The sequence below is a fragment of the Bos javanicus genome, chromosome 15 (genome assembly GCF_032452875.1).
Source record: "Bos javanicus breed banteng chromosome 15, ARS-OSU_banteng_1.0, whole genome shotgun sequence".
Taxonomy (NCBI): Eukaryota; Metazoa; Chordata; class Mammalia; order Artiodactyla; family Bovidae; genus Bos; species Bos javanicus.
Window position 1 is genome coordinate 6151268 of NC_083882.1, and position 55083 is coordinate 6206350.

General features: G+C 42.0%; 1 pseudogene; it reads right to left on the reverse strand.

Moving 5' to 3' along the window:
• Positions 1 to 15770: 15770 nt before the first annotated feature.
• On the reverse strand, positions 15771 to 22132 carry LOC133261637 (endogenous retrovirus group K member 7 Gag polyprotein-like; annotated as a pseudogene).
• Between the last annotated feature and the right edge of the window lie 32951 nt (positions 22133 to 55083).

Here is a 55083-nt window from a genome sequence, read left to right on the forward strand (position 1 = left end):
TCAGCAACTGAAAGGGGTGGAGATGGAGCTGTTGTGTATGTTATTGAAATTGAGCAAGTATGAAGTACAATTAGAGTGCTATAACCTTAGGTTGTTAAATATAATCCCCATGGAATCCACAAAGAAAATAGCTCAGTAAAACACACAAAGGAAATGAAAAAGGAATTGAAATATTTCACTACAAAAAAGTATACACTAGGTATAAAATAAGATGGAATCCAAGAAATGAGGGACAAAAAATTATAAGGCATATAAAAAACAAATAACAAAATGTCAGAAGTCTCAAACTCTCCAATCAAAGAGATTGCCCAAATGGTTTAAAAAAACATGATACAACTATGTACTGTCTCCAAGAGACTCACTTTAATTCAAAAACACAAAATAGGTTGAAGGTGAAAGGACAGAAAAGGATATTTCATGCAAATAGTAACCAAACGATTGCAGAGGTGGCTATACTAACAGCAGATAAGCTATACTTTTAAGTCAAAAATCTTTACAGGAGTCAAAGAAGGGCATTATATATTAACAAAAGTTCTAAGCAGAAAGATTATGTAATAGAGAGTTCCCTGTTAGTCTAGAGGTTGGGATTCTATGTTTTCACTCCCACGACCTGGGTTCATACCCTGAGTAGAGAACTGAGATCCCACAGATGTGCACGTTAAGTCACTTCAGTTCAGTTCAGTCGCTCAGTCGTGTCCGACTCCTTGCGACCCCATGAATTGCAGCACGCCAGGCCTCTCTGTCCATCACCAACTCCGGAGTTCACTCAGACTCACATTCATCGAGTCAGTGATGCCATCCAGCCATCTCATCCTCTGTCGTCCCCTTCTCCTCCTGCCCCCAATCCCTCCCAGCATCAGAGTCTTTTCCTATGAGTCAACTCTTTGCATGAGGTGGCCAAAGTACTGGAGTTTCAGCTTTAACATCATTCCTTCCAAAGAAATCCCAGGGCTGATCTCCTTCAGAATGGACTGGTTGGATCTCCTTGCAGTCCAAGGGACTTTCAAGAGTCTTCTCCAACACCACAGTGCAAAAGCATCAGTTCTTCAGCGCTCAGCTTTCTTCACAGTCCAACTCTCACATCCATACATGACTACTGGAAAAACCATAGTCTTGACTAGACGGACCTTAGTTGGCAAAGTAATGTCTCTACTTTTGAATATGCCATCTAGATTGGTCATAACTTTCCTTCCAAGGAGGAAGCACCTTTTAATTTCATGGCTGCAATCACCATCTTCAGTGATTTTGGAGCCCCAAAAAATAAAGTCTAACACTTTTTCCACTGTTTCCCCATCTATTTCCCATGAAGTGATGGGACCAGATGCCATGATCTTCGTTTTCTGAATGTTGAGCTTTAAGCCAACTTTTTCACTCTCCTCTTTCACTTTCGTCAAGAGGCTTTTTAGTTCCTCTTCACTTCCTGCCATAAGGGTGGTGTCATCTGCATAACTGAGGTTATTGATATTTCTCCCAGCAATCTTGATTCCAGCTTGTGCTTCTTCCAGCGCAGAGTTTCTCGTGATGTACTCTGCATATAAGTTAAATAAGCAAGGTGACAATATACAGCCTTGATGTACTCCTTTTCCTATTTGGAACCAGTCTGTTGTTCCACATCCAGTTCTAACTGTTGCGTCCTGAACTGCATACAGGTTTCTCAAGAGGCAGGTCAGGTGGTCTGGGATTCCCATCTCTTTCAGAATTTTCCATAGTTTATTGTGATCCACACAGTCAAAGGCTTTGGCACAGTCAATAAAGCAGAAATAGATGTTTTTCTGGAACTCTCTTGCTTTTTCCATGATCCAGCGGATGTTGGCAATTTGGTCTCTGGTTACTCTGCCTTTTCTAAAACCAGCTTGAACATCTGGGAGTTCACAATTCACGTATTGCTGAACCCTGCCTTGGAGAATTTTGAGCATTACTTTACTAGCATGTGAGATGAGTGCAATTGTGTGGTAGTTTGAGCATTCTTTGGCATTGCCTTTCTTTTGGATTGGAATGAAAACTGACCTTTTCCACTCCTGTGGCCACTGCTGAGCTTTCCAAATTTGCTGGCATATTGAGTGCAGCACTTTCACAGCATCATCTTTCAGGATTTGAAATAGCTCAACTGGAATTCCATCACCTCCACTAGCTTTGTTCGTAGTGATTTCTTCTAAGGCCCACTTGACTTCACATTCCAGGATGTCTGGCTCTAGGTCAGTGATCACACCATCGTGATTATCTGGGTCATGAAGGTCTTTTTTGTACAGTTCTGTGTATTCTTGCCACCTCTTCTTAATATCTTCTGCTTCTGTTAGGTCCACACCATTTCTGTCCTTTATCGAGCCCATCTTTGCATGAAAGGTTCCCTTGGTATCTCTAATTTTCTTGACGAAATCCCTAGTCGTTCCCATTCTTTTGTTTTCCTCAATTTCTTTGCATTGATCGCTGAGGAAGGCTTTCTTATCTCTTCTTCCTATTCTTTGGAACTCTGCATTCAGATGCTTATATCTTTCCTTTTCTCCTTTGCTTTTTGCTTCTCTTCTTTTCACAGCTATTTATAAGGCCTCCCCAGACAGCCATTTTGCTTTCTTGCATTTCTTCTCCATGGGGATGGTCTTGATCCCTGTCTCCTGTACAATGTCACGAACCTCCGTCCATAGCTCATCAGGCACTCTATCAGATCTAGTCCCTTAAATCTATTTCTCACTTCCACTGTATAATCATAAGGGATTTGATTTAGGTCATACCTGAATGGTCTAGTGGTTTTCCCTACTTTCTTCAATTTAAGTCTGAATTTGGCAATAAGGAGTTCGTGATTTGAGCCACAGTCAGCTCCCGGTCTTGTTTTTGCTGACTGTATAGAGCTTCTCCATCTTTGGCTGCAAAGAATATAATCAATCTAATTTCGGTGTTGACCATCTGGTGATGTCCATGTGTAGAGTCTTCTCTTGTGTTGTTGGAAGAGGGTGTTTGCTATGAGCAGTGTGTTCTCTTGGCAAAACTCTATTAGTCTTTGCCCTGCTTCATTCTGTATTCCAAGGCCAAATTTGCCTGTTACTCCAGGTTTTTCTTGACTCCCTACTTTTGCATTCCAGTCCCCTATAATGAAAAGCACATCTTTTTTGGATGTTAGCTCTAAAAGGTCTTGTAGGTCTTCATAGAACCGTTCAACTTCAGCTTCTTCAGCATTACTGGTTGGGGCATAGACTTGGATTACTGTGATATTGAATGGTTTGCCTTGGAAATGAACAGAGATCATTCTGTTGTTTTTGAGATTGCATCCAAGTACTGCATTTCAGACTCTTTTGTTGACCATGATGGCTACTCCATTTCCTCTAAGGGATTCCTGCCTGCAGTAGTAGATAAAATGATCATTTGAGTTAAATTCACCCATTCCAGTCCATTTTAGTTCGCTGATTCCTAGAATGTCAACATTCACTCTTGCCATCTCCTGTTTGACCACTTCCAATTTGCCTTGATTCATGGACCTGACATTCCAGGTTCCTATGCAATATTGCTCTTTACAGCATTGGACCTTGCTTCTGTCACCAGTCACATCCGCAACTGGGTATTGTTTTTGCTTTGGCTCCATCCCTTCATTCTTTCTGGAGTTATTTCTCCACTGATATCCAGTAGCATATTGGGTCCCTACTGACCTGGGGAGTTCCCCTTTCAGTATCCTATCATTTTGCCTTTTCATACTGTTCATGGGGTTCTCAAGGCAAGAATACTGAAGTGGTTTGCCATTCCCTTCTCCAGTGGACCACATTCTGTCAGACCTCTCCACATGACCCGCCCGTCTTGGGTGGCCCCACAAGACATAGCTTAGTTTCACTGAGTTAGACAAGGCTGTGGTCCTAGTGTGATTAGATTGACTACTTTTCTGTGATTATGGTTTCAGTGTGTCTGCCCTCTGATGCCCTCTCGCAACACCCACCGTCTTACCTGGTCATATCCAACTCTTGGTGACCATGTGCAAGAAGTGCCTTCTAGACTTTCTCATTCCCCTTCCCAGTGTCTGTAAAATTATAGTTGATGGGTGTGGGGGGCAGGATGAAAAGAATCTGGAGATGTAGGGCAACAACTAACTGGGAAGGGCTTGAAGATATAAGCTGGAATTTTAATTTGAAATCAGTGGTTGCCAAACTCAGATATACAGGCGGGTATCAATCTACAAAGATATGAAAAATAGTGTGTATAATAATAGTGTATGTTGGTAATTTAGTTCATTCAGTTTTTAAATTCTAAGGTGATTTCTTTCTTCTGTTTTGTTAAGAACATATTCTTTCTTCTATAAAATGATGGCACTAATAAGTGATAGATTGTTTTTAATGTTTCTACTTTTAAAAATAAATATCAGTGCCCCTAATTTTTTAAATGATACTAGGCTACAATTACAGGGAAGCTTTTAGGTAAGGAGCTCATAAGATAAGATTTGTTTCCTAGACTTCAACTAAAATGTCAGCCTTTTGAATTATAAACTTTCGTATCCACAACTCTACCAAAAAAAAGAAGGAGACCGGTATTAGTTGACAAGACTGTTAAAAAAAATGTATATATATATATATATATACACACACACACACACACACACACACACACATTTACCGTAGTAGGAATACAATACAAAGTGCAATTAAAAAAAATCCTAGGTCAAATATGATTTTCTTCTCTGTGATTATTTAGAAGGCTATTTATAATACATTTTAAAAGAGGTGATTAACATTCAGCTATTTCATCAACAATGTGTGTGTGTGTTAGTTGCTCAGCCATGTCGAACTCCTTGTGACCCCACGGACTGTAGCCAGCCAGGCTCCTCTGTACATGGAATTTTCCAGGCAAGACTGCTGGAGTGGATTGTCATTTCCTTCTCCAGGGGATCTTCCTACCCAGAGATTGAACCTGAATCTCGTGCATTGGCAGACAAATTCTTTACTGTCTGAGCCACCAGGGAATCCTTGTAAATAAACCAGATAATTGTAACTTATTCTAAGAATTACACAGGAAACATGATTTGACCATTATTCTCAGTTAGTCATTCAAAAAATACCCATTGAGTCAGGAACTTGGGGGATGAAGAAGTATGCAGAGGTGAAAAATACATAGAACCTGTCTTCAAAAATCTCAAAGTCTGGTGAATAAAATACTCAAAAAATTTTTGTGAAACACTATTTACGTGTTATAATAAAGGATTTTACTATGTGAGAGGGAGAGAGTCCTAATACTGAGATTCTAGGAGCTATTTTAATTAGTTTCTTAGCTACATTCTACAAATTCTAGCATACCATAGATAACATGAATATTCATTGGAAGGAGCAATGCTAAAGCTGAAGCTCCAGTACTTTGACCCCCTGATGTGAAGAGCCACCTCACTGAAAAGAGCCTGACGCTGGGAAAGACTGAAGGCGGGAGGAGAAGGGGACAATAGAGGATGAGATGGTTGGATATCACCACCGACTCAGTGGACATGAGTTTGAGAAAACTCCGGGAAATAGTGAAGGATGAGGAAGCCTGGCATGCTGCAGTCCGTGGAATCGTAAAGAATTGGATATGACTTAGCAGCTGAACAAAAACATGAATAACAAGCAAGTCCAAAACTCCAGTTTGGTCATAAAGTATTCCAGATAAGCAAAACCTCTTAAATAGGCTTGGGACTCCCCACCAGCCGGATCAAAACTTTTTCGGGACTGTGATATATCCTAAGACTTGACAAGACACCAGACCTGTGTCATGGTCTGAAAGCTCTCCCTACCTATTCCACTCCCTCCCGGTTTATCCTTCCTAACACAGCAAGGATACCTGAGGATAAATCCCTTGCACGTCTAATCAAAAACAACCAAACTCATAGAAAAAGATATCAGATTTGTGTTTGCCAGAGGCGGCGAGTGGGGAGTGTGGGAACTCTGTGAAGGTGGTCAAAAGGCACAGGCTTCCAATTTTAAGATAAATAAGTGCTGGGAATATAACGTAAACATGATGACTACTGTTAACAATGCTCTATGATATATCTGAAAGTTGCTAATAGAGTAGATCCTAAAAGTTCTCACCACAAAGAAAATAATTTTTGTAACTAAAGAGGTGACGGATCTCAACTTATTTTGGTACTCATTTCACAATGTATACATATGTCCAGGCACTCTACTGTACATATTAAACTTACACAATGTGTATGTCAATCACGTGTCAATAAAACTGAAAGGAAAAATCTCTTACATGTCTAAACGTCTGCTCTTTGGAGGACTCAAACCAACACAAGGAGTGTTCTGTTTATCTATCATTGCCTTTAAAGCTGCCCTAAATAATCACTTAAAACAATTATTTTATTAAATCTCATGATTTTGTGAGTCAGGAATGCAGGCAAGGGTCCACAGGGTAATTCTTCTGTTTCATCGGCAAATACCCTGGTTTGGAGGGTCCAAGACCTGCCACTACGGTGGCTGGAAATCTGGGCTCAGCTGGAAAAGTCGACCATACGACCCACGCATGGCCTTTCCAGCATGGAGATCTTGCTGGTCAGCCTTCACACATGTGGCTTAAGGCTCCAAAAGAAAGTGTTCCCACAAACAAAGAGAAGCTGTGGAGCCTTTTAGACACTTAGCCTCACCTCTGCCATACCCCCTGGTCAAAGTAGTCACAGGTCACCCACAGTGAAGAGGCAGCATACACCCCACTTTAACACAAGAAGTGCCAAAGAATTTGCAGTCATGTCCTAAAACTGCCACATGGGGTCAGCCTTCCTCTTATGAAACCCTCTGTTATTTAAACCAGAGGAGATTAACTGAAAGTATGTGAAAGAAAGAAAGTGAAGTCACTCAGTCATGTTTGGGACCCCATGGACTGTAGCCCACCAGGCTCCTCCGTCCATGGGATTCTCCAGGCAAGAATACTGGAGTGGGTTGCCATTTCCTCCTTCAGAGGATCTTCCCAACCCAGGGATCAAACCCAGGTCTCCCGCATTGCGGGCAGACCCTTTAACCTCTGAGCCACTAGGGAAGCCCAACTGAAAGTATGCTTGCTACAATAAAAATGTTGTATGGATTAGCAAAATTAAACTCTAGCTTGCACCCTCATTTGCCATCACAGCCTAGATGTCAGTACCCGAACAAACAGAACGGCACAGCCTAGATGTCAGTACCCGAACAAACAGAACGGGAACGAACAAAATGGGAATACAGAGTTACTGCTTACGGTTCCGGTGGAGACTTGTAGACCATGACCCTGGTGACCCCAGCTGTTTCTCTGAGGGTAAATGTTTCACCATCTGCACATACTGAAGGCTGTCAGGCAACATGACCCCTGCCCACTTATTTACTGACCATTCTAAGTGTGGAAAACAGTTACTCCCTTTGTGGACAAGCACTGAGAGGATGGTGAACTCCACTTTGGCTTGACTCCAGCTAGGGGACAGCTGTGAGCTACTGTTGCAACTTGAATTGGTGAGAAAGAAACAAGGCATTATGTTTCTCAAAGGATGGTGGGATAAACTTTAAGAATAACTCAGTCTTTCATCCCTGATTTCTTTTGCTGAGGCATTTTCCTGAGGATTATACTTTAGGACCAAGAACCAATAATTCTCCCTGGTTATAAACCCACATAATGGTGGACTTGCTGTCTTAGATTTGAATAATAATGATTATCGTTTGCTTTATGTGCATGTTTTTGGGCTAAACATTAACGTGCAAGAAGCCTTGAGGACTGCCTCAGCATCACAGCAAAAACATATTTGACAGGCTTCTTTTTCTTGCCTCTCAAGTTAGCAAATTCACCCAACTCTGAATAAAAACAAGCAACTATGTAGAAAAGTTTGGGACCTTAAATAACAAATTGGAATTCTATTCAAATGTAGCACCTAGTTATACTTTTTTGGTTATCTATATCTAGATCACATTTAGGAAAGAATCCACCTCCAAGTAAGTAGATTACAACCTCTTTAGGAATCATTCTCAGACCCAGAGGGATGGTATGGGGAGGGAGGAGGGAGGAGGGTTCAGGATGGGGAACACATGTATACCTGTGGCGGATTCATTTTGATATTTGGCAAAACTAATACAATTTGTAAAGTTTAAAAATAAAATAAAATTTAAAAATAAATAAATAAATAAAATAAAGCAGTTAAAAATTAAAAAAAAAAAACATGATTAATCTAATACACTCTAAACCTCCTCAACCATGATATAAAAAGTGCAGTTCTTGACAGAAAAGTCTATGTCTAAACTCTTCTGAATTAGAAACCTAAGGATTAGCACCATCATAGGCACATGGAAGTTGTCTGATAAATTTATTTTTGAATGATTGAATGAATACAGTATCTGAATTAATCACTAAACATTTTCACTTTATACATTTTCTAAAAGATGATGATATAAATCAAGAATGATAGGTAAGGTAGAGGCTAAGTTAAATTTGAAATAGCTTAATGGTTTATATTCAGTTTATTAAGGATTATACTTAGAAGATGTTAATTATAACTTACTTAGGGAAGATTTCCTTTGAACTTCATTTCTTATATGTTCATATCAGATATTTAGGGTGTTTTTTTTTTTTTTTGCCAAACCCTAATATTCTGGTTATATCAATAAGCATCACATCACCAACAAAGACTAAAGGACATCATCTTAATTCCTTTCAGGCAGGGAACTTAGCTGCTTTGTTAGCGCCTAAAAGAGCATGTGAGTAGGGCACCTGTTTATTATTTGTGAAAAGAAGGAATTAATTAATGTATAAATTAGTGGCCTGGAAAAGCATTGACTAGAAATTGACTTTTTACTGAATGATTTCTCCATGTCCTGTGTTCACTTGAATAATAATTGCCAACATGTAAATACTTAGAAGGGTTTCTGTGGTGGCTAAGTGGTAAAGAATCCACCTCCAAGGATTCGATCCCTGGGTGGGGAAGATCCCCTGGAGGAGGGCATGGCAGCCCACTCCAGTGTTCTTGCTGGAGAATCCCATGGACAGAGGAGCGTGGCGGGCTACAGTCCATAGTGTAGCAGAGTTAGACACGACTGAAGAGACTTAGCATGCATGCTTTGTTCCAAGCATTGACAGTTGAATGTGTTCTTTGGATTAGCAAATGTTCTCTGATGCTTAGCAAATAAGCATCAAACGTAGGATCTTCAAACTACTATAACCATTTTCTATCACGTAATTCTGGGGCTTGGCTAGGTAGCGCTGCTAGTCTTGTTTACAGTGCACGCATGCTCAGAAGCTCAGTCGTGTGCAACTCTTTGTGATTCTGTGGATGGTAGACTGCCAGGCTCCTCTGTCCACGGAACTTTCCAGGCAATACTGGAGTTGGCATTTCCTTCAAATGGGCTGCCATTTCCTTCTCCGGGGAATCTTCTCGACCTGGGGATCGAACCCTCATCTCCTGCATCTCCTGCATTGGCGACGCAGGAAGGTTCGACTACTCAGCCGACTGGGAAGCCCAATCTTGTGTAGGGTCTTTCATAAATCTTCAGCCAGGTGGTGGGCTGGGCCAGAATGTCCAAGATGGCTTCCTTCACGTGTCTAGCGCCTTAGCAGGGGGACTGGATAGCTGGGACCTCTCTCCCCACAAATGGCCTCTTTTGTACACAATGACTGAATCCCCAGACCTACCATTTCCAAGGGGTTAGAATCAGAGGCATCACTTCTTCTGAGTGCTACTGGTTAAAGCATACACCAGTCCAGGCAGCCCGATTCAAAGTAAAGGAAAATAAGCTCCACTTCTCAACGGACAAAGAATTTGTAACCATCTTCAACCCACTCTACATACTTACACTCTAATCATTGTAGCAGGAGAAGGCAATGGCACCCCAGTCCAGTACTCTTACCTGGAAAATCCCATGGATGGAGGAGCCTGGTGGGCTACAGTCCATGGGGTCGCTGAGGGTCGGACACAACTGAGCGACTTCACTTTCACTTTTCACTCTTACGCATTGGAGAAGGAAATGGCAACCCACTCCAGTGTTCTTGCCTTGAGAATCCCAGGGACAGGGGAGCCTGGTGGGCTGCCGTCTATGGGGTCACACAGAGTCGGACACGACTGAAGCGACTTAGCAGCAGCAGCAGCAGCATTATAGCAACCCTGATTGCCTCCATTTCATAAAAGAGGAAGCTCTCACAGCCAGTAATGACACTTGGATTTGAAGCAATGTTTGTGTGTTTCCAGTCCTTTTTCTTTTGTTGCATCTCCAAGAAGGTGGGGGCTTCTCAAGTGGCTCAGTGGTAAAGAACCCACTGCCAACGCAGGAGCCCCAAGAGACACAGGTTTGATCTCTGGGTCAGGAGGATCCCCTGGAGAAGGAAATGGCAATCCACTCCAGTATTATTGCCAGGATAAGCCCAGAGACAGAGGAGCCTGGTGGGCTACAGTCCATGGGATCGCAAAGAGTCAGATACGAAGGAGCACACCTGCTTTTATTTTCATTTCCAAAAAGATTATATTAATAATATACATAACAAAAAAGGCAATGGCACCCCACAGTACTCTTGCCTGGAAAATCCCATGGACAGAGGAGCCTGGTAGGCTGCAGTCCATGGGGTCGCTAAGAGTCGGACACGACTGAGCAACTTCACTTTGACTTTTCACTTTCATACATTGGAGAAGGAAATGCAACCCACTCCAGTATTCTTGTCTAGAGAACCCCAGGGATGGGGGAGCCTGGTGGGCTGCTGTCTATGTGGTCGCACAGAATTGGACACGACTGAAGTGACTTAGCAGCAGCAACAACAACAAAAAAAATTAGAGTATATCTAATTCTGTGTCTGGACTTCGTCACTTGCTTCATTCTTGTCCCTGAAAACCATGGTATTTACTGAATCATCAAGCAGAACCTCAGATTGCTTTTTTGGCTCCAAAGTCTCCCCTTCAATTCTTATCATCATTGTTGTCAACAAAAATACACTCATTCTTTCTTTGGCCTGGAGCTCCTTTTCTTTCACAACCCAGACAATGGTTCAGCAAACAGTTCATTGCCAGGCCTTGGTTCTTCCATTGCTCTTCTGCTCCCCTGAGTTTACCACACAGATTTCAGCTCCAGGCTAATTTGCCCTAAAACACAATCACATTCTCTGCTGACACGTTCTTCAAGAATACAAAATAGTTTCATATTAGCCTAACAACCATAATTCTTCCCTAACCCAAAGACCTAAAGATAGATGATGTGTTCTTCCAGTAATTTTATCTTTCATATTTAGCTCCTTTCTTACTTTCGTATTCCAGAGTTTATTTTTATATTTTTGCCTAAGGTAGGGAGCTAATTATTTTTTTTTCACATAGTGAAACAAATTTTTCTACAAAGCATTTCAGTTCAGTCGCTCAGTCGTGTCCGACTCTTTGCGACCCCATGAACTGCAGCACACCAGGCCTCCCTGTCCATCACCAACTTCTAGAGCTTACTCAAACTCATATCCATTGAGTCGGTGATGCCATCCAACCATCTCATCCTCTGCCATCCCCTTCTCCTCCTGCTTTCAATCTTTCCCAGCATCAGAGTCTTTTCCAAGGAGTCAGTACTTCGCATCAGGTGGCCAAAGTATTGGAGCTTCAGCTTCAGCATCAGTCCTTCCAACGAATATTCAGGACTGATTTCCTTTAGGATTGACTGGTTTGATCTCTTTGCAATCAAAAGGACTCTCAAGTGTCTTCTCCAGCACCACAGTGCAAAAGCATCAATTCTTTGGCACTCAGCTTTCTTTATGATCTGACTCTGATATCCACACATGACTACTGGAAAAACCATAGCTTTGACTAGATGGACCTTTGTTGTTTGCAAAGTAATGTCTCTGCTTTTTAATATGCTGTCTAGGTTGGTCACAGCTTTTCTTCCAAGGAGCAAGTCTCTTTTAATTTCATAGCTGCAGTCACCATCTGCAGTGATTTTGGAGCCCCCAAAATAAAGTTTGTCATTGTTTCCATTGTTTCCCTATCTATTTGCCATGAAGTGATGGGACCAGATGCCGTGATCTTTGTTTTCTGAATGTTGAGCTTTAAGCCAACTTTTTCACTCTCCTCTTTCACTGTCATCAAGAGGCTTTTTAGTTCCTCTTCACTTTCTGCCATAAGGGTGGTGTCATCTGCATATCTGAGGTTATTGATATTTCTCCCGGCAGTCTTGATTCCAGCTTGTGCTTCTTCCAGCCCAGTGTTTCTCATGATGTACTCTGCATATAAGTTAAATAAGCAGGGTGACAATATACAGCCTTGACGTACTCCTTTCCCAATTTGGAGCCAGTCCAGTGTTCTCTGTCTGGTCCTAACTGTTGCTAACAAAATATTTCTAACAAAATATTTAAATAACCAAGACTCCTATGTGCCTCTTTCTGGATTCTATTCTGCTTCATGGTGCATTTGTGTGTTCCTATACTAGTACCACAGTGTTTACCTAGGATGGCTGGATAACATGTCTGAATATCTAGTAGTATAAGTTTGTTGAGTAGAGTTGACTTGTTGCATCTTGCCACCAAAGCCTAAGATATTTATTATCTAGCCTTTTATGGAAAAAGTTTTGCTGACCCATGGTCTTGGACTTGCATTCTTCTACATAAATTGCAGAATTATTCTGGCAGTGTTCCCAGTTCCAAGTTCTTGATGGCAAGCCTCAGAAACTGGTTCTATCTCGCTAAATGCAAAATGAATTTGTTGGAGAGGATATCGGAGAGTTCACAGAAATTCTCCCAAAGGAGGTTATAGAAAAAGACTCCAAAAATGAGTGAGAAGCACAGCAGGCCTGGCAACAGCATGACAGAGAAGGCTACAATGGAGGAGACACTGGCTCAGATGCCACCACCGGGAAAAGCCTTCTGAGCGCCTCCTGCACTACTGTGCCGCTCACATGAGATTCAGAGTTCTGAGAAGGAGAATTTTATGTCTGAGCTAGAATCACATATGTGCTAGCTTCCAAAAAGCAATAAGGAGTGCCTTTCCTCTTTCATAGAGTCCTGCCTTCTCCCAGGAGTCACTTGATGGTTCACTGAAAATGTGAGAGCAGCAGGATCTCTCCAAAGGGGCTATGACTTGCTTGGAACTGCATTGCATTTGGGGGAAATTGTCATCTCTAAATACTGTATTCTCATTCACGAAGATAATTCATTTCACTATTATTTCAGCTCTTTCTTATGCTCTTTGATGGAGTATTTAAGGGCTCATTGGTAAAGAATCCACCTGCCATTCATTGCAGCAGAGACAAGTTCAGTCCTTAGGTCAGGAAGGTCCCCTGGAGAAGGAAACGGCAAACACTCCAGTATGCGTGCCTGGAGAATTCCATGGACAGAGGAGCCTGGCAGGCTACAGTCCATGGGGTCGCAAAAAGTCAGACATGACAGAGCGCCTATGACTCACTCTCTGAGAGGAAAGCTACTGATTTTGGTATATTGATCTTATAATCAGCAAATACTGAACTCACTTATTTCTTCTAAGAGTCTGTTGATTTTCTTCTACAGAAACAATCATGACACTTGAAAATGACAATTTGGGAACTTCCTGGTGGTCTAGTTGTCAAGACTCTGTGCTTCCACTGCAGGGGGTGCAGGGTTGATCCTGGTGGGGGAACTATGATCCCCTATGCTGTGCAGCATGGCCAAAAAAGAAAATAACAATTTTATATCTTCCCACCCAATCCTTCTATTTCTTAGTGTTTTTTCCTATCTGATAACATTGGCCTGAACTTCCAACATTATGAACATTGTGATAGCGTATATTATTGTATTGTTCCTAATTTTAAGGTGAATGCCTTCAAGTTTTTCCATGTAAAAAGATAAATACCTTTCTATCATGTTAAGGGAGTTCCTTCCTATTTCTAGTTGAAATCATAAATAAGTATAAAATGAATCTTATTCTGAACCTGTTGAAATGTATTTCATTCTTTAGTTTGTTAGTATGGGAAATTATATTAATCAATCTTTCACATAGAAATTTCTCCTTGCACTCTTAAGAATTAATCATAATTAGCCACAATATATGTCATTATTTAATCATTACAAAATTCAGGTAAGCAATACAGATTCTTGCATCTTTGTTCACAAGTGAGGCTACTTTTATCAAGTTTTGAGGTTAGATGTTAAATAGTTTCAGAAAAGGAGTTGGCAATCTCATCTTTCTTGAAGGAGGGAAATAATAAAGCTAAGGTTGCAAAGTAATAAGACTGAGAAGTTTTTAAAGTGGAAATGATTACCAAAATTACTATTTGTTCTTTTAAAAAGTTACTAAAAATAGAAAAATAATCAGTTGCCCACACACTCCAAACTGCCCAAGAGAACTCCATTGTACACTTTTGTTCTCTCACAATTATTAAGAGCAGACCCTTTCATTCTCAAAATGTCACTGTTGGGCAATAAATCATCTATAGGTTGAACCTACTAGTGACATGAGTGTGTTATTTAGTTGCTAAGTTGTGTCTGACTCTCTTGCAACCCCAAGGACTGTAGCTGGCCAGGCTGCTCTGTCCATGGGATGTTCCAGGCAAGAATACTGGAGTGGGTTGCCATTTCCTCCTCCAGGGGATCTTCCCAACCCAGGGATGGAATTCACATCCCCTGCATTGCAGGCAAATTCTTTTCCACTGAGCCAGCAGGGAAGCCAATCTGGGTTTAGGTCACACATTAAGTCTTTAACTTTGGTATTTTCACCTAGCCTCTCTGAGTTTCAGAGAGTTCCATCATTAGAACGGAAATCATAGCATTTACCTCCCCAGGTGCTTTGAAGAGTAAATAGTATAAGCAAGTAAAAGTTTAACTTCTAAATAAAAGCTGATTTTAGTACCAACCATTCCCAGCAATCCACAGATTAGAGCAAGGGTTCTGGCACCCAGGTCAATGCAACAAAATTCCAAAGCCATCCTGACTAGAAGCAGGAAAGTGTGTATGAGGCTATAACACTGTGAATGCCAAAGAATGTTCAAACTACTGCACGATAGCACTTATCTCACACACTAGCAAAGTAATGCTCAAAATTCTTCAAGCCAGGCTTCAAGAGTACGTGAACTGTGAGCTTCCAGATGTTCAAGCTGGATTTAGAAAGGGCACAGGAACCAGAGATCAAATTGCCAACATCCGTTGGATCATGGAAAAAGCAAGATATTTCCAGAAAAACATCTACTTCTGCTTTATTGATTATGCCAAAGCCTTTGACTGTGTGGATCATAACAAACTGTGAAAAATTCTTAAAGACATGGGAATAACAGAACACCTGACCTGCTTCCTGAGAAATCTGTATGCAGGTCAGGAAGCAACAGTCAGAACTGGACATGGAATAATAGACTGGTTCCAAATTGGGAAAGGAGTATGTCAAGGCTGTATATTGTCACCTGCTTATTTAACTTATATGCATCATGCAAAATGCCAAGCTGGATGAAGCACAAGCTGGAATTAAGATTGCCAGGAAAAATATCAATAACCTCAGATATGCAGATGACACCACCCTTATGGCAGAAAGTGAAGAGGAACTAAAGAGCCTCTAAATGAAAGTGAAAGAGGACAGTAAAAAGTCTGGCTTAAAATTCAACATTCAAAAAATGAAGATCATGGCATCCAGTTCCATCACTTCATGGCAAATAGATGGGGAAACAATGGAAACAGTGACAGACTTTAATTTCTTGGGCTCCAAAATCACTGCAGGTGGTGACTGCAGCCATGAAATTAAAAGACACCTGCTCCTTAGAAGAAAAGCTGTTACCAACCTAGCTGCTGCTGCTAAGTCACTTCAGTCGTGTCCTGCCGGTGCCAGCCGGCAAAGTCGATCAGGTCCCGAGAACGTGCATGGCGCGGCTGAGAAAGGAAACTACAGCAAAAGAATTCTACAACAAAGATGGGGTCGAGAGGTTCAGACATGTCTCCACGAAGGGATGCAGTCTGACCACGACTTTATTCAGCATCTTATATTTATACAGGAGAGTGTGAGAAAGACAAGACAGCATTTTTCTTGGTTGACCTATACATCTTACAAAAAGTCACAAGAAATCTTGAGAGCATGGGAATGGCACCCTGTTATTATTTCTTACACCAGATAACATTTCCCTGTGTGTGAGAAGTTTGTCCAGAACTCCAGGTGTCTGCAGTAAATAATCGTCTAATCTCTGGGGTGGCGGGATAGAGAGCTATGTTTGCAAGCAAACCCTCAAGGACTGAGGCAGCTCCCAGAGCTGTGTCCTTCAGGCAAAGGACCCCGTTCTCATGGGCAGCTCCCTGCATCTCCCCCTTTCTTTTTATATAGGCGCACACTTATGTTCCTTTAACCACAGACCATTTCCATAGATGGAAGCCTTTATCATCCATAGATCATCAGTCAGTTTTTTAATTAAACAAGGTGCAAGAAGCAAAACAGTTTCATTAGTGTATATGGGAATGGACTGACCCTCCCAGTCCACGGGTTGGAGAAGGGGAGGGTCGGGCAAATAAGCCCAGTAAACACTTGAATATTCTTCAGAGTGTGCAGTATTAATCTGATTTAAGATAATTAATAAGGTTATCAGGAAGCTTAAAGGCGATATTGGATCGCCCTGCACAGCAACACGATTCTGTGCCTCTCACATCAATGCCTGGAGTTGTTGCTGAGATGGTAATTCATCATGCTCTTGAATCATCAATCTCCTCATCTGGTTTACGAGAGATTGTCTCTGCCATGCGTACCAACCTTTCTGGCAGCCAGCGCGGCCCTTCGGCATCCTGTGGGAAAACACAAACATACCCTCGTCCCCAAATTATTACTGGATCTGGTCCATACCCTTTTCCCACAAGTGGGTCTTTCCAAAAGACTTTAGGTCTTATTGTTTGCACATCAAAGTTCCAAAATTGCTGTGCTGCTGAATGACCACATACATCCAATTGTAAAAAATTTAGAACAAATAAAGCATGGTTTAGAGGGTTGGAGCGGGTATTGAGATACAATTCCCCCTTCTTTAGTTTTTGCAATTGATGTTTGAGAGTTTGATGCGCCTGTTCAATGATTCCTTGACCTTGAGGATTATAAGGGATACCCGTTTTATGTGAGATAGACAATTGCTACAAAATAGTTGAAAATTTTTTCCAGTGTATCCTGGACCATTGTCTGTTTTTATGGTTTTAGGGGTTCCCATAACAGCAAAACATTTAATGCAATGAGCTATGCAATGTTTGCTAGCCTCTCTGGATTGTAGAGAGGCATGTAAAAAGCTGGAGAAGGTGTCAATAGTAACATGAACAAATTTTTGTTTACCAAATTCAGGAATATGCGTAACATCCATTTGGCATATGTCGCTTGGCAACAATCCTCGGGGATTAACTCCATAATGGGGGACACTAAAAAATTGAGGACATGTTTGACATTCCTTAACAATCTGTCTGGTAGCTTCTCGAGTAATGCCAAACTGAAGTCTTAAGCTATTGCTGTTTTGATGGTGTAAGCTGTGAGAAGTTTTTGCCATTTGTTCCAATTAAGGAAATATCATACATGTAGCTTCGTCAGCTAAAAGCATTGCCTCGTGCTAAAAGTCCAGGAAGTCCAGAGTGAGCACAAATATGACCAAAATAGCATTTATTAACTCTGGGGCAAATTAAATGTTGTATATCACGAAAAAGAGTTTGAATAGTAGAATTCAGGGTACCAATAAATGGAACAGTCTCAATAGTGTTTAAGGCTCTTATGATATATTGACCGTCAGAATATAAATTAAATGGAGCAGAAATTTGCAATAGAGCCTGAAAGACAGCAAATAGTTCTACTTCTTGAGCAGACTTATAATTAGTACGCCAGGTGGCAGTATTGTCCTGTATAATCAGACTAGCTATTCCATTAGAAGAGCCATCAGTAAATACAGTTAGGGCGTCGGCAAGGGGCTGAGAAACAACAATTTTGGGGAAGAGAAATTGGTGATAGTGAGCAAATTGCAAAATTTTATCCCTTATCCCACTTTTGTTGTTGATACAGTACTTCTTTGACTGTCTTTCCTTGTAATGCCGCGGCCAAAGTTATGTCTTGAACGTACGAAGGGCCGATATCAGCACAAATCCGTACATAATCGGATAAGCCTCCCTTTTTTCTGTAAGGTCTCAGGGCAGCTTGACAAGCCGAATTGGCATTCTCATAAGCAAGCTGTTTAGCCAACACTATTCCCGCCTGTTCATCTCCTATCATTTTACCAATTGTCTCAAGCAGGCGGGCAACAAAATCTTGATATGGTTTATCTGGCCCCTGGCGAATTTTAGATAAATCTTTAGTCTTTTTATCAGAATTTGGAAGTTTATTTCATGCTCGTAGAGCCACAGCACTAATCTGAGGGTAGGCTCCAGGCAAATAATTAAGTTGATTATTAATGTCTCGATAATCTTCCTCTCCCACCATCATTTCATAAGTGGTGTTCAGTCCCTGTCGCCGATATCGGCTGTGATCCCACACTGCTCAGCAAACTCAGATTTCCATAGTAAATAATCTCCTCCAGATAAGCAAGCCCAAGCAACCTTTTTCCAATCATTAGGTGGCAGATTTTGGTTTCCTAAAGCCTCTATAATAGCCTGAGTAAACGGCGCAGTTGGGCCGTATTGTGCACAAGCCATTTTAAACTCTTTTAGTTGCTTAAAGGGCAGTGGTTCATAATACCTCTGTGTTGAGCATTTTCAAATACTGGATAGATTCCTGAAAACCCAGGAATACGTTCTCCTTCTTCATTAGCTCGCTTAATCGCTTGTTGAAGAGGAGATAATAATATCTCACTTCTAATTATTATGTTTTCACCGGGCAAAGAAGCAGGGATGGATATAAGCTCTTGCGGTTCTACGAAAGGCGGAGGTGGATCGAGCCCAGCAAGAACCAAGGGAGGATATGCTAGAGGCACAGGCTGGCTGGAGTGGGAGTCTCCCTGTGCATCATTTTTTACTGCTATAACAATTTTCTGAATTAAATTCTCCAGCTGTTCTTCGGAAAGCCCTGAATGCTTTAATTCCCCTTTTCCTATAGGGGGTTGCATGCTAACCATCATCTCCCAAGGCATATCCTCTCTATGGTACTGAGGCGCTTGCTCATTTAACTCTTCCTGTTCATCAGAGCTTAACACATCATCATTCCCTCCAGCCTTACAAGCTGTTCCCTCAGGCATAGCATAAAGTGGCTCAGGCGGAGGGGCAGAAGGCTCTGCAACTTCGGGTTCTCTGGAATCCCTGAGGGCCATTTGAATCTTATGTCCTTCATGTTCAGGATCCAGACAGTCTCTTATCAGAGTCCACAAAGAGAAAGCATCCACAGGGACACGATTGGTACCATGTAAGGAATAATATGTCTGCAATTGTTTTCCTACTTTCTTCCAAGTTTTCAGACTTACTGTTCCTTCCTCTGGAAACCAAGGACAAACTTCTTCTATAAAAAGTAAAAACTTCTCTAGCTGTAACTTATTTACATGAATTCCCCTACTGTTTAACATAGTTTTCAACATATGTACAAATAACTGGTGGCTATTGCCTTGTCCCATGATTTATTACTCTCGACAATAACACTCCCTGCCCTTTACTTTAATTAATTAGGAATTCCTCTTTACTTACCTCAATCTTGGCAGGCAGCGGCTGTCGTCGCGCTCCGATTCCCGAGTCCCTGTTCGGGCGCCACCTGCCCGTGCCAGCCGGCAAAATCAATCAGGTCCCGAGAACGTGCACAGCACAGCTGAGAAAGGAAACTACAGCAAAAGAATTCTACAACAAAGATGGGGTCGAGAGGTTCAGACACGTCTCCACGAAGGGATGCAGTCTGACCACGACTTTATTCAGCATCTTATATTTATACAGGAGAGCGTGAGAAAGACAAGACAGTTAGCATTTTTCTTGGTTGACCTATACATCTTACAAAAAGTCGCAAGAAATCTTGAGAGCATGGGAATGGCACTCTGTTATTATTTCTTACACCGGATAACATTTCCCTGTGTGTGAGAAGTTTGTCCAGAACTCCAGGTGTCTGCAGTAAATAATCACCTAATCTCTGGGGTGGCGGGACAGAGAGCTATGTTTGCAAGCAAACCCTCAAGGACTGAGGCAGCTCCCAGAGCTGTGTCCTTCAGGCAAAGGACCCCGTTCTCACGGGCAGCTCCCCACAGTGTCCAACTCTGTGCGACCCCGTAGATGGCAGCCCACCAGGCTCCCCCGTCCCTGGGATTCTCCAGGCAAGAACACCAACTTAGACAGCATATTAAAAAGCAGAGACATTATTTTGCCAACAGAGGTCCATCTAGTCAAAGCTATGGTGTTTCCAGTAGTCACGTATGGATGTGAGAGTTGGGCTATAAAGAAAGCTGAGAGCTGAGAAATTGATGCTTTTGAACTGTGATGTTGAAGAAGACTCTTGAGAGTCCCTTTGATTGCAAGGAGATCCAACCAGTCAATCCTAAAGGAAATCAGTCCTGCATATTCATTGGAAGGACTGATGCTGAAGCTGAAGCTCCAATACTTTGGCCACCTGATGTGAAGAACTGAGTCCTTGGAAAAGACCCTGATGTTGTGAAAGACTGAAGGCAGGAGAAGGGGACGACAGAGGATGAGATGGTTGGATGGCATCACCGACTCAATGAACATAAGTTTGAGTAAACTCTGGGAGTTGGTGATGGACAGGGAGGCCTGGTGTGCTGCAGTCCATGAGGTCGCAAAGAGTTGGACACAACTGACTGAACTGAACTGATAACACTATGAAATAATAGACAAAATACATATTGGTGTCCATCCCCAGTTCATGCCACAGAGCTCCTAAAACCCTTGTGATCTGCTAAATAAGGGCATCAGTAACATTTTTTTTTCTAATATTTGATATCTGACCCTTGACAATAATTTCTAAACCCTTTGTAATTTCCTGAGTGATACAAACTTTTGTTATCATGAGGCAACTCTGGGTGGGCTCCTGGATGAGGCCTGGTCACCAGAAAAACCAAACCATGATTAGAAACTTAGAATTTTCTGACCCATCCCCAAACATACCCCATTCTCTTGAGGAAGGAGAAGGAAATGAGTCACAGATCAATCATACCTATGTGATGAAACCTCCATTAAAATCTCCAAAGGAAGGGGTTTGGAGAGCTTTCGGGTTGGTGAACACATCCATGTCAGTGTACCCTAGCTCCATGGAGACAGTAACTCCTGAACCTAGGGCCCTTCCAGTCTTCTTGACCCACGTATTCCTTTCATCTCTTTTTCTGTCTGTTCATCTGCATCCTTTATCACGTCTTTTAATAAACTGGTAAACATACCTGTTTTCCCTGCGCTCCATGAGCCATTCTAGCAGATGATTGACTCTAAGGAGGGAGATCTTAGGAACCCCTGGTTTGTAGTCACATTGGACGGAAGCTGTGGGTAACTTCAGACTTATTACTTAGGCTTGGTATCTGAAGTGAGTGTGTGAAGGCTGGGGCAGGGGGAGAATCTCCTCTGGATCTGATGCTATCTCCAGGTAGATCATGTCAGAATTGAGTTAAATTATAGGCCAGCTGTTAGAGATGCAGGTTCAGTCCCTGGGTCAGGAAGATTCCCTAGAGGAGGGCATGGCAACCCACTCCAGTGTTCTTGCCTGGAGAATCGCACGGACAGAGGAGCCTGGTGGGCTACAGTCCAATGGGTTGCAAAGAATTACACACAACTAAAGCGATGGACTGTGAAGAAAGCTGAGTGCTGATGCTTTTGAACTATGGTTTTGGAGAAGACTCTTGAGAGTCCCTTGGACTGCAAGGAGATCCAACCAGCCCATCCTAAAGGAGATCAGTCCTTGGTGTTCATTGGAAGAACTGATGCTGAAGCTGAAATTCCAATACTTTGGCCACCTCTTGTGAAGAGTTAACTCATTGGAAAAGACCCTGATGCTGGGAGGGATTGGGGGCAGGAAGAAAAGGGGATGACAGAGGATGAGATGGCTGGATGGCATCACCAATTCAATGTGCATGAGTTTGGGTAAACTCCGGGAGTTGGTGATAGACAGGGAGGCCTGGCGTGCTGCCATTCATGGGGTCACAGAGTCAGACACGACTGAGCAACTGAACTGAACTGAACTGAAAGTGATGCACACTTCTTCTTCTAATAGGCCATCCACCTGGTGTTGCTTCTTATGGGGGGAAGCCCCCTACACATCTGGCGTCAGAAGTGCTGTGAGTGTGGTAGTACAAGGAAGAACAAAGAAAAACACGTGAGAAAGACCAGGTATTTTTCCTACACAACCACCAGTGCCCAGTGCCCCACCTCCTCCCACCCCCACTACCTACTAGGTCACTGAGGATATTCCAGGTTTGATCTACGACCCTTGAGGGCAGGCTTCCTGCAAAGCTCTATTCTAAAAAGTCAGGGAAGCCCACATCCAAAGATGTCACCTTCAGCAATTCTTTGTCCCCATCCCCTGTCCCAATAACCATCTCCTTCATCCATCAGAGTCTGGGTTCTTCCTTGTACTCAGCAACCTCCCCCCCACCAGTAATATGTGCCAACATATAAATGTTGACAATGCATAATCTTATCTGGTTTTGTGTTTTTCTTTTTTTTCAATGCACTAGAAAGTGAAGTGCAAATATTTTTCGCATCTTTGGCGAAGCAAGTCCTCCCTTCCCGGGAGCAAAGAAGAACGTGTTTTTCAAGTTATGGATTGAATGAGCTTAAAGTGTATGGTGAAGGAGCACGAGGGAGGAACTTCCTCCCAGACTTGGAGACTACATAGTGGTGGGAGGTAAGGAGTCCATAGGTCCAGAAGCAGCAGAAGCCAGGCTCTATTCCAAGTCATTACCCTGAGAAGTAGCAAGGGTCCAGACAGGAGGTACGTGGTTTACCCAGGGAAGCTGGGGCCCAGGCACTGGGTTTCAGAGCTTTGCCAAATATTCCAGTACCCTCAGTGTGTCAGGGAAACTGCCAGAAGCTGCCAGCCCAGACAGGATTGTGCAGACACAGAAAATGGGAAGACCAGCAGTAACCAGGGTGGGAGAGATGACTCATCAGCCAGGGAGTATGGACCAGGTGGCAATGGAGGCTGTCAGATTGACTTATACACCTTCCTACTGGCCCAGTGAGCTTCCTGCGGCTCCGCAGTAAGAAGTGACCTGTCAATTCCCCAGTTTGATCCTTGGGTCGGGAAGATCCCCTGGAGAAGGAAATGGCAACCCCCTCCAGTATTCTTGTCTGGAAAACCCCATGGACCAAGGAGCCTTGGCAGGCTCAGTCCATGGGGCTGCAAGAGTCAGACACAACTTAAAAACTAAATAGCAACCAGTGCAAAGGAGTGGCAACTTGGAATCAAAACTAGGTTGATCCAGGGATCACAAAGAAATGTAATATTTCTTACACACCTGAGCTTTTGATCTTAGATTTGGACCTGTTACAATACAGTAGATTCCTACTCAGGGTATAAATCCAGGAGCTGACGGACTAACCCCAGGAAGAAAAGCCTCTGTTGACCATTCTGTGATCACCCTTCCAGACTCATTTTTGCTGTGCTCCAGGCATACCTCGGACCCCACACTGCTCACCATCCTCAGCCCTGCCAGCCCTCCAGGGCAAGGCCCCTATGTCTCCTCTCCCATTTTGTCTTGAGGTCTTTTATCTCAGGAAAGAGGCACATGTAGGATGGAGGAATTTCTCTTCCTCGATTACTTTCCAAATGTTCTCTGAGAGACCATCTATCCCCTGGTGATTCTCGAGTCTGTATCGCCAGGCTTGTCCTGACTATAGAATAACAGCTCGTGGGTGTGACACCCCCTTGGTACCCTACCTAGAATTCAAGCTCCAGATGCTAAAACTAGAACATATTAACTTGTGCCACCCTGCCCTTAGATACCCCTATGTCAGTAATTAGAACCACCAACCAGTTGACTTAATTAGAAACCCAAAGTCATCAACTTTTTTTAAATGTTCTTTATTCACCACCTCCTCCAGTCCCATGACTTCTGACTTCATTTAGGACTTCACCATTTCCTGTCTGGATCATCACAATAGCCTCCTGACCCATCAAACTCCAGTATACTTCCCACAAAGCCAGACTGATTTTCCCGAAACACAAAGTGATTATCACTCCCCTTTTTAGCATCCTTCAGTGATACCTTACTCTTCTGCTTTTCTGTGTCATATAAACTGTGGCCCTTGGCTGAATCCAGCCTGCAGCCTCTTTTTGTGTGGCCTTCAAGATAAAAATGGATTTTATATTTTTTAAGTGTTTAACCAAAAAAAGATGAACACCCAGCAATTGTCATATGTGGCTGACAAAGCCTAAAGTTTTCAGATCTAGCCTTTACAGGAAACATTTGCCACCCCACTTAAGTTTAAAGGACTCCACTCTGGCCCTTTCCCCAACCATGCCCCTCCCCGCTCAGGGCAAGAAATCCCCAGCTATAGCTTGAATAGGGCTTTCTCACCCAGAGCCTGTGTCCTCCTCCTTCCAGACAATACCCCTGGGATTCCCAGCCCGAACAGCCTGAGCCCACCGCTAGGGCTCACTCATGTCTCAGAGGAGGCCAAAGGCAGCTGTTTGCAAGGAGACAGGACAGACCCTGGACATGCAAGCTGAGTTGTTCACAAATGTGTGTGAGGAGGTTTGAATAACAGGAGCAGGGATGGGAAAAGAAGGGGCCGGCCAGGACGCTGTGCTTGTGCTTTTGGCCTGGGCCCCACAAGTGTATCTTCCCTGTTGCTCAGATGGTAAAGAATCTACCTGTGATGCAGGAGACCTGGGTTCAATCCCTGGGTCAGGAAGATCCCCTGGAGAGGGGAACGGCAACCCACTCCAGTATTCTTGCTTGGGAAATCCCATGGACAGAGGAGCCTGGTGGGCTACCGTTCATGGGGTCACGAAGAGTCAGACATGACTGAGTGACAAACATGGCTACACTGCCACAAGTGTAAGGATACTTATAGAACCCTCTGGCATAATAAGTAAGACTTTTCATGATACATACCCTTGCACACCGCACTCAAGACAGGCACTGACAAGGTTGACTCTTGGTGCACCCTGCTCTTTCACCAGCATCTATGTACCTGCCTCCATTTTGCTGTGCATTCTCTTTCTGGAATCCTCTCAAATTTGAGACTCAGCTCCAAGGTCAGTTCCTCAATGGAGGTTTTCCTACTCTCTCTTCTCTCCTCTCTCATCCTTTCTCATTTAATCTTGAGGGCCACAATACCCTACACAAATGTCTATCACAGTACCTCTGACACTTTGTTTTACCTGGTTTATTGCGTCTGTTTCCTTCCAGTGGACTGGAGCTTCCTTGTCCAGTCGACTGGACCTAGACTAAAAAGACTTAGTCTAATTTTTTTCTGTGATCCAATCAGTATAATGGAGTTTCTGGCACATAATATGTCCTCAATGCTTTTTAAAAGAATACATGAATAAATCAAAATATATGACCAGTCTATCTTACCAAATCCTGGGATCCACACTCAAAGGGCAGGGATACTTGTATATTCCAAGTGACTATGGTCTCATCCCACTTATATCCATGGTGAATTAAAATAAAAACTAGAATCCCACAACTATCTGCAGTTTTCTACAGGTACCACATGTTTATGGCCTTTGTGACCTTGTTTGAGGTTTGGTGAAGTTCTCAAGGCTTAAAACTTACCTCGAGTGTTGCTTCTTTCAAAATGCCTTCAAGCTGAGTTTGCTCTTCCCACGGGTGTACTCTTGTCTGATTCCATATTTCTATTACCAGATTTTCTCATTGTTTATGTCTTTCTCCCTAACAAGACGGAGAGTTTCTTGAAGGCAAGATCTATCCATGCATTTTTGCATTTCCAGGGACAAGGGCTATACCTAACACTTAAAAGTTGTTTAATAAATGTTTGATTAATGTTCATACACTTAGAGACCTTAGAGACTGTGGAAGTTATTCAATCCAAAGAAAGAATCCCAGTCACAGCATTTTCTATTATCAGCCCATCTTTGAATTCCAGTGACAGCCTCATTAGACTGCCCTAACAGAATGTACACTTCATTGGGACAAAAGTTTTCCTGTTGTTTTTTTTTTTTCCCACGGCAAATCCCCAGAACTTAGATCAGTGCCTGGCACATAGCTGTTGTTCTTGTTGTTCAGTCACTAAGTCATGTCCAACTCTTTGCAACTTCGTGGATTGTAGCACGCCATGCTCCCGTGTCCTTAACTATCTCCTGGAGTTTGCTTGGATTCATGTCCATTGAGTAGGTGGTTCTGTCTAAGCATCTCATCCTCTGCCACACTCTTCTCCTTTTGCTTTCATCTCCAGCAACAGTCCTTCCAATGAACATTCAGGACTGATTTCCTTTAGGATGGACTGGTTTGATCTCCTTGCAGTCCAGGGGACTCTCAAGAGTCTTCTCCAACACCACAGTTCAAAAGCATCAATTCTTCAGTACTCAGCCTTCTTGATGGTCCAATTTTCACATCTGTAATGACTACTGGAAAACCCACAGCTTTGACTATATGGATCCTTCACTGGCAAAGTGATGTCTGTCTAGGTTTGTCATAACCTTTCCTCCAAGGAGAAACTGTCTTTTAATTCATGGCTGCAAACACCATCTTCAGTGACTGTGGAGCCCAAGAAAATAAAATATGTCACTGCTTCCACTTTTCCCCTTTCTACTTGCTTTGAAGTGATGTGACAGACACCATGATCATAATTTTTTCATGTTAAGTTTCAAGCCAGCCTTTTCACTTCCCTATTTCACCCTCATCAAGAGGCTCTTCAGTTCCTCTTCACTTTCTGCCATTCAAGTGGTATCATCTGCATATCTGAGGTTGTTGATATTTCTCCCAGCAATCTTGATTTTACCTTGGGATTTATCCAGCCTGCCATCTCACATGATGTACTCTGCATGTAAGTTAAATCAGCAGGGTGACAATATACAGCCTTGACGTACTCCTTTCCCAGCTTTGACCAGTCCATTGTTCCATGTCCAGTTCTAACTATTGCTTCCTGACCTGCATACAACTTTCTCAGGAGACAGGTAAGGTGGTCTGGTATTTCCATCTCTTTAAGCATTTTCCACAGTTTGTTGTGATCCACACAGTCAAAGGCTTTAGTGTAGTCAATGAAACAGAAATAAATGTTTTTCTGGAATTCCCTTGCTTTCTCTATAATCCAACGAATGTTGGCAATTTGATCTCTGGTTCCTCTGCCTTTTCTAAATCCAGCTTGAACATCTGAAAGTTCTTGGTTCATGTACTGCTGAAGTCCTGATTTAAAGTATTTTGAGCATAAACTTGCTAGCATGTGAAATAAGCACAACTGAACATTCTTTGCCATTGCCTTTCTTTGGGATTGGAATGAAAACTGACCTTTTCCAGTCCTGTGGCCACTGCTGAGTTTTCCAAATTTGCAGGCATATTGAGTGCAGCACTTTCACAGCATCATCTTTTAGGATATGAAATAGCTAAGCTGGAATTTGATCACCTCCACTAGCTGTAATGCTTCCTAAGGCCCACTTGACTTCACACTTTAGGATCTTCACCTGTAGGTATGTGACCACATCATTATGGTTATCCGGGTCATTAAGATCTTTTTTGTATAGTTCTTCTGTGTATTCTTGCCACCTCTTCTTAATCTCTTCTGTTTCTGTTAGGTCCTTACTGTTTCTGTCCTTTATCATACCTATTCTTGCATGGAATGGGTTCTCTTGAAGACCAGTTTTCTTGAAGAGATCACTGATCTTTCTCATTCTATTGTTTCCCTCTATTTCTTTGCATTGTTCATTTAAGAAGGCCTTCTTTATTACAATAGCTTTGCTATTCTCTGGAACTCTGCATTCAAATGGATATATCTTTCCTTTTCTCCCTTGCCTTTCGCTTCTCTTCCTCAGCTATTTGTAAAGCCTCCTCAGACAACGACTTTGCCTTCTTTCATTTTTTCATGGGGTTGGGGGTGGCTTTGGTCACTGCCTCCTGTACAATGTTAGGAACCTCTGTCCATAGTTCTTCAGGCACTCTGTCTACCGGATCTAATCCCTTGAATCTATTCATCACCCCCAGTGTATGAGGGATTTTGATTTAGGTCATAACCTGAATGGCCTTATGGTTTTTCCTTCTTTCTTCAATTTAAGGCTGAATTTTGCAATATGGAGCTCATGCTCTGAGCCACAGTCAGCTCCAGGTCTTGCTTTTGCTGACTGTATAGAGCTTCTCCACTTTGAGCTGCAAAGAACATAATCAATCTGATTTCAGTACTGACCATCTGGTGATGTCCCTGTCTGGCACATAGTAGGTGCTTAATAAATATTTAGTAATGTTTGAATGAATAGTTGAAGTTTTTTCTGACAATGAACCAAAATTTGTCTCCTTGTAATTTCCACCCTTTGAACCTGGAATATATGTTTTCCTTCTTCACATGACAAGTTCCAAATATTTTTCAGGGAGATCTTGTGTCTCCCCCATTATGTTCCTCTTCTTTTCCAAGCTCAACAACCTCAGTTTCTTCCTAACTTATTCTGAGACCCTTTGCCAACTCCATGCCCTTATCATTAACATCCTTCTGATTCTAAAACAATAATAATAATAATTAAGAGGAGCCATGAAAGAGACAAGTATAATTAAAACTCACAGCCCTAGTCCTAGTATAACAGTTTAAACATTAAAGAGTTCAGAGAATCTCTCGATTATCTAGTTTAAGCTTCTAATTTTGCAAATGAAGAAACTGAAGTTACAATGAGTTATTCATCAGAGCAAGACCTGCTCCTGGTCCAGTAGCTAATCACATGTAGACCCATCTCAACCCCAAGATTAATCATCTTACTCTATTTGAATTCTTATTCAAATGCTAACCTGAAAAAAACTTATTAGATTTGCCATAATCTATCTCCTGCCAAAGACGATTCTCTCTACAGATATGATGAAATAGGAAATTTGGCCTTCTCTTCTTTAAATTATAGTTTTATTCATTTATTTATTTTTGGGTGTGGGGGCCTTTGCAACGGCCACTGCCTAGTTATGGTCCACAGGCTTCTCACTGAAGTGCTCTCTCGCTGCAGAGCCTTGGCCCTGGGGTGCTCTGGCTTCAAGAGCTGCGATGCGCAGGCCGCAGAGCATGGCCTCAAGAGCTGCCCAGCCACTCCATGACCTGTGGGATCTTCCCAGGTCAGAGAGTGAACCCGAGTCTCCTGAACGGGCAGGCGAATTCCTCACCATTGAGCTGCCAGGGGAGCCCTGGCCTTCTTTTTAAAAGAATTTCATCACATCTGTAGAGAGAACAGTCTTTGTCAGGGAGCAAGATTTTTAAAATCTACTAAGTTTTTTTCAGTTAAAAAAGAAGGCCACATTTCCTGGTTCTATAGCAATAATTTATACTTGTTTGAGCTGTTTTTCATGAATTACCAGATTCTTGGTAGCCTTTCTTTTTTCAGGTGGCGGGGGGGGGCCTTCATTTTTTTTTTTTTAATTGGAGGCTAATTACTTTACAATATTGTAGTGGTTTTGCCACACATTGACATGAATCAGCCATGGGTGTACCTGTGTCCCCCATCCTGAACCCCTCTCCCACCTCCCTCCACATCCCACCCCTCTGGGTCATCCCAGTGCACCAGCCCTGAGTGCCCTGTCTCATGCATCAAACCTGGACTGGCGATCTGTTTTCTTGGTAGTCTTTCAAGAGAGAGTTATTAAAATGGTTTATAACTTGTTAGAAAGGCCATAGAGGTTCACTGACAGTCCAGTGGTTAAGAATCTGCCTTGCCATGCAAGGGACACTGGTTTGATCCCTGGAAGGGGAAGATCCCACATGCCTCGAGCAGCTAAGCCTGTGAAGCCCAAGTGTCCCCGAGCGCATGCTCCACAACGAGAGACAAGACTCCACTGAGAAGCCTGTGCACTGTAAGAAAGAACAGACCCTGTCACAGAGTGCCAAAAGCCAGAGAAACCTGTGTGCAGCCACAAAGACCCAATACCACCAAAAAATAATAAAAACTACAAATATTTTTGAAAAAGAGCTATAAAAATCATTTTAATAAGTTCATATATAGACTTTTTTATGATACTTAAATTCTCTTAGGCCAAGAACTGAATCTCACTGTACAATATGAGGTAGAGGCAACCCAGCTGAACCACAAGAAGTCTGTGCCACATTTCTTTTCTTTTCTTTTACCTCACATTAGGATAAGATGGTAAAGAATCTGCCTACAGTGCAGGAGACCCGGGTTCGATCCCTGGGATGGGAAGATCCCCTGGAGAAGGGAAAGGCAACCCAGTCCAATATTCTCACCTGGAGAATCCCATGGACAGAGGAGCCTGGCGGGCTATAGTCCATGGGGTCACAAAGAGTCAGACACGACTGACCAACTAACACACACACACAGGAAATTAAATTAAAACCAACTCTTCAGTACAAGAAAGGATCACCCATTCCCACCTCTATTTAGCACTTTCTTTTTTCGATTTACCATTTTCTCCTATCTCAGAGAAGAATGAATAAAATTAAGTAAAAAATGTCAAATTTTTAGTAGAGACATTTAAATATTTCAAAGGCATGGGAAGTTACATACATTTTAGGAAATTCTGTCTTAATACTGATGAAGTAGTATAAGTAGCAGAGGGATTGTAAGGGTTACTTTGCATTTAGTAAGCACAAAGTCTATTTGTAACTAAGCCAATTTGCAGATAATCCAGTTGAAGAGCTGGTTTACTAACCCATTTTCCTAAAGTGGATCTACCTATTTGTAATTGGGAACTTCTTAGAAAATGGATAATGAACACACAAGTTGTACTTTCATGTTAAGTACAAACTTTAGTAGTCAACAATTTGTACAATTTTGAAAAGAATTCTCCCGTGTGAACTTCCCCATCAAAGACTTGTAATTTAACATAGGAAAACGCACAGTGTAGTTCAGTGTCAGAATTGCATCAGAGTATTACCAGGAGAATGCTGTAGATTTTTATCTTGGAAATTGCAGCTTAGGTAGGTCTTCTTTCTTTCCCTGTAATAATCCTCACCTTTGATAGCTCCGTCTGCCTCAGTGGTTTGCAAACTATGGCATCTGGCTGCATCGGCAACACCTGGGAACTGGTTAGAAATGCAAATTCCCAAGTCCACCCCAGAACTACTGAATCAGAAACTGGAGGGTGGGGCCCAACTGTCAGTGTCTTTACTCGGTGGCCAGGTGATTCTGATGCATGTTAAAGTCTGAGGATTGACACGTGTTATGTAGCAGCTCACCACATCCTGTTCCTTTACCTTTCACATGAAATGCTCTTCCGCTCAGATAAGCCCTTGTTACCTTACAGACGTGAGAAAGAGGAAAGCAGTCCCTGATATCTGGAGCTACTCTGGCACCCACAGCTTAGGCCCTGGTGTACAACATAAACAGATTCACAGAAAATCATCAGAGCAGGCCACTCTGCAATCAGGACAAAAGCAAACCCACTCCACAGTCACATCTGAATACAGACAAAAACAGGAACACGTCCAAACCACAAAGATAACCAAAATATTTTCCATCCTAGCTAAAATAAGCGGCCCTTGCCTCTTTGCCAATTAAAACTTTACACTCATTTTATTCTTGCCTCTTTCCAATAAGCTTTATTAAGATACCCAAACATAGAATAGTCCCCACTTCCTGGCAGCATCCAACCCCAGACAAAGCCCCATCTCTCAGCATTACCTAACACAAGTCCAAATCATAACCTAACACAAATCATTACCTAACACAAGTCCAAATCATAGATCTTCCTAATTACACAAGCCCCTGTTTCTCTGAAGTTCCACTTTACTCACCTGTGGTCAACCTCAGTCTAAAGACACCAAATGAAAATGTCAGAAATAACTCAGAAGTTTTAAATTGTGTGCGTGTCTGAGAAGCATGATGAAATCTCTCACTGTCTGCTGCATCCACCCACAATGCCAATCCTCCCTTTGTCCAGTCATTATGGCCCTTAATCACTCAGTACCCAATGTGGTTATCAGGTCCACTGGTCCTGGTATCACAGTGCTTGTATTCAAGTCACCCTTACTTAACAAGGGCCCCCATTGTAGTGAGCAGTGATGCTGGCAATTCAGATCTGCCCAAGAGCAGCCGCAAGCAAGGTGCTTCCTGTAAGTGAAAAGGTAAAAGTTTTCAACTTGATAACGAGCGGAAAAAAATGGCTTGCTGAGGTTGCTAGATCTATAGGAAGAACAATCCTTCTATCCATGAAACTGTGAAAAAGAAGAAATTCATGCCAGTTTTACTGTTATGCCTCAAACTGCAGAAATTATAACCACAGTGCATAAGTGTGTAGTTCAAATGGAAAAGGCATTAAATTTGTATAGTATTTTCAGAGAGACCACATTCACATAACTTTTATTACAGTATATTGTTTTAATTTTTCTATTTTATTATTAGTTACTGTTTTTAATCTCTTACAGGGCCTAATTTAAAAATTCAACTTTATCATAAATAGGCATGTATTTTTTAAAAGAAGCACAGTATTAGCCACAGTTTCAATATTATCCACATTTCAGTATAGAGTTCAGTATTATCCACAGTTACAGGCACCCAATGGGCTTCTTGGAACGTATTCCCCAAGGATCAGGGCAGAGGCCTATTCTTTCTAAGATGTTGCAGGTTGTAACTAATTTTGCTACAACAAGTAATAATCAACTTTCTCAGGAACAGGTGTGTTTCTGTGGTCTTTGGACAGCATTAATACAAGAATTATTGTGCAACCTCCTAGTCAGTGGTTCCTAGTGCCCTCCCATGAACAATTTGTTCCCAGTCCAACACAAAGTAAGTACAGAAATTAGGATTTGTTATTTAGAAACACAAACAACCATTTGAGATAGTAATTTTATGTCTGTTGAATCTAAACATAGAACATCAGGCTGGTATTTTGCATACCAGTTGTTTAAATTTTATTTTTCTATTAATTCATAACTACATCTTACAAATGATCCACAATAGATTTTTAAAAAAGAAAAACTGGTACTCCATCACAAATTGGTTGAGAGGCATTGTCCTACAGGGCTTCTCTAATACCTTTCAATATTACTATCACATTAATCTTCTGAAAACTCTGCTTTCAATAGTTTGTGCCCTTTCTCAAGCATCTTAAACATTACAATCTCCTCTGTTTTCCAGATGAGGAGAGGGGGATCTAATATACTTTGAGTTTCTACTGTATGCTGTTAATTGTCAACATTTAAATATACCCAATTCCCAGGAAGGAATTCTAAATAGATATTAACATCCTGTTTCAAAACCTATTTCACAAAAAATACAAGGACCCAAGGTGTTTATGGGTGAACTTTTTAAAAATCTTTAAGGAACATTATACTGAATGTTATTTAGATAAGAATAAAACAGGACAGGGGCTTCCCTGATAGCTCAGTTGGTAAAGAATCTGCCTTCAATGGTGAAGACCCTGGTTTGATTCCTGCTTCGGGAAGATCCCCTGGAGAAGGGATAGGCTACCCACCCCATTATTCTTGGGCCCCACTTGTGGCTACGCTGGTAAAGAATCTGCCTGCAATTGGGAGACCTGGGTTCAATCCCTGGGTTGGGAAGATCCCCTGGAGAAGGGAAAGGCTACCCACTCCAGTATTCTGGCCTGGAGAATTCCATGGACTATATAATCCATGAGGTCACAAAGAGTCAGACACAACTGAGTGACTTTTACTTTCACCTTTCAAAACAGGACAGGCTTCCTAATTAATTTTTTAGAAGCCAGCATAGTAGGTCTGGAAAATGTCAGTTTTCATTCCAAACCCAAAGAAGGGCAATTTCAAAGAATGTTTAAACTACCAAACAGTTGCACTCATTTCACATGCTAGCAAAGTGATGCTCCAAATCCTTCAAGCTAGACCTCAGCAGAATGGGAACCGGAGAACTTCCAGATGTACAAGCTGGGTTTTGAAAAGGCCGAGGAACCAGAGATCAAATTGGCAACATTCGTTAGATCATAGAGAAAGTAAGAGAATTCCAGAAAAACTTCTACTTCATTGACTACACTAAAGCCTTTGACTGTTTGAATCACAACAAACTATGGAAAATTCTTAAAGTTGGGAATATCAGATCACCTTACATGCCTCCTGAGAAACCTGTATGTTAGACTCTAACCTCAGTTAGACTCAGACATGGAACAACTGACTGGTTCTAAATTGGTAAAGGAATATAACAAGGCTATATACTGTCACCCTGCTTATTTAACTTATATACAGAGTATATCATGTGAAATGCCAGGCTGGATGGAAACCCAACCTGGAATCAAGATTGCCAGGAGAAATATCAACAACCTCATATACGCAGATGATACCACTCGAAAGGCAGAAAGTAAAGAACTAAAAAAGAATCTCTTGATGAAAATGAAAGAGAGTGAAAAAGCTGGCTTGAAACTCAGCATAAAAAAAAACTTAGATTATGGCATCCAGTCTTTTCACATCATAGCAAATAGAAGGTGAAAAGGTGGAAGCAGTGACAGATTTTATTTCCTTGGGCTCCAAAATCATTGCAGACAGTGACCACAGCCATGAAATTAAAAGACACTTGCTCCTTGGGAGGAAAGCTGTGACAAACCTAGACAGCATATTAAAAAGCTAGAAACATCATTTTGCCGACAAAGGTCCATCTAGTCAAAGCTATGGTTTTTCCAGTAGTCTTGTATGGATGTGACAGTTGGAACATAAAGAAAGCTGAGTGATTAAAAAAAACGGTGCTTTCAAGTTGTGGTGTTGAAGAAGACTCTTGAGAGTCCCTTGGACTGCAAGGAGAGCAAACCAGTCAATCCTAAAGGAGAACAGTCCTGAACATTCATTGGAAGGACTGATGCTGAAGCTGAAGCTTCAATATTTTGACCACCTGATGCGAAAAGCTGACTCATTGGAAAAGACCCTGATGCTAGGAAAGAGTGAAGGCAGGAAGAGAAGGGGACGACAGAGGATGAGATGGTTGGATGGCATCACCGACTCAATGGACGTGAATTTGAGAAAACTCAGGGAGATGGTGGAGGACAGGGGAGCCTGGTGTGCTGCAGTCCATGAAGCTGCAAAAAGTCAGACTCGAATTAGCAACTGAAGGACAACAGCAAATAGTAAAAGAAACTTGATCAATATAACATTGAAATTTCTAGTGCAATATTGTTAGTAAATACTGATGCAAAGGTGCTATACTAAACAGTTGTTAAAGTTTGTTCCTGGCTTAACATTGATCAGGAACTTACTAAAAGCTGGCACCATTCACGGTCCCTTTGGCAGCCACATTTGTGCCACCTCCCCTTCTTCTGTCATTCTTGGCTCCAGAAGTAGGGAAGAAGCATAAGAAGAGCCAGTGAAAACACCTCGCTCTTCTGGCCTCAATGATGGAACCAGTGGTGTGTTCATTTTCCATGAAGAATAAACCAGTTTTCCCCAGAATTGTGCTAAGTATAGGTAGCAGGGAAGATGCCCTTTATCCTTTATTGCAAGTCATTAGGACATGGTGCATATTGCCAGTAGCATACTCCCTAGAACATGAGAAAGATCTATCTAATATGGGGACAAAACAAATCGAAACTTCAGAAAGACACAGAGATAGAGCAAGAATGAGAGCAAGAGTGCAAGCGAAAACCTCTCAACACCAGAATTCCCTGGACCAAGTCAACCCAACACCTTCTCTTCCCTTTCTCAGGCTTGGTTTCGTAAATCAACAGCATTCCTTTTCAGGTTAAGGTAGTTTTGAAGCAGGAAACAGACAGACCCTGGGATAAACAGAGTTCATGCCCTGTGGACAGATACTCAAAGAGGAGCAGAGAGAGACGAGCTGACTCCTGCCCAGATAAAAACCACAGATTTCTCATTTTCAAAGTCAAGCAGACCTTCCCAACCACACATATTCAGAAAGGCTCCATAGAGGTCAAAAGAAAGGGAGTGTCACCTCACAGTAACTAATGTCAACCTAGCCACATGTCTCTTCCCTAGATTCCATCTTGGCCAAGAAATGCACATATGGGAGGACCCTGAGATATACCATATCTGAACACAGAACCCGCAAAGCAAGATGATTGGCCCAAGGAAACTTGGAAGAAATGCCCCATAACTGTGATTCAAAATAACACAAGGGCGTGGCTCTCTCTCTTGAGCCCGCCTGCATGTCCATCTACATGTAGATTTTTTTCCTCCTAATAAGCACTATATTGTTTCACTACTTTCTGTTTCTGTATAGAAATTCATTTCTACACAGCTGCCAGGCCAGGGTCTTGTCACTGCTCACTGGTCCCTGGTGGTCTGCTGGCTAGGATTCACAACTTTCATTGCTGTGGCCTAACTTCAATCTCTTGCCAGGATCCAAAGCCCTGATTCAAGCCACTGCAGGCTGAAGCCACCTTGAATCAGTCTGAGGTCCTTTTCTGTCATTTGCAACCCAAAAGCTTTCACTAACACAAATCTTCAATAAGTAGCTCACGTGATAGAAAGAGCAAGGGCTAAAGACTGAGACAAATATAGTTTTTTCCAATTAATAATTATATGACAATTAGCCTCTCTGAACATCATTTGCCTTGTTTGCATCTGAGAATAAATACAGCCCACTCCTAGAGTTGGACTGTAAGCTTTAGAAGGACAGGAAACATGTCTACCTTTCTTCCTATGTCCTTCTCTCATGACCTGCCAAATGGGGGGAGGGCCCGGGGAAGATCAGAGAAATATAGTCATTTTCTCAGATTCCTTCAGCTTAAAATATTCAATATAATAAGATGTCATATTTTAGGATAGCATGTCCTAAACCTGGTCACTTGAAAACCAGAGTTTGATTTGGCAAATGTCCCCACAATTAAACCCAACTCACTGACCTTTTTGTGTTTCCGCTTTCACTTACTTTTTTAGCCTCTAAAATTGCTAATTTCCTCATCCATGTTTCTAAATGTCCTTTTGTTACAAGGAAGAACAAAATATGACACGTTGGGTCTGTTTCTTTTACTTTAATCTTTGCTTCCTGTTGCCTTTGGATACTGTCTATACATAATTAAAAGATGCTTTCTCCTTGGAAGAAAAGCTATAACAAACCTAGACACCTATTACAATGCAGAGAAATCACTTTGCCAGCAAAGGTCCATATCATCAAAGCTATAGTTTTTCCAGTAGTCATGTAGGAATGTGATTGTTGGACCATAAAAAGGCTGAGTGCCAAACAATTGATGCTTTCAAACTGTGGTGCTGAAGAAGACTCTTTTGAGAGTTCCTTGGACAGCAAGGAGATCAAACCAGTCCATCCTAAAGGAAATCAATTCTGAATATTCATTGGAAGGACTGATGCTGAAGCCGAAGCTCCAATACTTTGGCCACCTGATGCACAGAACTGACTCCTTGGAAAAGACCCTGATGCTGAGAAAGATTGAAGGTGGGAGAAGGGGACGACAGAGGATGAGATGGTTGGATAGCATCACTGACTCGATGGACATGAGTTTGAGCAAACTCCGGGAGATAGAAAGGACAGGGAAGCCTGGCGTGCTGCAGTTCATGGGACTCCAAAGAGTTGGACACCACTAAGTGAATAAGGCAAGGAACAACAATAATACACGATGGGCTTCCTCAGGGAACCCTGCACCTCTGCCTGAATGTTAAACCAAAGTGCTTTGTTCATATCCTGACCCTGCCCACCTGTGAATGGCTGCAACTAAATAGAAATTAACACATTCCCTCCCTGAGGCTGGCCATTCTTGGAGATATTTGTAAGATTAATGGCCTTTTTACTTTACTTCCTCACCCTCTCCCACTCTGTGTTCTACAAAAGAAACTATCATCCAGACCCAGATAAGATGGTTATTTTGAGACACTAATCTCAATGAAGATTAAGTTCCTCTGCCATCTTCTTGGTCTGCCAGTTTTCAAATAAAATCATTATTCCTTGCCTCAAGTCCCTTCTCCTGAATTATTGGCCTGTCACGCGGTGAGAAGAGTGAGCTTGGACTTGCTAACACTTTTATCCTTTATCCAACATTTTTATTGTAAGCATCAACCAAGATATCTATACTGCCATTTTGCCAGAAACAGAAGTCTCTGATTAGTAGTTCTATTTACTATTCTTATGGAGTTTCACTGTTTTCATTTCAAAAATGTTCCCTGTACTTAGTATTTTCTATATTATTGTAGAATATTTTAACATTTTGTGCACGCTAAGTCACTTCAGTCGTGTCCGACTCTTTGTGACCCTGTGGACTATAGCCCACAGTTTCCTCTTTCCATGGGATTCACTAGGCAAGAATATTGGAGTAGGTTGCCATTTCCTCCTCCAGGGGATCTTTCAGACCCAGGGATCAAACCCAGATCTCCTGAGTCTCCTGCACGGGTAGGTGGGTTCTTAACCACTAGTGCCCCCTGACAAGCCATTTTAATCTTTTAGTCCATATGATTTTCCTCCTCACGTTCATAATTAATTCATCTAAAATTTTGCAGATGTCTTAAAGTTTTCTAACCTTCGATTAAATCAAGTAAGTGGTCAGGAGCACAAGCAATTCTCATAAAATAACCAGTAAAGTAGAGTGGTTAAGAGCATGAATTCTGCACCAAACTTCCTGTGTTCAAATTCTCATTGCCACTTAGCTATGAGTGCTGTACCTTGAACTCCTTACGTGTAAAATGCAGGTGATTAGTTAGTATTAAAAAGAAAACCTCCTGTTAGTATTAAAAAGAAAACCCACAGTCCCCAAATGGCATCACTTCTGCTAAAGACCATGATACCAAACCTAGATTTAACCTAACCCAACTACAGTTTCAACCTTCCCCTGAAATGTAATCTTAGTCACCCATCCGGGAATTTTCTGGTCAGTATTAAGGAGGTAATCTGTCCTAGTGGGTCCTCTCCATCCTCTCCCCACCCCCAAAAAGAATCTTTTCTTTTCTTGTGCTAACAGCTTCCTCACCCCACACTTCCTTCCATTTAGCACAACCTCTCAGAGTGCCTTTCTGTTTTCTAGACGGAATGCTGCTGCCTGATCAGGACAGGCTGTCTCTGAGACCGGGATGCTTGTTCTAGCTAGCTAAGTGTCTAAAGGCTTCACTGACCCCAGGAATCTGACATGCTCATCTTCACCTCCGCAGCACCGTGTGTGGCCCTAACGCATAGCGGGTAGGCCATAGCTGTCTTCGGAATGTTGTAAAGGTTAGACAAATGAACGTGTCAGTGAGTTAATGGATATGACTATGAAGATCAGGACAGAATTTTTTGACTGTGGCATCTTGCTTATGTGGTTACAGACAAGGTCTATGTGAAAACACCAGAAGATTTAAATCCCTCTCAAACTCAATATAAAACAGTAGCGAGATATGGCTGATAAATAATTATGATATAACCTTCAGTTCAGTTCAATCACTCAGTCGTGTCCAACTCTTTGCAACCCCATGAACCAAAGCACACCAGGCTTCCCTGTCCATCACCAACTCCTGGAGGTTACACAAACCCAGGTCCATCCGGTCGGTGATGCCATCCAACCATCTCATCCTCTGTCGTCCTCTTCTCCTCCCGCCTTCAATCTTTCCCAGTATCAAGGTCTTTTCCAATGAGTCAGTTCTTCGCATCAGGTAGCCTTGCTATTAAGTTAAAAAGAGCATGGTACTCAGAAGAAAAACAGTTAGTAGGGGATTCTTCACTCCTATGGTCAGTTTCCGAAGCATTCCAAATGCGTTCTCAAATGCAAAGGAAACTGGTCTTCCTTTCCAAGACAGACTCACATCCATTTGTCCTGTTTCCTCACGTGGTTTTCTCCCACCCATAAAAAATGCTTTCCTTCTCATCCTTCATTTCTTTATTGTCCTTCCTGGAATTTTCTGCTGTTCTACAATCCCAGGCCCCATGCTCCCAACTTTTCTCTACACCGCCCAAACCTCTGTTACAATGTTATGGTGCTTATCTTTTATAATTTGACATTTTCACTATTTTTGTCCTTGACTTCCTTACCAAAAAAGTATCAGCTGTAAAGCACTGATCAAAGGCAAGCAAATATCATTATTTTTATTGTACTTGCTTCCACGTACATTTCACAGCTATTAGATCATGATCTTTTAAAGGTCAGTAGTGACTGCAGTCATGAAATTAAAAGACGATTACTCCTTGGAAGGAAAGTTATGACCAACCTAGATAGCATATTCAAAAGCAGAGACATTACTTTGCCAACAAAGTTTCGTCTAGTCAAGGCTATGGTTTTTCCTGTGGTCATGTATAGATGTGAGAGTTGGACTGTGAAGAAGGCTGAGTGCCGAAGAATTGATGCTTTTGAAGTGTGGTGTTGGAGAAGACTCTTGAAAGTCCCTTGGACTGCAAGGAGATCCAACCAGTCCATTCTGAAGGAGATCAGCCCTGGGATTTCTTTGGAGGGAATGATGCTGAAGCTGAAACTCCAGTACTTTGGCCACCTCATGTGAAGAGTTGACTCATTGGAAAAGACTCTGATGCTAGGAGGGATTGGGGGCAGGAGGAGAAGGGGACGACAGAGGATGAGATGGCTGGATGGCATCACTGACTGGATGGACGTGAGTCTCAGTGAACTCTGGGAGTTGGTGATGGACAGGGAAGCCTGGGGTGCTGCAATTCATGGGGTCGCAAAGAGTTGGACACGACTGAGCGACTGATCTGATCTGATCTGAAGAGACTCTTGCCATTTACATTATTTTATTTCTCTTTAATTTACACAGTGTACCTAGTTAGTTGTCCTGGACAAGGAACAAATGTTGCTTGTCTGATGGCTGACTCATGTATATCTACAAGCCACAACAGGAGGATGTTAACACACTAGCAAGGAAGAAGGGTGTATATATACTCCAAGCCAAGAGCCGGGTTTTTGAAACATCTCTTAGTACATAGACATACAGATATATTTTCTGATTACATATTCTCATGTACATAAATTGAAAGAGTTAACCAACTAAGAATATGAAGAGATAATTTCCAGAAAGGGAAATACAAATGGCTGATGAAATATACAATGGTATGTCATCTTAGTTAATAAAGAAAGAAATGCAAATGGAACAAAATGAGACACCATGATTTGCCTACTACATTGGCAAAAGTCAAAGACATAGATAATAATCAGTGTCAGCAACAGCAAGAATGCACATTTTAAAGAGCACTTTACAATACTGATAAAAATTTTGAAACACAGATTCCTTACTAAATAAGCCCACTTCTAAGAGCCTAGTCTTCAGAATAACTTTTTCCATATTGCCAGGATGTTGGCTGAAGAATGTCCTTTGTGTCATTAAATTTATATTAGTAGAAATCAGAGAAAATCAAAATATGTCAAAAATGAGATGTTCAAATAAACTATATTCATACTTCACGCTCTGATGCTTCATAGCCATCACAAAGAATGAAGCATATCTATGTGTGTAGACATGGGGAAATGATCACAGTGTATTGTCAAATTAAAAAAGCAAGTTGCAAAGCAATGAATTTGGTATCATCTCTTTTTTTGTGGGAAAAAAATAAACATACGTTCTATGTTTCTATGTTCATATAAGTACCCAAGTTTCTACATAACTATGTGCAAAAACAGAAGTAAAAACAAACCTACAAACAAAAACAAAGGTCTGAAATCTGAAAAGGAAAACACCCAGCTGCTAACTGTGGTTACCCCTGGGGAGGAAAAACAGGAAAGGCTTTGCCTTTTATGTATTTCTGTGTATCGTTGAAATTTTCTTTCAACATTAACTTTGGATTTTTTGAAATAAAATAATAAACTCAATTAAAGTAGTTATAAAATGTTTGAAGACTTAAGAAAGTGTTACCGAGTCCAAGCTCCCTCTGCTTGCTGCACGATAGGCCAATGAATCTGAGAGAGAGGTGTTGAGGTAAGAAAGAGACTAATCAGGGAGCCAGCAGACTGAGAAGACGGCAGGCTAGTGCCTCAAAATAACCATCTTATTGGGGTCTGGATGCCAGGTTCTTTTATAGATCAGAGAGAAAGAAGCAATGAGGAACTAAAGACAAAAGGTAGAATAGAGAGGTAGAGGCAGCGGGAAAGTAAGGTGAAAGCATCTTCAGTCTTACGAAACATCTCCAAGGGAATGTCCAGCCTTTGAAAGGGGTGTTTTAATCTCTTTCATTCACAAGTGGGCAGGGACAAACTGTCTCTCCTTGAGCTGAACAAAGGCACCTTAGTTTACAGTCAAGCAGAGGGGCGGCGTCCTTCTGGCAAGCCACTGAATATGATTATAATAATAAAAACAAGTCAAAGAAACAGTCTCCAACATGGAGTCAGAATTGGTTTCCTCCCTGCAACAGACTATGCTAAAGTCTGACTGTGTGGATCACAAAAAACTGTGGAAAATTCTTAAAGAGACGGGAATATGAGACCAGCTTACCTGCTTCCTGAGATACCTGTATGCAGGTCAGGAAGCAACAGTTGGAACAACAAACTGGTTCCAAATTGGGAAAGGAGTATGTCAAGTCTGCTTTTGTGATGCTGCTTATTTAACTTCTATGCAGAGTACATCATGCCAAGTGCTGGGCTGGATAAAGCACAAGCTGGAATCAAGATTGCTGGGAGTAAGATCAATAACCTCAGATATGCAGATGACACCACCCTTATGGCAGAAAGTGAAGAAGAACTAAAGAGCTTCTTGATACAAGTGAAAGAGGAGAGTGAAATAGCTGGCTCGGGTTGAGTGAAAAACTCAACATGGAAAAAACTAAGATTATGGCACTGGTCCCATCACTTTATGGCAAATAGATGGGGAAACAATGGAAACAGTGACAGACTTTATTTTCTTGGGCTCCAAAATCACTGCAGATGGTGACTGAAACCACGAAATTAAAAGACGCTTGCTCCTTGGAAGAAAAGCTATGACCAACCTAGACAGCATATTAAAAAGCAGAGACATTACTTTGCCATATTGTAATATTGCCATATTGCCAAAGGCCATATTGTCAAAGCTATGGTTTTTCCAGTAGTAATGTATGGATGTGAGAGTTGGACTATAAAGAAAGCTGAGCGCTGAAGAATTGATGCTTTTGAACTGTGGTCTTGAAGAAGACTCTTGAGAGTCCCTTGGACTACAAGGAGATCAAAGCAGTCAATCCTAAAGGAAATCAGTCCTGAATATTCATCGGAAGGACTGATGCTGAAGCTGAAGCTCCAATACTTTGGCCACCTGATGTGAAGAACTGACTCCTTGGAAAAGACCTTGATGCTGGGAAAGATTGAAGGCAGGAGGAGAAGGGGATGACAGAGGATGAGATGGTTGGATGGCATCACTGACTTGATGGACATGAGTTTGAGCGGCTCTGGGAGTTGGTGATGGACAGGGAAGCCTCATGTGCTGCAGTCCATGGGGTCACAAAGAGTCGGAGATGCTGAGCAACTGAACTGAACTTGATGACTGCAACAGAAGCAGTGATCAAATCTGCAAGAACTGCGTGCATGAATTATCTCTTTAAGTATTTTTTAGAACTCTGTGTTCAAAAAATTATTCACACATATTCATGTCAGTTGCTGAGACCTTAAGTGGTAGCATAAAAAGTCATTTCCATGTTGTAGAAGAGGTAAGAAAGGAACAAAAAGAATTAAATTTCTTTCAACACTGTGGATGAAGAATGTCTCCTGTAATATCAGTAAACAAAAAATGCTGCAGTCACCAAGCCATCAGCAACTGCAGACACTCCCAAGTGTGTACTCTGAGGGAACTCAAGATGGGAAAGAACAGGGTACTGGCCCCAGACAGTTAAGATGCATATCAAAGGAATGATTTCAATGAGCCCAAACTCTTGCATCTTCCCCTATGCACATGAATGTGTGCTCAGTTGCTCAGTGTGTCTGACTCTTTGCAGCCCCATGGACGCCTGCCAGGCTCCTCTGTCCCTAGAAAAGTCCTATATTCATCAACTTGAGATGTCCGTGTTTTTTTTTAATTAATAGTAATCTTCTGATGTTTCAACTACCTGGTTTTTGTAAAACCTCACATATCCTGGCTACTTCCTTACCTCTTCGGACCAATTCCTCAGAGCTATCTGAGAGTCCATCTCTCAGGTTTAAGTCCTCAGTAGGTACACCAAATAAAACATAATTTTCAACTTTTAGATTGTGTCTTTTTTCCTCAGTTGACAATACTTTTCTTTAAAGAAATTGACAAACCAAGCGCAGGGCTCTCAGAAAAATTCACCTGATCATTGATTTGTGCTAGAGGCCACAAAATTTCACAGGAAACAGGCAAGTAGCAGAGATCAGTGAGGCCAGCTGGGAATAAGATACTAAAGGCCAGAGGGGCTGTTTGGAGAGCGTGTACTGCTTAAAGGTCATAGCGATTTCAAAACTCCAGCTAGTTAAGAGTTTGTATCTGGTATTACCAGATCTTTTAATATTTCAAAGAAAATCAGAAAACAGAATTTTTCATAGCAATGTTTCAGGAACAGGGGCCCCTTCCAGGGCCCAAGAGTGGGCTCTTGTTTAATACTTGGAAATGAATTATCTGAATTCATGCTTACAAAGAAAGAGATTTTATTGGAAATGAATGTCCAGGTGCACAGAGCAATAGGGGAAGGGAACACAGGAGAACTGCTCGGCCACCTGGCTCACAGTCTCAGGTTTTGTGATAGTAGGCTTCGTTTCTAGGTCATCTCTGACTTAGGGTTCTTCCTGGTTGCTTGCCCAGCCAAGATGGATTTCAGCAAGAAGGATTCTGGGAAGTTGGTAGGAAATACAGACTGGTGTTTCATCTCTGCATTTGACCTTTCCCCATTTTTTCCTGGTTGGTGGTAGGTTGTTAATTACAAGTTCCTTACCTGGACCTCCTGTTGTAAGACAACTCCTGTAGATGGTTAGGTAACTATTGTGCCTGGCCAGGGTGAAGGCAATGGCAATCCACTCCAGTACTCTTGCCTGGAAAATCCCATGGACAGAGGAGGCTGGTAGGCTGCAGTCCATGGGGTCCTGAAGAGTTGGACACGACTCAGCGACTTCACTTTCACTTTTCACTTTCCTGCACTGGAGAAGGAAATGGCAACCCACTCCAATGTTCTTGGCTGGAGAACCCCAAGGACAACGGAGCCTGGTGGGCTGCCGTCTATGGGGTCACACAGAGTCGGACACGACTGAAGCGACTTAGCAGCAGCAGTAGCAGGGTGGGTAGTTTCAGTCAATGGTTCTCCTAACAGTAATAAACTCAACTTGTACATTTTGACAACCAATTCCTTTAAAACCTTAAAGGCTATGTTGGTAGACAGTGCACAAACCAAACAAAACACACCTCCTAGCTGGATTTGGCCGACAGCCTCCCATCTGCCATTTTTGGGTTTTACTGATTTCACAGAGTTCCAGTGGACTAATCCTAACACATCCTTCACCACCCAAATCAGTCCCCTCTTCTCTCACTAGCACTTTGGCCACTGTATTATAGAAAATTAGAGTTCAAAGACTTTTTTTTAAATCTTATTGAAATCTCTCAATTTCTTATGGTAGCAAAATATATACAACATAAAATTTGCCACTTTAACCATTTTATGTGTACAATTTGGTGTCATTAATTACATTCAGAAGGTTGTGCAACCATCATTACTACCTCTTTCCAAAGTTTTTTCATCACCCTAAACAGAAACTCTGTACCCATTAAACAATTAACTCCCCACTTCTTCCTCCCCCAGTCCCTGATAAATTCTAATCCATTCTCTGTCTCTTTGAATTTGCCTATTCTAGGTACCTCACAGAAATGGAATCATACAATATTTTTCCTTTTCTGTCTGTCTTATTTCACTTAGCATAATGTTTTCAAGGTTCATCCACATCACTGCATGTATCAGAATTTCAACTGAGCAATATTCCATTGTATGTTGTGATATTGTGATTTATATCAGGAAATAGGCATTGGGTTGGCCAAAAAGTTCGTTGGAGTTTTTCCATAAGATGTTACAGAAAAACCCCAACAAACTTTTTGGCCAACATGACATTTGATCTTTGTTCCCATTTCTAGCACAGGGGGGTTTAGAAATACTTGGCATCTTCTAAGCGGTGAGAGAAATAGATGCTTCATTTGTCATGTTAAAGAGGTGACTTTTGGAATGCAGGTCAGCTAAGACTGGGTGCTGGTTGCCAGGGCAACCAACCCTGTGATTGGGGGGTTGGCACTTTCAGCCCCTTAGCCTGACCTTCAGCTAGGGGAGAGGGGCTAGATGTTGAGTCATCACCACTGTCTATTGATTTAATCAATCATGACTATTTAATGAGGCCTCCATAAAAATTCAAAAGGACAGAGTTTGGAGAGCTCTCAGCTTGGTGACTCTGCCGGAGATGGGTGCATCTGGAGAGGGCGTGAAAGCTCAGTGCCCTTTCCCATACCTTGCCTTGCACCCCTTCTGTCTGTTGTCCCTGGGTTATATCCTTTGATAACAAAAACCATAATCTGGTACATAAAAGGGTTTCCTGAGTCCTATGAACCACTCAAGCAAATTAACCAAATCCAAAGAGGGGATCATGGGAACCTCTGATTTATAGTCAGTTGGTCACAAGCACAGGTAACAACCTGGACTTCTGATTGGCATCTGAAGGCCAGGGCAGTCTTGCACGACTAAACCCCTGACCTGTGGAATCTGGTTCTATCTCCTGGTAGGAAGTATCAAAACTGAGTTAAAAGACACCTAACTGGTATCAAAGCATTGTTTGTTGGGAAACTCTCTCTTGTCACCATGGAACTGTTTTCAGAACCATTTGTATGCATATAGCACATTTTGTTTACTCATTTCTCTTTGAATGGACACTTGGGTTGTTTCTACCATTTGAATATTGTGAAAAATGTTGCTGTGAACATTGATTTTAAAATATCTGCGTCCAACTTTTATTGTTTTGGGTGTATACCTAGGAGTAGTACTGTTGGGTAATATGAAATTCTATATTTGACTTTTTGAGGACCTGACAATCTGTTTTCCACACCAGTCACATCATTTTACATTCCTACCAACAATGCGTGTAAGTTCCTCATTTTTAAGATGAAGAAATCAAGGGCAAAACTGGTAAGATAGATAGCTTGACCATAGATACAGAAAGTCAACTACAGATCTTGTAGTAGCATGTGGCCATAGGCAGCCCCTGGCACACTGCCTTTGCTGTGTACAGTTAGCTCACTCTCTGTTACCAGGCAACGGTTACCATGAGACCATCAGTGGGCCCATTCAGCTAGCATGAGTGGTGGCCATCAAGTGGAGAGTGAGGTAAGAGGCAGGTTCCGGCTTTCTCCCCAGGGTCATCCTGCTGGTGAGCTGGGGGCCCAGGGATAGGCTGGGGGCTGTGTTCTTCAGGGTTCCAGAGCCCTTGCCTAGGTCACCCTCTGGCTGGCCCAGGCCTTGAGTGGGTGGTAAACTTCTTCAGCAGCAGCAGTGTGCAAAGGATGTAGACTGTAGGACCTGGCCTGGGCAGGTTGAGAAGCCTGAGTGCCAGCTGAGTTGGGTGATTGACTCCCTCAACAATGACAGCTGGGCAAGGTCTGGGGACCTGGCCCCGAGGGAGCTGCCAACTGAGCTCTGCCTCTTCAGCCAGGGCTCATCCCTTAGAAGGGGAAACGTGTGCCTTGGGACTTTGCCCTTTCTCATCAGAACAGAGAGTAACATTTATTTGGTGGAGATGAATAGAAACACTCTTACCTGACCATGACCTCACCTCAATAAAAAAGGAACTGACACCGAGAACTTTGTTTGTAACAACTACATGCCCCTCCCTCGCCTTTTCTGTAAAAGGGCTTTGCTGAGAGCTTTCAGGGAGCTTGAGGTTTTTAAGGCATGAGCCACCCATCCCCTACAGGGTCCTCAACAAACCTTTCTCTGTTCCAAACTCCAATGTTTTGGTACTGTTTGGCCTCACTGTGCTCAGGCACACAGGCTTGTGCTTTGCTAACAAGCTGACAAGAGAAAGCAAGTATCTTGACTCCTAGTACAATTCTCTTTTAAAAGTTAGCTCCACTAGGATTTAACTCAGATGTTCAGGCTAATGACAGCACTATCTATACAAAGAGTGGGCCACTGGAAACAGATCAGTAGATATATTGGAGGAAACAACAACAATATTGGAGGAAAGAATTTGAATTAAGTTATGGATTTTCCTCTCCATATGGAGAGAATTTCGTTTTGTTCTTCTTTAGGTCTAAGCTCTGAGAGAAGATAAAGTCATAACTGTCTTTAGCCGGATATCTAATTATAGAATAATGATACAAATATTTTTGTATCATTATTAGTCTTACCATTCTAAACTAAGGGCTTTAAAAAAATTCCTTGAAATGCAATAAATATTTGTTTTAGAGGAGTTGGAAAATTCAGAAAGGAAAAGAAAAGGGCACCTGTTGCTGTTCAGTTGCTAAGTCACGTCTGACTCTTTGCAACTCCATAGACTGTAGCACACCAGGCTTCCCTGTCCTTCAATATTCTCCCTGAGTTTGCGCAAACTCATGCCCATCGAATCAGTAATACCAACTAACCGTCTCCTCCTCTGTTGCCCTCCTCTCTTTCTGCCTTCAATCTTTCCAAGCATTGGGGTCTTTTCCAGTGAGTTGGCTCTTTGCATCAGGTGCCCATAGTACTGAATCTTCAGCTTCAGCATCAGTCCTTCCAATGAAAATTCTGGGTTGATTTCCTTTAGAATTGACTGATTTAATCTTCTTGCAGTTTAAGGGACTCTCAAGAATCTTCTCCAGTACCACAACTCAAAAGCTTCAATTTTTTAGTGTTCAGCCTTCTTTATGGTAAAACATATACAGGTATCTGTACAATCTGTACATGACTACTGGAAAAACCATAGCTTTGACTATACAGATCTTTGTTGGCAAAGTGATGTCTCTGCTTTTTAATATGCTGTTTAGATTTTCCATAGCTTTTCTTCCAAGGAGCAAGTGTCTTTTCATTTCATGGCTGCAGTCTCCATCTGCAGTGATTCTGAAGCAGAAGAAAATAAAATCTGTTACTGCTTCTACTTTTTCCCCTTCTATTTGCCATGAATTGATGGTACCAGATGCCATAATCTTAGTTTTTTTCATGTTGAGTTTCAAGCCAGCTTTTTCACTCTCCTCTTTCACCCTCTTCAAGAACTTCTTTACTTCCTCTTCACTTTCTGCCTTTAGAGTGGTATTACCATCTGCATATCTGAGGTTCTTGATATTTCTCCCAGCTATCTTGATTCCAGTTTGTGCTTCCTCCAGCCCAGTGTTTCTCATGATGTACTCTGCATGTAACTCAAATAAGCAGGGTGATAATATACAGCCTTGTCCTACTCCTTTCTCAATTTTGAACTAGTCAGTTGTTTCATTTCTGGTTGTAACTGTTACTTCTTGACCTGAATATAGCTTTCTCAAGAGACAGGTAAGGTGGTATTCCCATCTCTTTAAGAATTTTCCACAGTTTGTTGTGATCCACACAGTCAATGAAGCAGAAGTATGTATACACAGATATAGATATAGATACATAGATAGATATGTTTGGAATTCCCTTGCTTTCTTCATGATTCAACAAATGTTGGCAATTTGATCTCTAATTTCTCTGCCTTTTGTAAACCCAGCTTGTACACCTGGAATTTCTTGATTCATGTACTGCTGAAGCCTAGCTTGAAGGATTTTGAGTATAACCTTGCTAGCATGTGAAATGAGCAAACTGTATGGTAGTTTGAACATACTTTGGGATTGGAATGAAAACTGACCTTTTCCAGTCCTGTGGTCCTTGCTGAGTAACCTAGAGAGCCAAAAAAATAACTATTAACTTTTTAGTACTTTTTTCCAGGCTTTTCACCCCTAAATATGATGTTTTCGTTTGGTATATATGGTTGAAATCATAGAACCTTAAAGTTTAAGAAGATTATTACAATTTGGGAAGCAAGCTTAAAAACAGAATAAGGATAAATGAAGATTTCAAGGTTTAGAAAAGCACCCAGTATAGAGTCAGGACTCCTTCCTAGCAAGCCATGGCCCTCACTGTCTTATGATGCTCCTTTTGGTGGTGTGTTCTTATTTACCTGTCCACATGGAAATGTGCCATTTATCTAAATGTATAAGCTCCAAGGACATGGCCACACATTATACTATTTGTTTCTTCCTCCATGCCATGTAGAGTGCTACAAACACAGTAGGTCCTTAATAAAGAATTTCTGAATGCTTATTACGGATTTCAGACCATCTTCAAAGTTAACACTCCTCAGACTCTCCATTAAGGGTAATCTAACCCAGGACCTGTGGAGAAGGCAATGGCAACCCACTCCAGTACTCTTGCCTGGAAAATCCCGTGGGCGGAGGAGCCTGGTAGGCTGCAGTTCATGGGGTCGCTAAGAGTCGGACACGACTGAGCGACTTCACTTTCACTTTTCACTTTCATGCGTTGGAGAAGGAAATGGCAACCCACTCCAGTGTTCTTGCCTGGAGAATCCCGGGGACGGGGGAGCCTGGTGGGCTTCCGTCTATGGGGTTGCACAGAGCTGGACACGACTGAAGCAACTTAGCAGCAACCCAGGACCTGCAGGACCCAGTCTTGTCAGGGCTTCACGTTCTGTGACCTTTGGTTCAGTAATCAAAGATAATTTAAAGTCATCTGGGAGGCTTCCCTGGTGGCTCAGTGGTGAAGAAACTGCCTGCCAATGTAGGAGACATGGGTTCGATCCCTGGGATGGGAAGATCCCACATGCCTCAGAGCAACTAAGCCGGTGTGCCACAACTAGTGAGCCTGTATTCTGGAGCCCAGCAATGGCAACTACTGAGCACTCATACCATGACACCTGAAGCCCACATGCCCTAGAACTCATCCTCCAGCAACAAAAGAAGCCACCACAGTGAGAATGTACTAGAACTAGAGTGTAGCCCATACTCATGGCAACTAGAGAAAAGCTTATGTAGCAATGAAAACCCAGCACAGCCCATAAATAAAAAAATAATTAATTGATTTAAAATAAAAGTCATCTGAATCTTTACTTCCATTACTTGAATGCTATAGGAAATTAGGGTTAGGGAAATTCAACTTGTAACCCATAATAACACTTCTTAAAACCTCCTTTGCCCCTTTCTCTTCACTTCAGTACATCTCAAGTCCATGGCTGACTTAAAGCCCCCATCTCAAAATCTTCAAAAATTCTCTCTCAACTTCATCCCCTGTGATTCTTGGTTTCATGTTTCTTCCCCTTTAACTTCAATTTCTTCTTTATTTCAGCCAAAAATTACAGCCATTTATATCGTTTTGGTGTTCTCTTATTTCTTTTCCCTACTCTTATTTCTTCAGCTCAGCCCCTCTCTCCTCAGGCTCTGATTTTGCATCAGGAAAGCTCAGGATTGGAGCTGCACACTCAGCCCTTCTCTTGGAAGGAGACCCAGAAGTTAGGACCTGGGGACAAGGAGGCAGAGAAGGTGGGAGAAGCCATAAGTGTTTATAATGTACTCTCTTTTCTTTTATTCTCATCCCATGATGAAGTTCTCATATATTATTTACTTGGGGTGGACTACATGAAAGTTCTTTGGAAAAATATGTGGCAAGTTGTAAAGGGAAAATGATGAAATTTTCTTTGATAAAGGAGGTCACTACCAACTCACCCTCTCCTCTTTAGAATGTCACCTTGAAGGTATATGATAGGCCTGAAAAGTAGAGTCTGATCTTTTGGTCTTAAAAAACAGTCACAGGACTTCTGACCCTTGAAACTGCAAACATTCCTCTGGGATTAGCTCAGAGGTCTCTCATGGGTATAATAAGATAATTACAAGGTATATCATCTTGTCTCTCAGAGATAAGTTTTCATTTTTCTCTTTTCTACTTTCTGCATATACCTGTGTGAAAATCTCTCCAAACTTGGTATTCACTGTTGTGATAGCTGATATGCATGTTATCACTGATAACACTTACTCAGTAGTAAATTTACATTCTCTCTTCTATACTGGTATAGAGCATGGGTTCCCAACCGATGCTAGCCCCTGGCCTGTTAGAAACTAGGTCACACAGAAAGAGGCGAGCGGCAGGCGACTGAGGGAAGCTTCACCCGTGTTTACAGCCACTCCCCACAGCTCCTTACTTGCATTACTGCCTGAGTCCCGCCTCCCTTGAGATCAGCATCATTCTCAGAGGAGTGAACCCTACTGCACTTGAATCATCCCCAAACCAAGACTCACCTCCCCATCTTTCATGGAAAAATTGTCTTTCACAAAACTGGTGCTTGATGCCAAAAAGACTGGGGATTGCTGGTATGAAGGGGTCTTTTGCTGGAGTCTTTGCTACCTTTCCCCAACACTACGATATGGCCCTCCAAACAACCGTGACATCTATTTAACTATAATTCTTATTTGATCTCTTCCTCCAGTTCAGTTAATACCCAAAGTGCACTCTTGCCGAGTGACAGCAAACCTAGGTAATACCCAACACTACTTGACATGAGTCAACAGGTACCAACAGATAATCACCGAAACTTTTTGTTCTCCCCAGCTATCTCTGCGTGCATTTTTGACGGAGTTTGCTATAAGACTCCAAAGGACAGGAGGACAGTAGAACCGAATCAGAAAGTGTGGGTGAATATTGCAGGATAAGGGATATGGAGCTACCACTCATTTAGTTCTGAGGCCACAAAACAGGATTCTGCCTTAGTTCTCTTCCCCTCAAACAAAACATCCGATCGACTCCACACTCAACCCACATGCCCAATGCATTCAGTTCTTCCATTTTCACTACTTCTACCCTCGTTCAAGGCACCATGCACCAGCCTCCTAACTGAACTTCCTGTTTCTACTCTTGCTTGTCTCTATAGCAGCTGGTGTAACCATTTATAAAAATATAAGCCATAACATGCTACTGCTAACTCTTTAATGGTTTACATCATATTTAAATTAACACCCAACTCCTCACCTGAAAATACCCAAGCCTCATCTTACATCTCTTTGCTTCAGCCACACTTGCTTGCTTTCTGTTCCCCCAACACACCAAGCTTCTCTAAAATGTACTTCCCCCTGGTTTTCACATGACTGTTTTTAAGGACTCAGTTCAGTTCAGTTCAGTCACTCAGTCATGTCCGACTCTTTGTGACCCCATGGACTGCAACACACCAGGCCTCCCTGTTTATCACCAACTCCCGGAATTCACTCTAAGTCATGTCCATCGAGTCAGTGATGCCACCCGACCATCTCACTGAAGGACTCAGTTGAACTTTTACCTACTGAGAGAGGACTTACCTGTTTATTCTAAAGTAACTGCCCAGGTGTTCTCCATCACAATGTTGTGTTTTGTCCGCATGACACTTTTCTAGTTGTTTCTTGAATATATGTGTGTGTTTTCAATTGCTCAAACTTTTGTTGAATGAATGAATGGTGAGCCTTACTCTTCAGTTTCCTAGATGGGAGAGGAAACACTGAGCAAGAATTAAGAGTCTAAGAATTTTATATCAGATTTTTCTTTAACTTCCTCACAACAGCTATTTTATCTACTTCAAATTTTCCATCATTATTAACCCTTACTATAGAATGGCTTGGGGATTTAGGCAACTAACTCCATATGAAGGTTTGAAGAAAGAAAAACACCAAAGAATGGATACGCGGCAGTGACTTTAAACAGGAAAAGAAAGTCTGCCTATTCCTATAGCTTCCTATAAAGAAGAAGCAGTCAAACTAAGAGCTGATGAACAACTTGGGACTAACATTGGAAATGCCCATGGAACTCTCCGGTGCCCACCACCTGAAGTTTCTGAACTCAGACCTCACCTTCCTACTGCCTCATACAACATAATCCTGCACACACGCATTCTGAACAGTCTCCATCACCACCACTCTCCAAACCAAATCCTTCAGATTCAGACACAGTTCTCCAATTCCTTTTCCTTTCTTTTTTTTTCCCCTTTGGTGGGGGGCAGTGGGGCCCTGGGTCTTAGTTACTGCCTATGGGATCTAGCCCCCTGCATTAGGAACTCAGAGTCTTGGCCACTGGACTACCAGGGAAGTCCCTCCAATTCCTTTTTGAGAAGTCAGTCCTTAAAACCTTTAATCCACTAAGAACTTTCTTCTTCTTCTCTGACTTCCTTGTTTCAAAAGGAAAATCCAGTAGGAGTTCATTGGTCTTTCTTTTTTTTTTTTTTTTAACCATTACTTGTACATTTGGGTTTTGCTTTGCTTTGCTTTATTTTTACTTTTAAATATTTGTTGGAAGAACTGATGCTGAAGCTGAAGTGCCAATATTTTGGCCACCTGATGTGAAGAGCCAATTCACTGGAAAAATCGTGATGCCGGGAAAGATTGGGGGCAGGAGGAGAAGGGGATGACAGAAGATGAGATGATCAGATAGCATCATCAACTCAATGGACGGGTTTGAGCAAATGCCAGGAGATGGTGAAGGACAGGGAAGCCTGGAGCACTGCAGTCCATGGGGTGCAGAGTCAGACACAACTCAGTGACTGAACAGCAACAATTTTTACTTTTACTCTTGTCTTAATCTTAGAATTCTATATAGCATCAAACACAAAATACCAGTAAGAGTTTTTGTTTTGGTTAGTTTGGATTAATTGAACAGATTCACACTCTGGCTGCAGTTTGTACTCCGAAGGGAAAAAACACGAAGATAAAACTAAAAGGAGAGGGAAGAAGGAGGTGTGACAAAAAGAGGGGCTCGAATATATAAGGAAAGGAAGCAGGGGTACAAAAGAGGAAAGAGACCCCAAAAATCAGCTTTCATTGTGAAGACTTGATCACAATTTCTAACACGTTGCCAGTCTGCTAAAATGGAAGTTGACAGGAAATAGGCAGAATCAGGGAAAGGGCCACAGGCCAACTGACTCTCTTGTGTTAAATCTTTCCACTGCCTTGCCTTATTTGCAGTTACCTCTCAGTCTTAAAGTCAGGCAGATTCTGATTTGTTCTTCATGCAAGTATGGCTTTCTCCACAGATTTATTTATATATAGGTAGAAAGTAATAATCATCTGCGGACATCGAACCAGATGAGCCTTCCTCTCTCACCTCTTTCTTTTTACAAATAAAAATTTAGTGTGGGATATACATAAGTTTCGGTGGGAAAGCATGAACTCTCAGTAACTTTCATATAGTCATAATAGAAGCAGTTTCTGTCATTCCTCTCCAGAAATTAACTCACTCTGAAACCACTCACTGGATCTATCATTTTATGTGACAGGTAGATCACGATTATTCACTGCTATTTCCTAGCACCTAGCACAGTGTCTGGTACATGTCATGTGTGTAGTAAGTTTTTGTATATTTTCTGACAGAGTGAAAGAATAAATGGTAGTTCTAATCTCTGGTACACCCCTGAGTGATCTTAAATCAAAGATACAGACATATGGGAAATACAGGATGGTGTTTTTGAAAAGGACATAACTGAGGGAGAA